Source organism: Zingiber officinale, chromosome 2B (assembly GCF_018446385.1).
Source record: "Zingiber officinale cultivar Zhangliang chromosome 2B, Zo_v1.1, whole genome shotgun sequence".
NCBI classification, from domain to species: Eukaryota; Viridiplantae; Streptophyta; class Magnoliopsida; order Zingiberales; family Zingiberaceae; genus Zingiber; species Zingiber officinale.
In genome coordinates, this window is record NC_055989.1 from 2,901,851 (window position 1) to 2,973,939 (window position 72,089).

The following is a 72,089-nucleotide window of genomic DNA, read 5'->3' on the forward strand; positions in this document are numbered from 1 at the left end:
AGGAGAAACCCTAGAGAAGAAGGAGTGGACCAAGGAGCAAATCCACCAATCAACCATCAATGATGAGGTAACGAAAATCATTGAATTCTCTTTACCTAATGATGTTTTGTGTAGGATAGGTGGATATAACGATGCCAAGGAGTTGTGGAATAACTTGGCAAAGTTCCATGAGGAGAACTCCACTTCAAGTCATGAAGAGAAGTCAAGTGAGCCAAGGAGTTCACATCATGGAGGAATGGATTTAAAAGTTGAGGGTCACTCAACATCTAAAGAAGAAGAGGAGAGTTCTTCTTCAAGTTCGGAGCAAGAAGAAGAAGCTTCTACCTCCGGAAGGGATGAAGGAGAGAGCGTTCATCCATCCTCAAACCTAGGTAACTCAAGCATTTTAATTTCTAGCAAATTACACATAATGTGCTTTGAGTGTAGGGAATTTGGGCACTACAAGAGTAAGTGTCCAAAGAGGGTTAGGAAGACTCCACCGGCGCCAAAGGTCAAGAAAGCCGGAGTCCTGATACGCAAAGGCAAAGAGCACGTGGTGTGCTTTCAATGTAAGTGAAGGGGACATTATCGGAGTTAATGTCCGAGGGGGAGGCAATCTCACAAGGACAAGAGACCGAGCACGTCGATAGGGGGAGCTAAGGCAAACCCTAAGGTAACATTTAAGGCACATTCTTGCAATAATAATAAGACTCATGCTAGTAGTTTTATTGCAATTGTCAAGAATGATAAGCATGATAATCTCAGGAATCAATATATGTACTTAGGAGCCAAACATGTAAGCCTAGATAAGGATAACACTAGGAAAGCCAACCCTAGAATTAACTCATCTAAGGCTAAGGAAAACCTAGGTAGGAATCCCAAATCAACTAGACATATGCCTAGGAATGCCTCAAAGAACAATGACAAATTAAAACTTGAGGTATTAGAGAAGGAGAATCAAGTCTTGAGGTCAAGACTTGATACTTTGGAAAAGGCTCTTAAGAACTTGGAGAAGTCATCTCTAGGGTTTAAGGGTCAAAAACCAATGTCCAAGGACAAGAAAGGTTTGAGTCACAAACCTAAGTCCCAAGTGGTCAAGCCCACTTATCATAATGTTCCATTCGATTATGGAACAAAATCTAGGGCTAGGAAGACCATCACCAAGGTCACAAGGGGAGTCACCCCTAGAGTTGATCTTGATGAGTCCCAAATGACCAAGGCTTTAAAGCCTAAGAGGGTCATTAGGAGGGTTGCTAGAGAAGTTATCCCTAGTGAATATTTAGTGAACCCAATGAGCTCAAATAGGTATTGGGTTCCTAGGAGCATCTTCTCTACCCCATAGATGGGTTAGAGAGTGTCAACTCCGATTAGAAGGGTAGTTAACCCAACTTTGAGGAAATTGACGCTCAAGGAGCATTTTCAAGGTTTTTGGGAACCTTTGAAAATGAAATGGAATATTTACTCCTTGGAAGAGTAAAATGTGCCATCATGGAAAATGATGATGTTAATTTCAATTGGCACAATTTGGGAAAATCTAGAGAACTCTTGAGGAAAAATGAAACATGTCAAGATTTGAGGATAAATTTGATCTTTAAATGGCATGGATGAATCTAGAGTTCAAGAAGTGTCAAAATTAGGATTTTGGCATATTAGGGCAATCAAGGGTTAAAGCTTAAGTATTAGCTAAGGCTAAGGATACTTAGATAGGTAATCTAGGTATGTCTTATTCATGCTAAATCTTGCCATGATTATTTGCCCTCACATGTCATGACATCATGTTTAATTTTATCATTTGATATGTCATGATAAAGCTTAGGTTCTTTATATGTCATGCTTTAGTTAAGTTTCATACTTTATGCCATGACATCATGACATTGGCACATGTTTTCATTTATGATATTATTTCATGCCATGTCATCATCTCTTGCATTAATAATAAATGAAATTGATTTAAGGATAAAAGCACATTTTGATATTGAGATCAAATTGGTGTTTAGAAAATGCATGAGAACTTAGCCTAAGTTGACCTAAACCCATATCTCACATCAAAATTGACTTGAATGTGTTTGATACACCTTAGATGTGTGTGAGATATTAGGATGATGAGTTAGGATCAAGGTGCATAGTTCTTGTACCTAGATGAACCTAATTCAAAATTGGGGGATCATAGGGAAAGCTTATGTACAAGTCATGTACATTTAGCCCTAAGATTATGGTCCTAAATTAAAAGGTTTAAAATCATTTTGAAATTGATTTGAAAAACCTTGATGAAGCTTTTCTAGTGATAGCATTCATCATTGAACAAAGTGATACAAAGTTTTTGAAACTTTGAGCTATTTCAAAACTTTTCAAACTTTGTATCAAGATTTGAAAATGGAAGTTATTTTCATAGAAAACTATTTTTCCTTGATAGTATATGTTATGAGGAATATATCCTCAAAATTTTATAATTTTTGGAATTTTCTGGAATTTGTTGTGAGTTTCTGAATTTCGGAGAGAAGAAATCAGAACTCAGTGTCTGGATCGGTCATTGGACCGATCCAGGAAGGCTGGATCGGTCTGGGGACCGATCCAGAGGGGTCCTGATCGGTGCTGAATTTGCTGAATTTCGACTGTGGTCTGAAATTTCAGCTGTGGGAGTTGAGTTTTGAGTTTCTAAAGGTTTGAAACTCTCCAAGACATTGTTGGTACAATGGTCAAGGGGGAGTTGACCTTTAGAGGGAGTCTTAACTAATTGTCAAGGGGGAGTTGACTTTTAGGGGGAGTTTTTACTCCTTAAGATTTTTGAGGATTAGTGATATGAGATTGTCACTAAGTTGAGTGTTGAGTTTAGTATCAAGGGGGAAATTAAGGGTTTCAATGAAAGGTATGGGACTTTCATTAGGAAGAAACTCTTGACCTTGATTCCCTCTTTTTGATGTGTGTCAAAAAGGGGGAGAGATGTCCCAAGGGGGAGAGAAAATGTAGGTTTTGGAAGAATGTTCAAGGAAGAACATTGGAAAACCTAAGTTAGGTTATCGGGTTAACCTAACTTGATTTTGGATTTTGTCAAACATCAAAAAGGGGGAGATTGTTGGTGCAACCTTAGGTCAAGGTTGACCTGGTTGACCGGACTCGAGTTGACCTGACTCGAGTTGTGTTTTGATATTTGACGATGTTTGACGAGAAGAGAGTTGTATTCTTGATGTTTGACAAGAATAGGTGTTTGGGAGATTGTAGGTGTAACCTTAGGTCAAGGTTGACCTGGTTGACCCGAGGTGAGTTGACCTGACTCGGAAAAGTCCAAGCAGGGAGCTTGGCACGGGAAAAGTTCAAGTATGGAGACTTGGCACGGAGAAGTCCAAGTATGGAAACTTGGCATGGGAAGTCGGAGAGGGCTCGGTAGCTCGTTCTCCGGACTGAGGTCAGAGAGGGCTCGGGAGCTCGTTCTCTGGACCGGATGTGAAAGTGAAAGTCCTGGTGAGTGAAGCCAGGCAGTGGGAAAGTCCCGGTGAGTGAAGCCAGACAATGGGAAAGTCCTGGTGAGTGAAGCCAGGCAGTTGGAAAGTCCTGGTGAGTGAAGCCAGGTGAAAATCCTAGTAAGTGAAGCTATGTTGGTGCAACCTTAGGTCAAGGTTGACCTGACTCGAGTTGTATTTTGATGTTTGACTTAGGAAGATTGTTGGTGCAACCTTAGGTCAAGGTTGACCTAGTTGAGTTGTATTTTGATGTTTGACACTCGTGGAAGAGTTGTATTCTTGATATGGGACAAGAATAGATGTTTGGGAGATTATTGGTGCAACCGTAGGTCAAGATTGACCTGGTTGACCTGATTCGGGAAAAAGTCCAAGTATGGAGACTTGGCAACGGAAAAGTCCAAGCAGGGAGCTTGGCACTGGAAAAGTCCAAGTATGGAGACTTGGCAGGAAAGTCCAAGCGAGGAGCTTGGCACGCGAAAAGTCCAAGTATGGAGACTTGGCAGGAAAAGTCCAAGTATGGAGACTTGGCTGGAAAAGTCCAAGTATGGAGACTTGGCGGAGAAGTCAGCGGGGAGCTTGCACGAGGGAAAGTTCTAAGCGGAATGTTAGGCGGTGTGGAAAGTCCCGTGAGTGAAGCCGAGGAAAAATCCAGATGGATCAAGGGTGATCGGACATCTGGTGTGGAGAAGTCTAAGTGGGTCAAAAGGATTGACCGGACACTTAGCGGGGAGTGCTAGCAGGTCAAGGGAGTGACCAGATGCTAGGGATGATGTACCAACAGGTCAAGGTTGACCGAATGTTGGTGTGGAAGCCTTAGGTTTAGGGCTGAGAAGTTTGGATCGGTCCGATCCAGTGATACTGCGTTTGCCCTGATCGGTCTGGTGACCGATCAGAATCAGATCAGTGGCTCACTGATTGTAATCTGATCGGTCTGGAGACCGATCAGGAGGCAACGCAACCTCGCGAGAAGAAAGCCGTGGATCGGTCTGCTGACCGATCCACCCATGGCCTGATCGGTCGGCAGACCGATCAGGCATAGATCAGTGGCTGAGGAACCGAAGCCTGATCGGTCTATGGACCGATCAGGAGGTTCCCTGATCGGTCCACAGACCGATCAGGAGACGCCGATCAGACGAGGGACCGAAGCCTGATCGGTCTGTGGACCGATCAGGAGGTTCCCTGATCGGTCCATGGACCGATCAGGAATCTAGCCGTTGCGACGCAACGGCTAGTTCTCTGCTCTTCTTCTTCGCAGGTATAAAAGAGGGCTACAGGACTTCGGTGAACTCTCTCCTTCTGCTACTTCTTCTTCCTTCTGGAAGTTCTCTCCTGCCTGAAGCTTCTGCTTCTTCTGGTGCTCCGAGCTTTGCTGAGCTCAACCGCTGGTGAAGCTTCGCGTGAGCTTCCCCGACAGTTTTTTCGACTGGCTTGCTATTGCATCTGTCCGTGAAGTTGCTACTTCATCCGGGACCCCAGTCGACGAGAAGGCAAGCTACTGTGTTTACATTCCTGTTGTATTTTGTTCTTGCTATTCTCTTGTACTCTTAGCTTGCTGTTGCAAGTGATTGTGGCGAGGTTTCTCCACCCACAAGAAGTTGATATTAGCCGGTTCTCCGGGGACTCATCCACCGACGGATTGATAGGCTTCGTCCACCTTACGGACACGCCGAGGAGTAGGAGTTTCATCTCCGAACCTCGTTACATCCTTGCGTTGAGGTTTGATTTCTTCTCCTGTTTTCTTTCTACATTTAGTTTCCGCTGCGCTAACCCTAGTTTGTAGAAAGAAACGCGAGCAATTGGGGTCGGCTATTCACACCCCCTCTCTAGCCGTACAAAGAGATCCTAACAGGTGAAAGTCCTGGTGAGTGAAGCCGGGCAAGGGAAAATCCAGATGGATCAAGGGTGATCGGACATCTGGTGTTGAGAGGGTCAAGTAGGTCAAGGGAGTGACCGGATACTTGACACGAAGAGAAAAGTCCAAGTGGGTCAAAGGGATTGACCGGACACTTGGTGGTGAGTCTTAGCAGGTCAAGGGAGTGACCAGATGCTAAGCATGAGATACCAATAGGTCAAGGTTGACCGGATATTGGTTTGGAAGGCGTGGAACTTAGTTTGGGCAAAAACCAAGCTCTGGATCGGTCTGCAGACCAATCCAGTGATACGTTTGTGTATCTGATCGGTCTGGTGACCAATCAGATAACAAACAGAAGGAGATCATGGTTCTGTGGGCTTACTGATCGGTCTGGGGACCGATCAGCATGGAGCCTGATCGGTCCCTGGGACCGATCAGCATGGAGCCTGATCGGTCCTTGGGACCGATCAGGGATGCTACCACCTGAGGTGGGATCGGTCCAGGGACCGATCAGATTCCACACAGAGAGTTGGGTAACTCTCTGTGAAGCTTTCTGATCGGTCTGGGGACCGATCAGCACAGGGCCTGATCGGTCCCCACGACCGATCAGGCAAGGCCCAGACCGATCAGGGTGAAGCCTGATCGGTCTGGATCTAGCCGTTGTGAGTAACAACGGCTAGGTACTACGTCTTCTGTCTTCGTTGCAGGTTCTTCGCAGGCACAGGTAATATAAAGAGGTCGAGGGCTACAGGGCTGAGGGTCACTCTTCTTCCTCTCCTTCTTCTAGCTTGCTGCTGCTTGCTATCTGAGCTTTGTTTGAGCTCTCCCCAGTAAGCTTCGTGTGAGCTTCCAGTCGACGGTCAGCTGCTGCTGTTGTTCGAGAAGTTGTTGCTTCACAGGCAGTCGACGAGAAGGCGAGTTAGTGTTTGTACATTGTTCTTGTCTTTCTACTTGTATTTCTTGTACTACTTCTTGTTGTTGCAAGTTATTGTGGCGAGGTTTCTCCACCCACAAGGAGTATATATTAGCCGGTTCTCTGGGGACTCATCCACCGACGGATTGATAGGCTTCGTCCACCTTACGGACACGCCGAGGAGTAGGAGTATCATCTCCGAACCTCGTTACATCGCTGCGTCTAAGGTTTGATCATCTTCGTTTCGTTTCTATTTAGTTATTTCCGCTGCGCTAACCCTAATCGTAGGAAGAAACGCGAAGATTTGGGGTCGGCTATTCACACCCCCCTCTCTAGCCGTGATCATCGGTCCTAACACCCACGACAATTGCTCCCAATCGGTCAGCTGATCGATTGGGCTGCCATTTGTCGCATCACTATTCCCAATCGATCAGTTGATCAATTGGGCTCGGTCCAATTTGATCACTTGATCAAATTGACCAACCCTAGCTTGCCCGAGTCAAGTCTAAGGTGCCCTAAGCCCAACATCTGGTCAACCGTGACCTGTTGGGACTCCTCGTGCCTAACATCCGATTAACCTTGACCTATTAGGACTTCTTCGCCAAGTGTCTGGTCAATCCTTTGACCCACTTAAACTTTTCCCTCCATGTCAAGTGTATGGTCAACCTTGACTCACTTGGACTTACCATCTCGTGCCAAGTGTCCAGTCCTCCATGACTCACTTAACTTCCACTAGATGTCCGATCACCCTTGACCCATCTGAATTTTCTCGTGCAAAGTATCCAGTCAATCCTTTGACCTAATTGGGCTTCCACCAGATGTCCAGTCACCCTTGACCTATCTAGATTCTCTCGTGCCACGTATCCAATCAATCATTTGACCTACTTGGGCTTTCCAGCACCAGGTGTCCGGTTAACCTTGACCCACCTAGATTTTCATGTGCTGGCTTCACTCACCAGGTCTTTCCATCTGCCTAGCTTTACTCATTAGGACTTTCCTTCTACCTATCTTCACTTACTAGGGTTTCCCATTTGCCTGATTTCACTCACTAGGACTTTCACCTAACTTCACTTACTAGAGTTTTCACCTGACTTTACTCACTAGGATTTTCCCATTGTCCGGCTTCACTCACCGAGACTTTCACTTACCTAGCTTCACTCACTAGGTCTTTCGCTTGATTTCACTCACTAGGATTTTCAAACTGCCTAGCTTCACTCACTAGGTCTTTCACTTGGCTTCACTCATCAGGATTTTCCAACTGCCTGACCTTCAGTTAGGACTTTCACAGTCAAGTATCTGGTCAACCTTGACCTACTTGACTCTTCTTTATATCAAACTAGTCATCCCTTTACCAGAGAGAAATTGCTCCAACAATCTCCCCAGTCGGACAATTGCACCTGCAATCTCCATGTATTATCAAAATCGAAATTCAAACATCAGGACTCAAGCTTAGTCAACCTGGTTAACCTGACCCAGGGGATATTGCACTAACATCTACTAATTTTGATGAAGTCTAAAATGAAATTATGTTAATATCCTTTTTTTTTTTCTTTGAATGCGGAAAATAATTTTAAAGTTTATTAGTAATTTCCCATAAACATATGCTTATTAATCAATTAAAAATCTAGAGTTTTCTTTAGTTACACATCTTAGAATTGACAACATAGCGAGTAAAGAAATTTCTATAAATACCTTAGACCGACGATGTTAGAAAACATATTTTTATCAACTTTTTAACTAAGATCAAATATGATATTAAATTAATTTTTTTTATAAGAAAGAGTCTGTTACAATAGCTTATTGTTAGGATTCTCGAGCTAGTACATCATTATCCAATTTCATTCATGTATTATATTAGGGGCGGAGCAACATATAGCTTTGGTCAGACAGTTGTCCTATCTCAATTTTTAATAACTATCCCTAGAGGTGTATAAATTATAAAAATATTAAAGTCTTGGCCCAATAAAAAAAAACTCAAATAGAAGCTAAACTTTACATTATGTAATGATTTTAACTAAAAAAAATTACAATATATAAGTAAGATGGTAAACAAGTCAAGTAGTATTTAAGTTTATTTGATAAAATAATTAAGTCAAATTTAAAATGAATTAAATTGTTGAAAGGATTGTTTAAAGTTGCTATAGTTTCTTTTTTATAAACTCGAGCTTGATTTCTTTTTTATGAACATGAGTTTGATTCAAGCTTAAATTGAGCTTAAATTGAGCTTCATTTATTTAGATATTATCAAGCTTTCAATCTAAATTTATTTGATTGTTTAAAATTTTTATATTTTAAGTTTACTTGGTTGGTTATTGAGCTTATAATAAAACTCATTTATTTATTTTAAATATTTCTTTGTTTATTTAGCATGTTGATAAAATTTTTATTAATAAATATGTTTCATGAATATTGTTCATGAATATTTTTTACTAATAATATTTATAAAATTGTTCAATAATATTAACTAGTTGAAAATATACGTTCAAATTTATTTATTTAATTTATTTATTTATTTAATTTAAGAAGTTGTTTGAGTTAATCTTGTGTGCACAGAACCAACATAAATAAATTTTTATAAAATTGAATATTAAATTTGTCCATGAGCATTTTATTCATTTAGAACCCTATATATAAGTTCTAAATTATTGCATGATTCAAATTCAATCCAAAACACTAAGAGAAATAATTAAGAGATAAAAATTTAAATTTCAATAAGATTCATCTATATATATATATATTTTGTGTTCTGAAAGTAGATAAATTTTTTTAAAAAATGTTCATTTAATTTAAAAAATATATAAAAACCTAATAATTTGACAAAAATTTAGATTCTTATAGAGTTATTTATACTTTTGATTAAAAATGAGATATATAATACTTTTGGATAAAATTATTATCATATATAATGTAAAATTTATGAGATGTGAAAGACGGGAATAAAATGGACGGTTCATATAACATTTTTAATTAAAAATAACTAAAATAATAAAAAAAATATCCTTTTGGTTTTTTTTCTTTGGTCCATTTGGCATAAATAATAGGATAAGAAAGATCTCTCTGATCCTCGGTCTTGCGAGTGGCGAGTGGCACTGTCGCATCGGGCGATCGCCGGTGAGTTCTCCCCTTCCTCCATCCGCCGCCTACGCGTCTTGATTGATCCCCTCTCGGGCGGCCATCTCGTCCTATCTTTCATCTTCCCATAGTTTTCCCTTCACAAGTCACCGACCGGCAACTCTTTCATGTCTATTACGATGTTATCTTGCAAGGTTCAGTATATTTGGTCATTCTCCCAACTCCATGGCGATCCTTGAGTTACATCCATGCGGATCATGCCCCATTGTGTTGTTGTTTTGAGTTTTATAGTCTGTGTGAATATTCACTTGTTCTTTAGCGATGTGCATATTTTCTTTAGATCGAGATGTTATTTGGTCAAATTTTCCATTTATAATTAAGTTCTAATCAAGCTCTGATTGTTTTGGTTGAATATGAATGAACTGTAGGTACTGTATTTCCATACTACCAAATTTGACCTGAATAATGGATATGGTTTTTTCTTCGTTTCTAAGTTTAACTGGCCGATGCTTTTGATAGTGACATAATAACGTCCTAAAACGTCATCAGTCGAGTTTACAGATGGAGATGGAATAAGGTAACTTTGGATTGGGATTGTGGTCGTTCTACCACCACCTGTTGATTGACTACCCAAAAAAAACTACCATTGATTCAATAAGCTATTTGCTTGAATCCACCATACCAAACCACACTCTGTAAATGGAAATTGATGTGGATAGAATGCTGAAACCATTCTCATTTTGGAGCCACATGATAAAATCTTTGCCATAGTGGTAATTGATACCTCGTGTGTGATTTCTCTGACAACAAGATTCAGAGAAATACAAATAGATTAAGAGAAACAGAAGCACTGATATAACAATTTATTTTGCCCCTACTTCACAAAGAGAATCCAAATCTATATGATATTCAAGTAAAAGTATTGAGAAACCAAATGTTAAAATTAAATTGACCTGTGCGTCTAGTTCATTCAAGTAAGCTCAATGCCCGTTGAAATAATTGAAGACTTCCAATGGAATATATGAAGGGGAGCCTTGGTGCAACGGTAAAGTTGTTGCTATGTGACCAAAAGGTCACGGGTTCGAATCTTGGAAACAACCTCTTGCAAAAAGCAGGGTAAGACTGCGTACAATGGATCCTTCCCCAGGGCCCCGCATGGCGGGAGCTTTGTGCACCGGGCTGCCCTTTTTTTTTTTCCAATGGAATATATATGTTTTTTTGAAAAAAATCATGATCTGGAGGGATGACTAATTCAATCCTCAAGTCGGATTTTGAAACACTAGAGAAACCTGGACAAGCCCCTAACTGTGCCTTGCAAAAGTCTAATCCTCCCTAGACTTCTCTTTCAATGCCAACGAAGAAAATGAGTATAATCTCATCTCATAACATCCTTGAGGAAAAAAAAAATCCTTCTCTATAAGGTATTTTGTTCTATCTGATTCTGCATACACCTAAGCTGCTGTAGTAAGCTTTCATAGAGGAAAAACTATAGCCCCTCATGAAATCAGGTTGAAGATCCACTCAAAATAGTGTACTGTTATGTGTGGGTATGTTAAGCGATTTGTTCCTTTGATTCTGTTCAAATCCCATGTGAATGAGGATATTTTGTCATGTAGAGAAAAGTCCAGCTAACAAGTAATGATCAAATTATAATCTGGTAATTGACGTAATGACACTTTAGAGAGCTACGGAGACATTTTATGATTACAAAAGATCATTTCTATTTATTTTTCTTTTGTTTGTTGTAACAATTGAAATCATTATTGTAGCTTTCTAAAAATATTTCGCTTTTTCTTTTGTCTATTTTCATCCTCTCATTTGATCCTGTTAGTTGTTAAAATCTAGGTTTTATTACCATTGTTTATGTCAACTCTAAGATCAAATGGTAACCAACAACTAATAAATGCTTGAACTAAAACTTTTGGCATGTACCTGACATGTTAATGTTGTTGCTTAAAATTTATTTTTAACATATGATGTAAAAATACTGTTGTCTACAGAATTCCTTTCGACAGATGTTGTAAAATACTGTCGTCTACAGAAGTTTTGTTGCACAAAAGGGAAAAGCTTCTGATAGCATGGCAAGCATTTCTCCAGTTGGATTGCTTTCTCCCAATAACTATTCTCATAGAATCTGGGAAGATCCATCATTTATTAAGTGGAGAAAACGTGATGCACATGTTCCTCTTCACTCACATGATACGGTTGAAGGTAACAACATTTTGATATATTTCTAAGGGTTGTAATGCTTTTATGAAGGTTTAAAGTTTAAGCTCAGTTTCCAATGTTAGAATTTATAGTTTGGTCTTGCATGAGGTTTATCATGTTATGATCTGATATATATGTTGGGCTTGATGTTTTTCATTGGATATAGTTACTCTATTATTTTAACCTAGTATCATGTTATGATCTGATTGTTTTCATGTTTTGGAAATCCTGATGGAGGTACCTCAACTGTGTGATTCCAATGAAAGCATACTTGTGATAATGATATTGTCTACATAGACAATAAGGATACACTTTTTTAACATATATGAGATGAAATAATGAGTGATCTGACATGCTTTTGGTAATTTCAACTTGAAGAAGACAAAGCTAAATTTTCTAAACCAAGCCTTTGGAGATTGCTTCATCCTGTACAATGATTTCTTCTGTGATCAAGAGTTTATTAGCGACTTCTTACAATGCTAAGGCTTCAGGCATTGACTGTTCCTAGAAGCTGTATAAGTAATTGGAAGGAATCTCATGCAGCAGTATTGTCTCTTTTTCTTTTTTTTTTCTTTCTATTTTTCACTGTGTGCCTGCTTTTAGATTCACTTTAAATGAATTGTTACTCTATGTTGTTTAATTGAAGATGTATAACTGCTGATCTTGGTCTTTGCTCATTTATCTTACTTCCTGGTCATGGCAACGTAGAGGTAGAGAGAAATTTTTCTTTTTTTCCTTATACGTCTATTTCTTCTATTCTTCTATATTCAATAACTTGAGCCAATGCAATTGCATTGTTATGTAGTTAACCACATAGCTTTGTTTTCAACTAATGCAGGTTCTCTTAGATATTGGTATGAACGAAGCAAAGTTGATTTTCTAAATGCAAACTTGGCTCTCTGGCATGATGATGCTGTTTTTGGTGCTTTGGAGAGTGCTGCTTTTTGGGTCAAAGGATTACCTTTCGTGAAATCTTTAAGTGGGCACTGGAAGTTCTTCTTAGCTACTTCTCCCGAAAGTGTTCCTGTGAACTTCTATGATATTACTTTTGATGATTCAGACTGGGTAACACTGCCAGGCAAGTTTACTGTTTCTAGTTCTGAGCTATATCAACAACATTTGTCTGTTATTTCCTAGGTGCATCTGTCTTCATTTTTCTTTTGTTTTTTCCTTTGCTGCATCTGTCTTTATTCCATGCAGATAGGTGCTAATAGAGGAAAAAAATGGAATCGAAACTCCTGTTAACTTTCCTTGATCTTTGTTCCTAATAGAATCCATGGTGTTGTATTTGAGGAAATGATGGACATTATCATCTTATATTTTATTGAGGAAGCTGAAGTTCTCAGAGGAAGAGTTTCCATCATTGTTAATATGGCTCTGAAAGATAAATATCATACTCTTACTGTTTATTTACCTTATATATTTTGATCTCGAATGATCAATCTATGATATTATTTTAACATTAATAGAAGGAAAATCTCAACTAGTTAAGTATACTGGATATGTTTGTGCTTTCTTCACAATACAGATCATGCTTTAATGATTGGCATTTGGCATTAGTTTAACTTTAATTTTGTGGAAATACTAGACTCTCTGTGACTTTCCCTCTTGGTTAATTTTTAGCATGATTTCATGGGCATGCCCCTCTCTCTTCCTGTGTCTTTCATATGTGCTACTGTGTAATTACCAACTCTGACACAATTGCCACTGTTGAGCAGTTCCATCAAACTGGCAGATGCATGGTTTTGATTGTCCCATTTATACAAATATTGTTTACCCTTTCCCCATGAATCCTCCATATGTTCCTTCAGATAACCCAACTGGATGTTATCGTAAAAGTTTTCGTATTCCGAAAGAATGGAAAGGTATGTTCATTTGGCTTATTTGCTGTATCATTTGTTGTTGTTGATTCTTTAGATTTATGTTGCTTTTTTTACTTTTCTTTTTATTATTTGGCAGAAAATGAATTACATCTACCCCTTGGAATTTGGTTGTTTCTTTTTACATTTCTTTTTGTCATATGGGATTGATAGAGGGACTTGGTGATGATTTGAATTTAAAATTTGAGTGAGAGGGTATTATGGAATATTCCCAAATTTCAAGGGATGCATCTGTGCATGTATTTATCTGAATTAGCCATCATTTTCTTGACCACTGGTTTTCTATTAGATTCATATTCTTGTAAGATATTGCAAAAGAAGATAAAACAAGAAGAAAAAGAAACAAGAGATAGGACACACTATAGCACAGAGCTATTTATGGCATTTGTGTTATTAACATTGAAGTACAGCTGGATTGTAGTGGTCCAACCAAGGCGATAGGTGATGATGTGGATTGAGAATGTGCATTTGTAAATGTAATTCATAATCTCGTGATGAACTAATGCATCAAAAGAAGATATACTAACTAATAAGAAGAGAAAAGTGATATGATACGGTATTAGGCATAGCTATATATGACATGTTATCAACAATAAGTACAACAGGGTCGTAATGTTCCAACCAAGGCAGTAAAGTAAGATGAATAACTAACATGTGTTTGTGGGAATGACACTAGCAAGTTAAAGCAATTAATTAGCAGCAGTTCATCTTTTGGAAGAAAAGGGAATTCTTGATCATTGCACCACTTGTGAGCTTGAAAAATCAAATCGGAGGATAGTAGATGAACTTGTTATATTTGTACAGATTTGCATCTCTCACCTTCTTGTGTTCTTCAACTTTATTGTTTAATATTGATTATCCAGTAGAGACTGTTTTGATGTACCTCCACTAGGCATTTAGTTATCCCACTTTGTGTTTATACTTGTCAGGTCGGAGAATACTGCTGCATTTTGAGGCTGTTGATTCTGCCTTTTTTGTTTGGGTGAATGGTGTTCTTATCGGGTATAGGTGTGTCTTCTTAGAAATTCTCATTATTAATCCTGTTGTATTATTGCTCCTTTTTCATGCATTGCTCATGTTCATACAAAATCCAATCATTGTAGATTGTGCTAGTCATCTGATAATTAATTTATGATTATTGTTTGCCAGACTTTGTATAATTGAATTTTAATCATTGTTGCTCATGGATTCATCAAAGTAAGTTTCCCTCGGCATATTTTTTTTTCCTCTTGGAAAATAGCGACATCAAACATGGTCTAATAATCTGTTGTTTTATTGGCTTGACAACATAGTCTAAGCAAATTCATTTAAGCCAAGCGCTAAACAGCTGGAGTAGATATACCAGCAGAGTGTAGGAGTGTTTCGGCTTTGGTCTGAATTGTAGTGGAGTATCTTGTTGCTACTGAAGGTGAATCGAGAGGGTGCATCTACTTTGCTTGTGCTTGGGTGGATATTTAATGAGCTACTATCAACAAAAAGGAGAGCATGCAAATCTTCCGCATAGCTTCCTTATTTTTGTCAAAATTTGGTTATTCTGAAACGTGCAAGATATTGCCACTAAGAGTCGGATAAAATTGTCAATGGGAGATCACAAGAAGGAGGGGAACTACAAACATTATGGAGGTTAAGGGGATTAGATATGATGGAGGGGAAGGAATTGAATGCCAAGGCGAGCATCAAAGAAGGTGAGGATAGCTAGAGTTAGTGTGAAAGCTGCCTTGTGATTACATGTAGAGGTGGTAAAAGCGATGCGAGAACTTTAAGAAGAGGATCATTCCCTTAATGTTGTGGCACTCTTTAGTGGCTGATGTGGGGACCGGTGAAGAGGATGCAAAGGGAGAAGCTTGGAGGAGGTGTACCTTGAAGAGAGTTATCAAGAACATGGTGTGTTTACCATATATGATGGGTTACCACTGCATTAGTCTTCTCGTCATGCGAAAAGGGTAACAAAGGAAGCTTGACCAGTGGGAGAGGGATTCCACTATCCACATAATGCTCGTGGTGAGAGAAACTTGTCAAGGAAGGGTTTTTGCCTTTTGGCATCAGTAGGGTGGGGAGGTGTTCCTAATAGATTGGAAGCATTCTATTGTTAGAGCATCCACATGAATTTCTTTATAATATCTCTAAAATTTGAGGTAAATCATCCACTTTATTAAATTTAAATCATCATTTTCACCACATATTACATCAACTATCCTAAAATTTCCATTATCTCTATTTTTTTATTATTTTCTTCTCTCTCTTCCATTTTTTATTATTTTTTCTCTCTCCCTATGTAATATCTACTTTTTATTATCCAATCCATTCCTTTTATTTTTTCTCTCTCCTAAATTAAATGATATTTTAATGTTTGGGAATGGATTTCATTTCTTAAATTTAGAGAAATACTATTCATGAAATCTAAATTTAGAGAATGGATATGGTAGCTAATGCAAAGTTTTTTTTAAGTAAAATGTAAAATTTAAGGTAAATTCTATGTTTAGGGAAGCTGATGTGTATGCTCTTAGGGAAAAACAACAGTGAGTGGCAATGGCGGACTCAAAAAAATTAGTTAGAGTAATTTTCTAAAATATTTATGAAAAGAGAAAAGAGAAAAGTGGCGAAAGAAAACTAGCTTTAAGACAACATGTTGTATGTGTGTGTATATGTGTGTGCATAGACTCAACACCATACTCTGGAACTGGAAAATCCACTTTCGGATTAAACCCACAATACTGATAACCCAATCACTCAAATAACTTAATTATTATAAAACGGGGAATACATGCAAAATGTTGTTTAATATTAAAATTGATATGCCTTGGTAAGTATTATGTTGATAGCCTATTTGAACATGCCAATTTTTAGTCTGCAACTTAAGAATGATAATATGCCTATTTCATTGCACGAAACCTTGATTTTCCTATTCATTCTTTGTACCATGTCCCACATGTGCTGATGCAGTCAGGATAGCAGACTTCCAGCTGAGTTTGAAATTACTGATCACTGCTACCCTTTTGATTTGGACAAGGATAATGTTCTCTCTGTTCAAGTCATGAGATGGAGCGATGGTTCATATTTGGAAGATCAAGACCATTGGTGGTTGTCTGGTATTCACCGGGATGTACTTCTTCTATCAAAGCCCGAGGTTTGGTTTATGTCAATTTTTCTGCATGCATAGAAGTCTTTGTTAATCCATGTTGGAATTTCGTTCATGTCCACATACTAGGGCTATAGGAGTAGTTCAGTGTGCCAACATCCTTGCACCGCATATATACCATTAGTTGTCAATACCATGGTTCACAATCAGGTTTCATGCCTCAATTCTTGGATGTCTGTTATTGATTTGATCAGAAAATTTTCTGGTCCAAACAAAAATACCTGATCCAATTGGAAAGGGTAAAGATATATGGTATTCAAATTTAAGTTTAGATTGGATCAAATTTGAAACTGAAGGAGAGCCTTGGCGCAATGGTAAAGTTGTTGCCATGTGATCAAAAGGTCACGGGTTCGAATCTTGAAAACAGCCTCTTGCAAAAAGCAAGGTAAGGCTGCGTACAATGAATCCTTCCCCGGGACCCCGCATGGCGGGAGTTTCGTACACCGGGCTGCTCTTTTTATTGGATCAAATTTGAATGAATGAAGACAAACTTTGGAAAATCAAGCCATCAGTTGGCAAAAGATTCTTTGTTGGTGCAAAAAATTGCGCACCTCAGTATGCCCCAAGTTGTTGACTTATTGATCTGGTGTATGACATTGTTTTGTGATTATGAAATTCAACTATTAGGGATTCATAATTGTGGATATCATAGACCTTTGATGAAGTCAAGCCTTCATCATTACATACCTCTAACTATCTACAGAACCTCCTATCAGAAAACCTCTGTATAGTAAATCATAAAAATGTTATCATAATTTCCTTAAATTTGTTCTATTAGTAAATCTTTAAACTGCTCTATTTTATTTGATGCCACCTCTGTTTCTATTTAAAATTCATAGACAAGCAAAGTGATTGATGTTGGTGTGAGTCGTGAGTTGGATGTGCCTACATCATTGCCGTTTTTGGTTGCACTCTTCCTCTCCAGATCCATAGATGCCTTGGTTATCCTTGTCTTCAATCCTTAAAGTTTATGGCAAATAGGGACAGAGTATCAGGCCATGACCTTAGCAAGGTGCAAGCTCATTTGGGTTGATAATTGAGATATGTTCCTACAAAGCTAATGAAGTTGTACTGAAATGCTATGTATATAACTTAGAACATAATATTTCATAAGAGGACAAAAATTACCATTTTAAAGAGAGAAGATACAATTTATGGAGATCATCACCTCTTTTTTTTGGCTCTAATGATTAATTGGTAGTGAATTTAATAACCAAATCGTTACAGTTACAATATATCTATATAAGCTTGGTTTCTATAATACATCTGAATCATCTTGAGGAGGATTATGAGCATGACATGTATTGTGTATAATATGGGGATGTTAGTGTAATGTTTCATCAATAATATCTATCTATATATATTCATATTATATAATATAGGTAGTAAGGGCTACTAAGATTATGTAGAATATTTCTCCAAAAATTAACACACTCAAAATACAAAAATTTAAGAACTTTATTCTAAATTATCAAACAGCCATTCTTTTACTTTCCATTATGTTTGTCAAGAGATGTATTATCTTCTCATTTTATTGGTCCATTTCTCAGCTTATATGTAAAGTAGGAATTGAATTCTTTTTGACAGTATATTTTTATATGAAACATCATTCCTTGTTGTTGGCAATTTGGCATCTTTTCAAAGAAAAAGGTGACTGGCTTGGCCAAAGTTTCCCACTGGCCACTTGGGTAAATCGGGAAGTGCAGATCGGTGATGGCCTCACAAGTTTTTCAAACTCCCCAAGGCAATTTGACATCTTTATTTTATATGATGATTGCAACCTTGTACTTGTGCAGGTATTTATTACAGATTACTTTTTCAAGTCAACTCTGGACCAAAATTTTCTCACAGCTGATCTTCAGGTAAATTACAGATTAAATGTTCAAAACAGTTATCCAAACTTAGTGGTTCAGTTGCATAAAAGGAATTGTCGGGTATTTTGTGTTTTATTAATAGTTCATGTGAATATAATCCATTATGCATTCCACCATTGGTGTTATGTTTTTTGAAATCACATCTAGTGCTCCTGTTCTTTCCTTAATTTCATAAAAGTCTTTTTGGTTGTGTAATTCAATAAGGAAAGAGGAATATAAATTACTTCCTTGGGATGCAGTTAAAATTGAGTGGTGCTTCTGGAATCTCCTGTATTGTATGCTGATATCATTATGTATCATTCAAACCAGCAATTGAAATTGCTCTGAACCAAAAATTTTAACCTTGATTTAGGTCAGTTAAGTATTATTATGATGCGAATTTCAACAGATGTAGCCTACCCAAATAATTGGTGCAGTTCTAAGATAACACAAGGAATATGCTTTCTTTTCTTCTCCTTTTTTTCTTTCTCAATTTGTATAATAGCCAACATACTCTTTGCCTTCAGATGAAGTATTGTTATACATAAAGGAAAAACTTGATCTATCAACTAAAACACAGTAAATTCATTATTCATTTAGATCCTTGACTTCTTAATGTCTGGTGTTGTTATCCATCATTCCCTTCAAATAGATTTTAGTTTTCCTATAGGTGATTTGTTACATGAAACTAAACAAATCTTATAGTTCATTTTTTTTGAGGCAATTGGATGGGAAGTGCCCACCAAATTTTATTAGCTACAGGAAAATAACCTTAAGGTGTTTTTTTATGTACCTCGATTGCACAAATCACCTTAATATATGTTTGCTAAGATTACTCCTTTGAACTCCTAAAGCAACCGTTACAACATATTTTTTTTGTGAATAAAAGAAATTTTCAAACTGTAAAACCTCATCAAGGTGATTTTAAAAAAATCACTGATGGAGGTTTTCAGTGTGAAATGATTCCTATGCCCTACATTCAGATACTGAGCTATATTGCTAAATTATCTGAAAGTACGTTATTTAAAGCTACTAATCTACCTCTAAATTGTAGCTTTGATTGGAAATCCTATTTCATATCCTACTTGAAAACAAGCTAAGCTTACTTCTTATACTAGTTAAGAATAAGATTCATAATGAAGTTAATTTAAAATAGTTTACCTTGCAAGAATTATGAAGTTGAGCAGAATGGGCACAATGAAATGAGAGTGAGCAGACACTGGAGAGAAGTGACGGCAAGAGATCTAAGAATACAAGACCAACTGTGAAACTTGGAATGAAAGAGGCATGGTTCTGCAGGAGGACAACATGCAGAACACTAAAATAAATTGCAATGCATGGATTGAACTAAATTTCTGTTGTCATTGCAGTTACTAGGGCACTTGAACTTATTCCTCATGTGTGTATATTAATATTATTGCTTATATCAAGTTTCTGACAAGCAGTAATTTTTATAAATTGCTGATATGGTCTCGAGTATAGGATCGAGTCACAGGTCGAGATTCGGATCCGTACTTGGCCATGCAACACGTAAGGGGAAAAGGGAGAAGGAAAGACTCGTCCTAGACAGAGTCCCAATTACTCAAATTTTCTTCCTTTCTTCATTGATTACTCCTTTTATAAGGAGTTAATTACATGGACTATTCAAGAAAAAAAGGAAAAGACAATCCCTAAAGGAAACAAGGAATCAAATAAATAAATGCCCTTTATTTATTTCTACTTATAACAGTAGCCAATTTGGGCAGTAGCAGAATTTGGACAGTAACCAAATAGGCAGTAGCAGATTTATTCAGTAGCTAATTAGGTAGTAGCAGATTTATTTCAAATTGTCAAATTAGATAGTAGCAGATTTATTCCCAGCTAGTAATTTGCTTCCGATTATAGTGGCGCCCAACAAAGGCGTCCACATCAATTGCTCAAGTTTCAGCAATTGTTAATCTGAGAAAATTTCCCCATCATTTTGTTAGTGGTTAAATTAAGTTTAATCATGTCTAAATCTTTTGAAGATCATTGTAGGATCGTTGTATCATTTCAGGCTTTTTGAAATGAAATCTTGAGCCAGAACTTGTTACTAAAAAAAACAAAAAAAAAATTTGAAGGCCTTGAAAAGGTGTATTTTCGACCTTGCGCACTCAAACTTGTTCAAGCATATGCCTTTCATATGCTCATTGCTCTTATCATTGATGATTGAACCAAACTATTGACTCACAATTTCTCAGATTTTATTCTGAAAACCCTCAGCTAATCTAGATTCTTTTTGTTTGGACTACATTTAGTTGCTTATATGCTGCTTCAGTTGTATTCTCTAGATGCTGAATTTTACCATTGAGAAACATTTTACTGAGGTGTGGATTTGTTGGCTCGGACTCACTATCTATGACTTGTTCAGGTTGAAGTAAAACTTGATCTCTGGCAGAACTGTGAAAATGTTAGTCTTTCCAACATAACCATGGAAGCAACATTGTATGACAATTCTGGATGGTCTACCAGTGGAAAAGATAATGACGAAATGGATCTAAGTTCATATGATGTTTTGCATTTGAATCTGAGACCACCTCCAACTGGAAGTCTTGGGTCCCATTTCTATTTGCTTGAGGGTAAATTAGAGAAACCAAGACTTTGGTCGAGTGAGCATGTAAGACATCTCAACATTCTAGGCAAGCAATTTATTTTGATGCAGGACACGACAATCTATGATCTTTCATTTTACTACTCAATCATTGCGTTTCCCTTGCAATACATTTAGCACATTTACTGGTTAACTTATCTAAAATTTAATTGGCTTTATCAATTATTTGCAATCTTCATGAGCCCAAAAGCGAAGCTATGTAAAAATAGTTTGCTTTGGAAGGAACCAATTTTCTAGAAAGTAAATTGTGCATATTGATTTGAAAATGACTTCTGGTGTCTGTTGTTTATTAAGTACAACAATACATGGACCAAAAACGACCTGACATGTGGGTTAATTCTATAACCATTTTATTTTGCCATTATTAAATTTTAATTTAAATATTCTAAATATTTGGCTTTTTACTTATTTCTTCTTGCTTAATTTGGCTAAGCATAGCCTATGATGGGCTAATCTAGGCATATATTTTACTAGATATGTATATTTAGTATCATGTATAGATTTAAATTTGTCAGTCATGGTTTTAATATTTATTTATTTAAATATTTATGTCAAATAGGATTGCCAAGGTTATTAAGAAATCAAATAGTGATAGTTCAAGTTTTAATTTGAAATACATTGATCAAGAATAGCTTCTTGACTCACAAAAATGGTTCTCTGAGCTAACCTTTTGTCTTTGAAATATTTACGGCTGTTAACCAGTCTTTGCTGTCAAACAAACACAACAATGCTAGTTAATTTTGTTTGAAGCAAACAAAGTTGTATAACAATTAATTGCTATTGGTAGAATTAGCCCAACATGCAGATGTGCTGAAGCTGTCGTTCTCTTTGAGGTTTCCAAAAAGGAATGCAGAAACGTTGGATAAGTTAATTATTTGTTATATTTTTCTATGTCTTGATGCAATTTGGATACATAATTTACTTTCTAGAATTCATTATATTTATTTCTTTTCTTTTTTATGAAATTCTGTTGGACTAAAATCTAGGTGCTAGTTCTATCCAGGAAAATGTACTTGTCAGTCCAACTATATGAGATGTCTCAGTATCTTTTTGTAGAAACATTGAAATATTTGGGTTACTTGTTTATTGTTGTCAAGACAAAATGTTGCAAGTTATGATAGATGGCTGTTTTCTTTCAAACTAATTTTTATTTCATTGTAGCATTGTCAAACTTCATGGGCAAATCAATATCATACTTAAGTCTTATAGACAAGGGCACGTTTTAAGAATTTTTTTGGGCCATAGAATGTTGATGAGATCAAACAAAATTCTGTTAATTTTTTTTCATTTTTTTTTATTGTCAATCAATCCAACCTGCCCATATGTGCAATTTCACATTGTGCTAGTCAAATTTCGATTTTTTGCTTTTGTTCATTATGAGAGTTTTTTGACACTACATTTGCGTTAAATACAGTAGGCTGATGCGCTGTTGTTTGCTGGATACAAAATCTTGTTAAAATCTGTTATTGAAGATTTTTAAGCCTGAGCATCATGCCATGCGTGTAAGTGGTCTATCAATGGTCTCGGCACAACTTCTCTGTATACTGGCTGCTACTTATCTGTTTAACGAGAGTTTGCTATGGGTACAGATACCATTACTTGAAAATCGAATCTTCCTTGGGACACTTAGTGTCAGGCATTCTCTTCCTGGATTCTTTAGATTTGACTGGATATACTTAATCCAGTAATAAAATAGGTTGCTTCAGCCAATCTATGCTGATGGAGGAAGAACCTATGTTTGAGGAAGAAAGAAAGTGGGGGAAAAATGAAGTAACAGTGGATTAACAACTTCTGTGTTGTTGGTTCTTTGTTGTTCTCTATTATGAGAACATTTCCCAAGGTGGAATTTTAGGAGATCACGTAGAAGTTGCTTGTGGCCCACATATAGCACATGCAGTCTGCGTGTGCAGTAACAACCCACATATAACACATGCAGTCTGCAAGTGCAGTTAAAAGAGAGACATGTGAACCATTTTAGACTAAGCTGAATTGGCTTAAAACCAATTATTCTATTTGGTATCTGGTAATTGGTAGCTTGTGTCTAACTTAAATACTTATTTTGCAAGTGATACTGTGATAGATAAATTAATTATATGCTTGTCACACATATATATGATATTTGTCACATTAAGGATCACAATTTACCTCGCCCCATCAAGACCCATCCCAACCTTAACCAGATTGAGGCCACTCTACTTCACCTGAAACAAAAATGGGATAGGGATGAGGCCTAAGAAACAACTCTTATATGTGGGGTGAGGCAGGTATGGATTGAATTTTTAAGCTCTACTCTGCTAGACTCGCTTGAATTAATTTACAACAACAATAACCAAGCTTTATCCCACTAGGTGGGGTCGGCTATATGGATCTTTTACACCATTAAGCTCTATCTCCTACTATACCATTATCTATACTTAAATAAATTTATCTTGTTTTATTGTTGCTAACGAAGTCTTTTTTGGTCATTCTCGTTTGATATGCCTGTTTGTCATTGTTTCACATTACCTAACTGGAGCATTTATTGATCGTCTAAGTACATATCCATGCCATCTTAAATGTGTCTCTCGGAGTTTTCCCTCAATAGATGCAACTCCAACTTTCTCTCTAATGCTCTTATTTCTTATTTTGTTCATCCTCGTATGCCCACTCATCTACCTTAATATCCTCATCTCTGCAACTCTCATCTTCTGCCCATGTGCTCGAGTCATAGTCCAACATTCAGCTTTATATAATATAGCGGGTCTAACTGCGAATTTGTAGAACTTTTCGTTAAGTTATATAGGTACTTTAGCAATACACCCGAGTTCTGGAGATGTAGTGTTCTTTGCTAAGACGTTACAGTCAAACCCTACAACACGTTGCTTTCGGGGAATAACCTAGCATTAACACAATAGTTTAATGGATCCATTGAATATTTGTCATAGTTTTAATGCTGGCCGGCAGCCTAACGCAACCCCTCTCCTTTATCCGGGCTTGGGATCGGCCATGACTGGCTCGTCATGGGCGGAGTTGCTTGAATTTAATTTACAATGTTATATATATAATAATAATATGTATTTTATATTATATATTATATTTTGTATTGTCATTCCAAACCTAACCCGTATGAGAAATGAGGAGGGGTAAGGATGGTGAAGAATTTCTCTTACCTACCCTGTTTCCTATATGGAATGGGATAGGAATTGAAAATCTCTTCTGCCTCATTGTCATCCCTATCTTATGGGATCTATTTACAAATACTGATTGATATATTTTTGTTCTGCATTGTATGATCAACATATGTTTTTTCCCCAATATGATGGATACTTTGATTAAATATACTTATTAATTGCATGTATGTTTGAAATCTTTATTAATGTAATTTTTGTTAATATTTTTAATACACAAACAACAAAGTCTTTATCCCACTAAGTAGGGTTGACTATATATAGTCTATTTTAATATTGACTACATATGGTTGCTAGTTGTGAGCACTAGATATTAATTACACGCAGGTTACTTATATACTGTTGATTACTATTGATCTTTATGTTGCATGTGTTTTTCACTTCTATGTGTCGATATGTAAGCTAGTCTTTTTTATCAATATAAATATTTCAATATTTAACATTGACCATCTATGCCTCCATCTATATGTGCATGCTATGCAATAGGTTTTCACATACCACTTGCGTATACTTTTTTAAACTTTACTTCTTATAAATGGTTGGAGAATTAATGTATGATGCATATCCATTTAGAGCTTTCTCAACTACAGTATTAGTATGATAATAATAATAATAATAAATCACAGCAGGTAGAATATTCCAAGTCTTTTGAAACATGTCAAATTTATAGCTTCCTCAACTTTTAAGAAAAGTTGAATAAGATATTACATCTAGTAAGGGAAATAAAACACATTTAACTTTCTAATTAATACCAAATGAATTAGTCCTAGACCCTAAATAGCATTTTCTCATTTGATAAACAGCCAAATTTGTATACTCTTGTTCTTGTGCTCAAAGATTCCTCTGGGAACATACTTGACTGTGAATCATGTCAAGTAGGCATAAGGCAAATATCTCAAGCTCCAAAACAATTGCTTGTTAATGGCCAACCTGTGGTTATTCGAGGTGTGAATAGACATGAGCATCATCCACGTACTGGAAAGGCAACTCTGGAAGCATGCATGATCAAGGTGCTTGTTTTTCAGTTTATTTATTTGTTTTCATGGAGTTGTACATCAACAAAGACTATTGTAGCTTAGGTAAAGTACGCCTTTTTACCTGACTACAATTCCATCTCCTTTTTCAAGGATCTGGTTGTGATGAAACAAAATAATATCAATGCTGTGAGAAATAGTCATTACCCTCAACATCCCAGGTGGTATGAGCTGTGTGACCTTTTTGGGGTTTACATGATCGATGAAGCAAATATCGAGACACATGGATTTGATTTATCTAGTACTTTTAAGCACCCAACACAAGAATCTAGATGGGCAAGTTCTATGTTAGATCGTGTAATTGGCATGGTGGAGAGGGACAAAAACCATGCATGTATCATATCATGGTCTCTGGGAAATGAATCTGGATATGGTCCTAATCATTGTGCCATGGCAGGTAAATGAATTGCAGAGGAATTATTGTAGTGTTAGGCTTGTACCCATCATTTCTCCATAAGCTTGACTATATATACCAAATTATATTCTAGGTTGGATTAGGGAGAAGGATTCATCAAGACTCTTGCATTATGAAGGTGGTGGTTCTAGGACTTCATCAACAGATATCATTTGCCCCATGTACATGCGTGTATGGGACATTTTGAAAATTGCTAAAGACCCAAATGAAAGTCGGCCCTTGATTCTTTGCGAGTATGCTTGTTAACAGTCTCTTTTGCTATCACAATGTTTTAGCGTGTTATTTCTTTGCCACTTTATTTGTTATTAGTTTTTTCTGAAGCTTTTCTCTGTCAGGTACTCACATGCTATGGGAAATAGTAATGGAAATATTCACAAATACTGGGAGGCTATTAATGGAACATTTGGACTTCAAGGTGGTTTCATATGGGATTGGGTTGACCAGGTTAATTGAAATCGAGATGATTTCAGCAGTTTTTTTGTTTTTGTTTTTGTTTTTGTTTTTAAGTTCTATCTACTCTGATCCCTTTATACTGTGTGCTGATACTTTGGTCACTCTTGTTGCTCTACTATAATAATTAAATTTATTCTATTATGATTCTGAACCAGTTGTACTGAACACTTTCCATTAATCATGCTAATTCACTATATTTCCGTCTCTATTTTTTCTCTGTATGTTGGTCGTGCAAAGTTATAGTTTTGTTATCAACTTAGTGATGCTAACATAACGCATGCTTTAATTGTTGATCTCCTAGTAAGAGATGAGAAAAGAATGGTACTTTTGGTTTATTGGAATAGCTATTCTATTCCTTGTAATTTCCATGGAATATGTGTGGTTACAAAAATTAACAGAAATACCAATCCCACTGAATTATTATTCCCTGATCATCCTTCATTCCAATTCCTTGCTTTATTCCAAGGAATAATTATTCCTAATCTATTTTACTCACCACAGCATATCTGTTGCTACTACATTCAGCTCTTAAAACTAAAACGAAAAGAATGCAAAGTTTGATGGAAAGACGGGTAATATCCCCAATTGTTTTTGCTAATTTAAAGACTTGTAATTTGATTGAGAAATGATTGTTTGGGAGCTTTTAATTGAGAGGATTAGCACGGTGATTTAAAGAAAATTGGTGAATTATGGTTGTGGTATTAGTCAGTTTAGTGAAATTCGATTTTATTGGGGGTGTGTTTTAGTTGAAAATGGGTTAGTAAAATTCTGAATCAATTTTATCAGGTTGTGTTTTAGTTGAAAAAGGATTAGGCTTGATTTTTTGAACTGGAGCCAGTTTACGCAGTTAAGTTGCATTCAAGTCTAAGTGTCTAACCATGTTTGTATAAATGAGAAGTTGATTTATTTGGTTTCACTTAAAAAACTGGGAATGAAGGGGTTGAAACCTTTTCTGTTGTTGTTGTTGTTGTGTAATGTGTGCAACCCAAAGGAAAAGAAAGGGTTTATGATCTTCTTCTTTGTCTCCTCTTGACTGACCAACACAATTTCTTTCCAAGAGTTTGGTTTTTCATCTTCCTCCCTGTCCATCTCCCCTCAAGAAATTCCTCTCTTCTCTCCTTTTGGTGGCCGGTGCATCAAGCAAGGAGAAGTTTGTGGAGTCTTAGGGCTGTGACTTGGATCTCTGTACTCTTGTTTTAGGTAAAGGATTGACAATCTCACCCTCTGTGTCTAGTTGGAAGTCTAGGAGATCCCTAATGGTTACTTAAGTCTCTACAAGGGAAGACTAAAACTAAGCCTTTTTTTTCCCCTCTAGCCGGGTCATCTGAATAAGTCAGTGCATATGAAGGGGATTTGAGCATCTTCCTGTTTATGGTTGTGAGTACCCTTGGATGGTAGGGTGACTCCTAAAGGGAATTTTCAGTTCTGTTGTGATCATAGGTAAGGTAGCTGCTAAATAAGAGGACTACCAAATCAAAAACCCAACAACCCCTCTAAAGGACTATTTCAAAGTGAGTGCATAGAGAAACAATTTCAAATTTGAGTGTCAGGTATAACAACTAAATTGTGGCATGGAAAACGTACAACACTTGAGTGGGGAGACCTGTCGTTATTGTTTTCAACAAGTGCCAATGCTGGCCTGTTACTTTAGGGAGGGTGAATTGAAAGCTTTTGGGTTGGACCAAACGGAAAAAAATAACATTTAGGGTAGGAAATGCCTTATGGACCATTGGACCCTTTGCCTAGAATAGGTTGCTAATCCAGGTCTATTAGAACCTGGTAAATTAATTTTTTTATATTATGCACACTTAACTAAATCAACCCTTATTCTTTATCAGGCACATGATGGGGGAGTTGGCCTTTATTTTTTATTATGCATTTGAGTATCTTGCATGTGTGCATAATGAGAACGGCCAACACTCATCATGTATACATAATAAAGAATAAAGTCATAAATATCAAAGTTGTGTATCTCAACTGAAGATCATCAAAGCAGTACAATTCTCTTCAACAAATCCAATGAAAGGTGCAAGGTTGTCCCTGACCTCCAGTAAGAGATCTTACTAGATGTTTTAACTTCTGCAGTTCTCTGTGTATCACTATCAATGTTAGTGAGTAAAACATCATCCATATATGGGACATGAATAATGGTCACAGAAGAGTGTTCTGAATAATAACTCAGCTGTTAGGAAAGTTACTGTTTCCATTTCCATTGGTAATATCTTAAGCTTTTACAATTCTTATTAACATGGTTTGAGGTACCAGCAGTAGTGATCCCTTACTGGTTTGACAAAAAACTGGTACCTATACTATACCAAATATTGTTAGTTGCTGTTTGTTGTTTGCTATAAATGGATAGTTTTAATAAACTGGTTTGGTGGATGCTCATAGTTGATTGCCTGCCTTTAGGGTTTACTGAAAGTTGATGTTGATGGATGTAAACACTGGGCTTATGGAGGTGACTTTGGAGATAGTCCCAATGACTTAAACTTCTGTCTGAATGGAATCGTGTGGCCTGATCGAACTCCCCACCCTGCAATGCATGGTAGTAATTATATTAATATACATCCCCTTAATGTGGATGAATGTTGATTTTATTGTCATCTTGGTTTCCTTTCATCTTCATTTTAAAAATAAATCCTTATCTGTTGTTATTATGGTTATTTTCAGAAGTTAAGTATCTTTATCAGCCAATAAAAATTGTTTTAGCTGAAACCAAAGTTGAGGTACGTCCTTGCTTTTTTTTTTTAATTTCATTGTGTATCTGAATGAACAGCATTTTGATATCTTATATCTACGTTTCTCTAGATAACTAATGCACAGTACTTCAACACAACACAAGAAATAGAATTCAGTTGGCATCTTCATGGAGATGGATGCAACCTAGGTTGTGGAACACTTAATCTTCCAGTAATACAAGCCCAAGAGAGTTATGGCATTGAACAAGAATCAGCACCATGGTATTCTGTTTGGAAAGCATGCTCAGCTAGAGAAGTATTTTTGACTATTATTGGAAAGCTTAGACATTCAACCCGGTGGGCAAAAGATTGCCATGTCCTAGCTTCTACTCAATTAATTTTATCTGCTAAAGATGATTCCATTCCTCATGTACTTCTTCAGCAAACCTCTATTCATATCAATATCATGCCATTTATCCTTTGCATGACCTGTGATTCTTATTTGCAGGTTGTAAGATTGATTTCAGATTCCAATTTGATATCCAAAAATGTTGGCAACATCATAGCAATTGAGAAACAGAATTCCTGGCAAATCAAACTTAACACCCAGACTGGAACAATTGAGAGCTGGAAGGTAATTTCTTGAGGGTGGCGCTCATATTTACATTTCAATCATAAATTTTGTGCATCAAAGTGAAGGTTTGCATCTTGTGGTGCTTTTGATACTCTCAAAATACATCTGGAAATTTCTGGTATTATATACCCCAGGACCTAGCTTTGTTATATATTGGTTTGGCAAATGTTAGAGATTAGATGCTTGTGGATGATGGAGGTCCTCAGATGCATCTTGATTCCTAAAGGATTACTAGCTGGACCTTGGAAATAATAGCTTAGGCAACTACAGTCATAGAATAATTATTGCATATTTTTTACACCCCACCTAGAGTCAACTATGTAAATAACTAGTTGCTACTATTTTTAGAGTAAGCATAATAAAATATATCATACCTCTATTGGATAACCACTATGATCCTTGGAAAATCTTGCTTAACTAACTTGACATCCACTTTGAAATTTAACTTTGAACAAAAAAGCAGTAAATACAAAAATTCTAGTCAGGAAGGCAACAAAAATGTGTGCATGCATATGGATAAGGCCCAACAGAGGCATATATCGACACGTCATCATTAGCATCTCAGTAGAACTACAACAGTGACTTCTATGCAACCAATAAACCATGATCAATACAATTACAAGCCTACATATGAAAATTAAACACCCCCTCAAAACACACACACACACACAAGTAGAAGACTATAATAGTAAAGGTGTTCTCTGACAATCATGCTATATCAATAAAACTATGAATAGTCATTGGCAAAGATCAATTAGGTTACGTCACTCCATAAAAGTGATACCCAGTGGCTGCCCAATAGAGGTATGACTGCATACTGCAGTTCATGGCATTGCATTTTGCACTCAATTTATGAGTGAATAACTATTTTAATATATAAGTTCAAAAGCCAAAGTCATGTCCAAATAAATACATGGGCCAAACCCTAGATGATATGCCATCACTATCAAAGTCAGAGGAGGAAGAATTTATTAACAAGTACAGAACTCTTGAAACTTGTACATCCAACACCAGATTCTAACCCCAATGTAAACTAGGGATGAATTGGTATAAACTCTTTTACACGTTTGTTTAATCTCACTTGGAGAGTTATGAGCTATAGCATTACGTAAATGAATTGTTATTAACTTGAAGAAATTTTAATATAGTTCTAATAATTCGAAATGATAACTATTTACATTTTTTAAGTCTTTTTGAATTTTAGAGTGTAACATTTGTCCTACCATATCATTTAGAAAATTTTGTGAGATTATTTCATAACATCTCAATAGAATTCAACTTTAGTTGGTCCTATTTTCGTGAATGTCTGAAAGCATTTATGAGCCAAAAAATTGTACTTTGCAGTATATTGAGCATCATTCAATCACTTTAGCAATATTAACTATTATTTCATATGTCAAGGCTATTGTTTACATTAATTTAGGCTATAGCATTAGTAACATTTGTTTGCTTATTTTTGGTTTGCCAACAAAGGTTCAATCTGGTTACCAAGGGAAAGTGATTAATGAGGAAAACCCATAATTCATTTGTTGTACTTGTAGAGAATATTTTAAATTAATAATATAAGAAATTGTTTAAGCTCTTGATTGACAACAGGTTGGAGAGTGTTCATTAATTAATCAAGGGTTACTTCCCTGCCTATGGAGAGCACCTACTGACAATGATAAGGGAGGAGCCCCCAACAGCTATCTCTGCAAATGGAAGGCCGCCTTACTGGATCGTCTCACATTCCATACAGATGAATGCTCTGTGAAGGAATTGACAAGTAATATGGTTCATGTCAAAACTGTATTTATAGGTGTTCCAAAGGATCAAGAAATCCTGCTGAAATCCAAAAGCTCTAACCAGGAGTCTGAGCCTATACATATTCAATGCAAAGTTGAAGTTAATTATTACATCCACAGCACTGGTGATGTCATTGTTGATTATATGGTAAATCCTAAAAATGATCTTCCACCTCTTCCACGAGTTGGAGTTGTCTTTCATTTAGAGAAATCACTAGATCATGTCTCCTGGTATGGTAAAGGACCATTTGAGTGCTATCCTGATCGAAAAGAAGCTGCTCATGTTGGCATATACGAAAGTAGTGTCCAAGATTTGCATGTTCCTTATATCTTTCCTGTAGAATCTTCTGGACGCACAGATGTAAGATGGGTAGCCTTTCAAAATAGCAGTGGAGTTGGTCTATATGCTTCTGCTTATGGTACCTCACCACCTATGCAAATGAGTGCAAGTTTCTATGGAACTGCAGAGCTTGAGAGAGCAACTCACAACCACTACCTAGTCGAAAAGGACTATGTTGAGGTATCGATCCCACATGTGCATATGCGAGAGAATTACATTGCATGCTCTTGTTTTACATCTTGCATGAAAATCTACGGCCAATAAAGTTACTCTAAATATGCAGTTTCTGAAAATCCAGCTAACTTATCCGTGTGGCTGATGCAAACATACTTGAACTAGTGAAAAACAATTAAGAGGAATTGCTGCATCATATACCTTGTTGTTTATTTCTGGGTCATTGCAAAATTTCTCCAACTTTTTAGTGATTTCTTGGTCTTAACTTGGCAAATTATTCTATACAGTTATGGTATTATCCACATCCACCAAACTGGTAAGCATTTATCTGACCAGCAAATAAGCCAACAAGACACTGCTATCTTGTTTGAATGTTCACTCCATTTGTTTTCTATGTACAAAATCTTTGGGTAAAATGTTGTGTACCGATTACAATTACCTCGTGAATTTTACTTGTGGGTGCAAAGAGATACTACAAACTGTTCGCACCCACTGGGGAGTTATGGCTGTTGTGAAATCATGCTCCTTTTTGGATTGCAGGTGCACCTTGACCACAAACACATGGGTATAGGTGGTGATGACAGTTGGTCACCTTGTGTCCACGACGAGTACCTAGTGCCTCCTGTTCCATACTCATTCTCCATAAGATTGAGTCCGATCATTCCTCCAACCACAGGTCAAGATATCTACAGATCTCAGATCCTCTAGTTATGCTTTCGGCAATTCTTCTGCAAAACAACATAATATTGAGGCAGATGGAGGTCTCACAATTTGAGGTATTTATTGTTTTATGGAATAAGCATTTGGTTATTGTTGATCGAATGAATGCCTTCGATGCTGAAGTTGATATTTAATAATCTCCCGTGCCATATTCATACTACTGCGTTTTCTGAGCAGATCCTCTGGACCATTTTTTGTGATCCAGAGGATGATCCTTTTGCATGTATTGGTGGGGATGAATGGTCCCCATCTATTTTATGAGTGGGGGTCATCTATTTCACCAATGTATGCAAAAAGATTATCACTTGGATCGCAAAAAACGGTCCAGAGGATTCGGCCCCACTTTTTTGCGCTAAGTTGAAGGCTTTGGAAGTTTGATATATGCCTGGACCATTTTGCAGGACAAAAGTGCTCCAACCCTTTTTGTTGCTTTTGAAGCTTTTGATTAATATAATTATTTTAATGATTAATCTTTTTGTTTTTTTTTACATTTTTTTAAATTAAAAAAAGTGTCTTCTAAATATCCTAACCTTTACATGATTTTTGTGGATGGGGTGTCATGCCCAGTATGACTTGTTACTGAACCATGTCTGGAATGATTTATGGCCAAACGATCTATCTCTACCCATGGCATGATCCAACATCTATCAGATCGCGTTGGACATGAGCCAATTTGAGTTGGATTACATATTTAGATTGTCAGGCTTATATATTCCCTTTACAATAAGAAATAGCTAATCTTCCAATAAACTAACTAATAATCATTTTTATAATTTTATAATAATCATTTCATCAGAATATAATTCATAGTTAATTTACAATCGAGCCAAATCCACCATTAAATAGTGAAATGAACTGAATCAAGTCAGTCTATTATATTTCCTTACATTATATATCATTCATTTAGTCCCCATTACACGCTTTTATAAACATAGTCTGAGGGCCATGGCCTGAGGCAATTACCTCCCATCAGACCAGCTCCATTGTAGGACAAACAGAACCCTACCCTACCCTACCCTACCCTACCCTAACCTATGCAAGGCACCAAATCCCCATATTTTGGTTCATTGAATCCTTATCTAAAGAACAAAGGCAAGGAGAGTAAATCCAAACTAAAGCCAGTGACCCTTCTTGTAAAGAACCCTAGTTCGTCCTCGGAGAATCAAATGTAAAGAAAAGAATTGCCACTTGGGACTGCAGGGGAAGTGCAGGTGTGATTGGACTTGGAGTTGATGGATTTTTGAACTGGATGTTCAGACTTGCAAACACTGGGGGGATGGTTGGGTGCATTGAACCTCTGGCCTGGCACCCAGAAGAGTCTGCTGGAGGCCATAATATTCCTTTTGATTAATTCAACAACATCCACAGAAGCATGCACAAGAAAACAAAAGCAATTGGCCAAAGGCATCGAAGGGCATACGTTTAAAACGCCCACTTAGATTTTAAAATTTTCAAAAGGTGTATTTATTTTCCATTTTACCCTTCTCGTTAATCACTGTAATGTTGTATTTAAAGAATAATATCATTATTGTATTGGATTTTAAAGAAGACGTGGTGTAGTGGAGAGTAGATCCTCTGGTCCGTAAATTGTGGATCAGGAGATGATCCATTACATGAGGATCCTTGATTTGGATGGACCTCATTTTTAAATAGGTTGGGTTCATCCAAATCAAAGGTCCACATCAGTGGATCATCTCCTGATCTGTAATTTGTGGACCAGAAGATCCCTACTGGTGGTGTAGTGTTGATTTTAAGATTTATGCATCACTAAAATGATATTAATTTTTAAAATATAACACCATATTGGTACTTTTTTTTTTTTTGAAAATCCAATACTATAACGGTGTTGTTTTTTTTTTAATATATACTATATTAATTGACAGGAGGGGTAAAATAAGAAATAAGTGTGTTTTTTTTTGAGAAATTTGAATGTTAAATGTATCATACTGATTGATGGGAAGGGTAAAATAAGAAACTAAGTATATATTTTTTTAAAAAATCTAAAAATTAAATCCATCTTTTTCTATTGAAATTCCCTAATTTTAAGTGCATCTTGGGTCAAGTTAACCCATTGAACCGGTTCGGTTTTTTTTTTACAAAAAGACAGTATAAATTCTGATCGGAGACGCAATGCATGTGTAATGAAATGAAACTTGGTGGACGATGCATCGATGCTGAGTTTGCATGCCCTGAGTTTCTAGGAGAGGAGATAAGCTAGCGCACGTCTGGTCTGATGGTGAGTGGAAGTGCAATGGTGGTGCTGCTGGCCGCGGCGGCTCTGCTGCTGTTGGTGCTGCCGCTGGTGCTGCCTCCTTTGCCTCCGCCTCCTCCCTTCCTTCTCCTGCTCCCCGTGGCCATGGTGCTCCTCCTCGCCTTCCTAGCCTTTCTCCCCAACACGCCCACTCCGCCGGATCACCTACAGTACTACTGATCATCATTAATTCATCCCACACCTCCCCAGAGGATCCATTAAGCTTTTTACCATCTTTCTTTTTTGCTATCTGTTTTTTCTTTCGGTGTCTCGTTCGACAGATGAAGAACGCCTGTTGAGCTGCGCCAGTGACAGTGCAGGAGATGAACTTGCAGTGCTTGCTTTCGGATAAGGCGTCGATGGCCAAGCCACAGGCTCGTAATTAGCTGAGCTGAGGGCAGTGCATGCAGGCGGAGTCCAGCAATGGGTGCAGCAGGGCAAGTGGGTGCGAGGACTGCTCAGTGCTCACTGGCTGCCTGCAGCTTTAATCGCCCGTGAAGAAAGAGTGAAACGAGGAGAAGGGAAATGAAAGAGAATGATGATTCAATTTGCCTGTTTCAGCTATCTGATCAAATAAAACAGTGATTTTTCCTTCTACATGTCATTTGATAAGAATTTAGTTGCCCTCGCGGGTGTAGCTTAGTTGCATTTGATAAGAATTTAGTTGCCCTCGCGGGTGTAGCTTAGTTGGTATTCAAGTAGGACTTACCAGTACTAGAAAGGAATAATTCAATTCTCTATAGGCATAAATATTACTTCGGATTATCTCGTGCTCCTTGACTAGGAAAGTCACTCGACTAAAGTTGAATAAGTTTTCATGATTTACCCATTAAATTATATTCATTCAATACACAAAATTAATTAAATGAACGAGCTTGAATAATTTGTTAAATTAAATGAATAATGATATGTATTCAGCTTATTAATATTCATGAAAAAAATTATGAATAATTCGTGAAGAACGCCTTGATAAGAATTTATTTGCTTCTACTTGTCATTTGATAAGAATTTATTTGCCTTGCGGGTGTAGCTGAGTTGGAATTCGGGTAGGACTTATCACCAGAGAGACATCATTCAATTCTCTGTAGGTGTAAATACTACTTCAGATTATCTCGTGCTCACTGTCTAGGAAGATCGCTCAATTAAGGTTGAATAAGTTTATATGATTTATCTATAAAATTAGGTTCATTCAATACACAAAATTAATTAATGAATGAGTTTGAATAATTCATTAAATTAAATGAATAAGCATATGTATTCAGCTAATTAATATTCATGATTTTTTTGAATAATTTGTAAAACTATAATCAATATGATAAATAAATAAATTTTCAAAATGAGTAAATAAACTGGTATCATCAAGATTAATAACCAATTAAACATGTTTAAATGGTAAAATTTTCAAATAAGCTTGAAAGCCAAACTTGAACAAATTTCAAGCTCATTGATACGGTGAATAGGAAAGATCCCTTCAGTGGAGCTCAGGGGGTCAGCATACTTGTACAGGTGTCGATCAAAATCCTAAATGGGTCAAAAGGTCAAGCAGCTAGTCTCTCTCTCTCTCTCTCTCTCTCTCTCTCTCTATCTCTATCTCTTTCTCTCGACCGACTTCTGCTGATCGGACTGGTTCTCTATAGGCTCCACTCCCATATCTGTTGGATCTGCACAGGACTTTGCTCCTCGTTCTCTCCCGATCGGCTTCCACCAATCAAACTGGATCTCTATGAGCCCCACTCCGAGATTTGCCAGACATACACGGGGCTCTGCTCCCCGTTCTCTCCCAATCGTCTTCAGACTGACTCTCTATGAGCCCCACTCCCAGCTTTGCCAGACCCGCATGGGACTATGCTCCCCATTCTCTCCTGATTGGCTTTGGACTGACTCTCTACAAGCCCCATTCTGCCAGACCCGCACGAGGCTCTCAATGGGCCCCACTCTGAGCTTTACTAAACCTACATGGGGCTCTACTCCTTGTATCGAACTGGCTCTCTATGGGCCCCACTCTGAGCTTTGCTAGACCTGCACGGGGCTCTGCTCCCCATTCTCTCTCAATCATCTTCAGACTGACTCTCTATGAACCCCACTCCCAACTTTGCTAGACCCACATGAGGCTCTGCTCCCCGTTATCTCCTGATCGGCTTTGGACTGACACTCTACGAGCCCCACTCCTAGCTCTGCCATTTTTGTCGATCGTATTGTCTCTCCACGGGCCCCACTCTTCGTTTTGTTGGACCTGCACAAGGCCCTACTCCCCATTCTCTCCTGATCGGTTCCTACCGATCAGACTGGCTGTAAAATAAACAACATTACGTTGCTGGGTTGCCTATGGAACTCTACCCCCTCTCCTTTGGGGATATCGCCACAACTCGTTTAGGTATCATAAAAGAGTGGACTTTCTGCAAGGGGCCCATCTTCTAGTTAACAACCCAATAGGCCTCTTGGCTCGTGATCCCATCTCACCATTAATACAGCACATGAGTTTGTCAAAGAGTCAGAAGATCGTATCAGATATGTAATATACTCTTCCCATACCTGTAATGTGACTACCAAATACAGTGTAGGTATGGTGATGAGACAAGTTGACTGACAGGCAGATAATGCCCCATTAAATGTGAGGATTGTGAGGGACATTATAAAAGGGAGTCCTTTTCCATTGGTACAGGTACGTGCACACATACTCAGACCTCCTCCTACCTTTTTCTATTTTGCGCCACCGTTTTGCTACCACAGTTTTCTGACTTAATCATCGGAGTAACTACGCTAGGAACCCCCCTGACCCATTTATTGATGATTTCACTCCTCCTTTTGCTAGTGTTTGTAGGTGATTTCTAGAGTTCTTGAGTTGAGGTCTCATTCCCAGTCCACATTCTAGCCAACTCATCGGTAGTCTTTCTCTACTGCTTCCAAACGGGATCAAATTTGGCGCTGTCTATAGAAACTTTTTCACCTGATCTAGGACGTGAAGATGGACGATGTCAGAAAGATAACCATTACTTTGTCACAATAAGACCTCGACTTGCTTGTGATGGCTAAAACACAAGCACTGACGCAAAAGCAGCAAGCAATAAATCCTTCCCCTTCAAAAGCACCCATTGTGCTAATTGTAAGGAACTAGAGAGCTAAACACGCTTATGCGCAGCGGAAATCATCTAGTTCCTCCAGGAGATCCATGCGAAGGGAAAGAAAATATACTAAGTTTTATAAAAGATCATGAAAGATTATACCTTTGGTGCGTGCTCATGGGCTCCAGACAGCTTGGATCTCAGCACGATCACACGTTCGCGCCTCTACGATATCCACACGAACAAGTATTTTCGTTTGTCTCACAAACTCACAAAAATGGAGAAGAAAATTACCTAAGGTTGTGCTAGCAACCAAGCAAGGTAATTTCGGCCAAGAGAAGTAGAGAAGAGGAAGGAGAATGAAGAAGTACTCAAAAATAAGAGAAAAATTGCTTAAATATTTTCATCCAATGAAAACACTTAATGAGCATTAATTTAATTAATGAGCCTTAATGAGTATTCACTCTCCATTAAGGACCACACTTGAAACTGTTCATTTTTGAATTCAATTTCAAAAATTGAATGACTCATTGAATTTCGAAAATTCAATGAATTAATCTTCATTAATTCTCACTTGAGTCTAATTCAAGTCTAATTCCCTTGAGTTTAACTCAAGTCTAATTCAATCGAGTATTACTCAATTAATCTCATGCAATTTCAAATTCAATGAATCATTATTTCATTAATTTGAATTGACTCCTTGAGTCTAGTTTGAATTGGACTTAATCCAATAATTAGATCCAATTGAGTCTAACTCAATAAGTCCAATTCGGAGTAGACTTAATCCAATAATTCATCATATGAATCCATCTCTAAATTTACTTGTTCTTTGTGTGTGAACCAATAGGTTCTCGTAACGTTGGCAATGTATCCAAATCAACATTTAGATACATAAGCAATGAATGACATCTAGCAATGCATCATTGCTACCCAAGTGATGAGAAAGTCGAGATCCGACCTAACCTGCCTGTGGATATTATCTTGTATGACTTGGTCCCTCTATCCTTGATTAATAGATTGATTAATGAAGCATAGACCGTGTCATCCTCTTATCAACCTTTGTGTTTCTTGATATCTAAGTAGACACACTCAATCAAATAAGCTCAATATCTCATATTGATTCATTTGAGCATGACCATGCTTTCTTGTATCCTACTAATCAAGAGACCCACAGATATCGCTTCCGTCATATGGAAGGGATAGATCCCATTTATATCACTCACATCCCTCCGCATAATTCATTGCATACCCAGTGATCGACTTTATTGTTCACCTTGTTATAGGTGACGTTTGCGGATACCAAAGTACACAACTCCTTATGTAGGAAACCGTAGTGACTTCAGGTCTAAGGACTATTCATACCAATAGTCACATGAGAATATTTATGACACTCATATAACGATTCATGAAATATTCTCATGGCGGGCCATTCAGTACATATTCTCTAATATATACTCATGTGTCAACCTGATATCTCATATCCATGACTTATGAGATTAAGTCATCCGTTGACTTACATGCTAGTCTCAACGCATTAATATTGTCCTTGTATATTAATACTTGACTATGAATAGTTAAGAGTAGTGCTCTATGTATATCTACAATATCTCACTATCAATTCAACCAATTGATATACTGTAGATAAGAACCTACTGCCCAAGGATATTATTATATTTATTCAATCGGTACTGAACTGAAATAAATATAATAACAAACTTTACCTTTTTAATAATAATGAAATATGATACAATGAGCCCTTTACAATCATCTCATAATTAGTACTAGGGCTAATACTGACACTAGCCACGTCATTTGAAGGGCCACCTGTTGGTGCGGGAAGCATCTGACGATCGAACCTGTGTTTTGATTATGTCAAAAGGTTCAAAGTTAGGTTGTCTTATTATCTAATTTGTTTGAATGAGATTACAAGAAAGTCCTAAGTGTACTTAGTTAAAAACCCTAACTGCGGTTAGGTAGGCGGAAAACCCTAGGGGGTGGTAACCCTAGGTCCTAGGGGGTGGTAACCGTAAGTCCTAGGGGGTGGTAATTCTAGGTGAAGAAAAGTCCTAGCTGCGGTTAGGGAAAGGGGAAACCCTAGGGGGCGGTAACCCTAGGTCCTAGAGGTGGTAACCCTAGGCGGAAGTCTTGGCGGGTCGAGGGCTTTGGACAAAAGTCTTAGAGTCGAGGACTCTAGGTGGAAAGTCCTGGCATCGTGAATTAGGTGAAAGACTGGGCGGGTCGTGGAGCGAACATCCAGCAGAAAGTCCTGGAGCCTCGGGCGCTGAGCAAAAGTCCAGTTGGTCTGGAGGACCAACTGGCAACAGGTAAACTCTCTTGAGTGAAGTAGGTGAGGACTCGTTCCCCGGTGAGGGAACAGTAGGCGTCGATTCGACCTAGGGTTTCCGGTCGGGAATCCAAATTCAGAATCGGATAGTCGGTGACTGTCAAATAATCATATTTATTATGTTTAATTGTGCTAACTCTATTTTGCAGGATATGTTTCTGGATTCTGGACTAACCTATTTTGTAGGAAGAAACCCTCTCACAACAAGGCGCGAGGGCGCCCTCATGGTGCTTTAGGGCGCCCTGGATGCTGAGTAGAGGGTGCCCTTATGGGGCAGGGATCCTCTGGTCCAAGATCCCTGGACCACCCCTGGTCCCTTGCTCATTCATTGGTGGGATGAATTGGATCCCACCTGTTTAACAGGTGGGGTCCAATTCATCCAACCAATGAATGGACAGGGCCTCTTATGGTCCAGAATTTTCTGGACCAGAGGATCTGGCCTCGCCCTTATGGAGCTTGAGGGCGCCCTGGACCTTGGCGTGAGGGCACCCTCATGGAGGTTGAGGGCGCCCTCAGGCGGATAAATTGTAAAGTGGTTAAAGCTTATCCACGCTACAGATTCGGTGCGGATGAGGGCACCCTCCATGGTGTTGGAGGCACCCTCCATGAGCTTTATATGCAGGATTCGACTAGCTGCTTAGAAGATCATCAGAAACATGATCCATCTTCCGTGTGCTGCTTAAAGAACGTTCCGACAAAGCCGTAACTCGACTCCGACGACCAGACACTTCAAATTCACTATTTTCTTTTGTCGTTGGTATATTTTATTGCTTTGAATTGTACTTCAAAAGTTGTAAAGATTTACGAATTGATAGTGATTACCCACAAAAAGCGATCAACGATCGTGGGCCTTGGAGTAGGAGCCGCCCAAGGCTCCGAACCAAGTAAATCTTGATGTTTGCATTGTTTGTTCTTATTTCCCTTATTTTCGCTGAGTTTACTCGTTAAGTTTTCCGAAACGAAAGTGAAATCCACGAGCGCTATTCACCCCCCTCTAGTGCTTTTCGATCCAACAATTGGTATTAGAGCGGGGTCGCTTCAAATTGGTGCAACCACCATTCAAGCAATATTTTTCGTGGTTATTTTCTATTTTTTTCAGAGTCGATCAGAATCGGTATAATTGCCGCCTTCTGATCAGTTTTTTTTTACAATCGAAGTTTTTGCTCGAAGCTGGTGCAACACCACTCGAGTTTGGGTTTTATTTTTCTTTTTCTCGCACTACTAATCCAAGACCTAGTCTTGGAACAAGTTTTTATTTTTCTTTGTGTGCTGGATTCCAATGGCCCATCAAGAAGGCTATAGCACAGCCCGACCACTGCTCTTCTCTGGGGAAGACTTCGACTACTGGAAGAGCCGAATGGAGTCCTACCTCCAAACTCAGTTCGAGGTATGGATGATCATCAAGACCGACATCTCACTCCCACTTGACGGAGCAGGAAAACCCGTATCATGCGAAGACTGGGACTCTATCATAATAAAGAAGGTAGAAGCCAACGCAAAAGCAACATGCATCCTTCAATGCGGCCTTACAAAGGAGGAGCTGAACCGAGTCGGCTCATTCTCAAGCGCAAAAGAATTGTGGGAGAAACTGACCGAGCTGCACGAGGGCACGTACAACACAAAGGTAAGTAAGCGTGACTTGCTTTTTAATAAATTGTATTACATCAAAATGCAGGAAGAATAGACAGCTAGCCAGCTCCACGCGAGAATTCAAGATCTACTGAACGGACTTCACGCGATCGGACAGAAAGTGGAGAATCGCGACGTTATAAGGTACGCGCTTAATGTCTTTCCGAGGAACACCTTGTGGGCGTCCATGGTTAATGCTTACAAAGTTTCTAAGGATTTATCTTTAATTAAATTAGATGAGTTATTTTCTGAATTCGAATTACATGAACAGACTAATGCTCGGTCGGTCGAGAAAGGTGTTACATTATTTGCAGGTACAAGCAAGACAAAGGATGCAAGGAAGAAGCATCAGATTAAACCCGAGTCCAAAGACGAATCGGACTCAGAAGATGACGATAAGATTACTGCTGAACTGATAAAACTCGTACGAAAAATGTGCAAAAAGAAAAAGACAACTCAATCAAATTCGAAGGTTAAGACTGGAGTTACCTGCTACGGTTGTAACCAGAAGGGGCACTACAAGCCGAATTGTCCAAACCAGAAGCAACGAAGAAAGAAGGTGTTGAAGGCAACATGGTCCGAGTCATTAGACGAATCCAAATTCGACGAAGAAGAACAAGCAAGCTTCCTCGCTCTACCAGTACAAGCACATGTTGCAGAAACTGAGTCCGATTCACAAATCTAGTTCGATTCAGAAATCGAGTCAGATTCAGAAACCGAGAGCGAATCAGAAACTGAGTCTGAGCGAAGCCACGGATCCGTATCCATTTCTGAAGGGCCTAACCCCACTGTAAGCTCTCTAATTTCTGGCACTAATGCAGATAATTTAGAAAATTTAGTTTCTTACTTATTAAAGAAATTGGCTAAATCTAACGTCTGGGTCAAGTCACTCCAAAAGGAGGTAACAACCCTTAAGAAAGTGACTAACTCGAATCCTTTGACTGAGCCAGTTCAAATTGAAAGTTCAACTCAAGTCCAATAACTTGATGAAGAAAATTTCAATTTGAAAACTCAAGTTAACGAACTTAAGGACACGTTGGAACGGTTCACGTTGGGTTCCAAGAATCTTAATCTAATTCTTGGAAAACAAAGAGCTGTTTACAATAAATCCGGACTTGGATTTAAGCGTAAACATAAATTCAAATCGTATTTGTCAATTATAAATAGATCGAATAGAAAAGTAGTCCAAGCATGGGTTCCTAAGTCGAACTTGGTTAGTGAAGTTGTACTTGGACTATATTGGGCCCCTCAGAATCAAATCCACTACCTTGATAGACCCTATCGAGACTATGATCCAGGGGGAGCCAATAGAAAGATCATTGAAATCCACTACCTAATGCCTTGCCACAGCCTAAAAGCTAATCATTGAAATAGTTATTTAATTGACTAACTGTAAAACTTGAGTCTAACACAAATGTAAATCAATCCTTAGATGATAATTTAAATTGAAGATTAAGTTAACCATCTCACAAATCTATTAAGGCTCCCTGATTGAAAATCTAGAAAAGGGTGAGATAGACTTAGGCTTAAAGTAGTTCCAAATTAATTTCAAAAAATTTCAAAATATTAATCTTAATTTCAAATGTTTAAATCATAATAAAATTATATTTTTTAATTAATTTCAAAAAGTTAATTATTATTAAGTTTCAAATCATAATTAATTTCAAAAGGCTAACTAATTTCAAAAGTAAATTATAATTATAATTTTCAAATCATAATCAAATTTCAAATTATTATATATTGTTCAAATCTTAGTGATAATTAATTTTTAAATCATGTTTAGTTTTTCAAAATCTCAATGATAGTTAATAGGTAAGATTATCATTTCAAACTTAATTAATATATTTTCAAAATCTTCAAAAAATTTAAATATTTACTCATAATTTAAATTCAAACTCATTGGAAATTCAAACTTAGATTTTAAATCTCAATATTGCTAAAATTAAAATAAAATTAACTCCGTCTCACGCTCACTCATAAACTGAATATGCTTGATAACCTAGAATGAGTGAGATGAAAAATTAGAAAAATATATAATAATTGTTAAGTTTTTTTCTAATTTACATGCTTGGACTCTAGGACCTTAAATTTTTTTTTGGGCATTAATCAAGGGGGAGCGAAAGAAGGATTTGTAAGTTAGGTTTATATATATATATATATATATATATATATAAATTTCAGTTTTTAATTGAAATTTTCTTCTTTTGCTTATTTTTTTAACTTGGTGTTAAAATAAAAATTATTCTACCTGCTGTTAAAAATTATTTTAGTTTTAATGTATAAATTATTTTTGACCTAGTGATGAAATAAAAATTAGCTTTCAGCTTAATATTGCATCATTATTTTTAATATTGGATTAAGAAGCTTAATGTTAATTTAAATTTTTAAATAGAAACTACTTTTGCTTAGTGTTTATCAAATTTTTTTAAATACTTACCTTTTCAAGTACTTAAACTTCTTCCTAAATATTTTTTTTTAACCTAAATATTTATTAAACTCCCTTTCAGCTAAGTTTTTAACTCAAGTTTAGCTAAGTAATTTTCAAAGCTAATTTTTTTTAACTAAACTTAGTTAAATTATCTTCTAAACTTAGCTATTTAGCAAAAGTACTTTCTCAATACAATCATTTTAAAGCTAAGTTCAAGCTAAGTTTTTCGACAAAGAACTTTTAACTAAGTTTTTTTAAGAAAAAGTCTTTAAGCTAAGTCACTAACTATACGTTTCAAAAGCTAGGTCCTTTACAATGTTGAGGGAAGCTACCCTTCAAGGGGGAATTAAGAATATATTTTTTTACAAAGTTCTCTCTACCTATTTTTCTTTTTGATTTATGTCAAAGGGGGAGAGAAAAATCAAAGTTAAATAAGGGGGAATATAAGGAAAGTTTTTTTGGAAGTTGTTTTCTCATTATTGCAGTTATGCTTATGCTTAAAATATCCTTACATTACTATTATATTTTACTTAACTTTGAACAGTGTTGCCATAATAAAAAAGGGAGAGATTGTTGGTGTGGGAAGTATCCGACGATCGAACTTGTGTTTTAATTATGTCAAAGGGTTGAAAATTAGGCTGTCTTGTTATCTAATGTGTTTGAATGAGATTACAGGGAAGTTCTAAGTGTACTTAGGCAAAAGTCCTAACCCTAGGTCCTAGGGGGTGGTAACCCTAGATGAAGAAAAGTCCTAGCTGCGGTTAGGCAAAGGGAAAACCCTAGGGGCGGTAACCCTAGGTCCTAGGGGGTGGTAACCCTAGGCGGAAGTCTTGGCGGGCCGAGGGCTTTGGGCAAAAGTCCTAATGTCGAGGACTCTAGGTGGAAAGTCCTGGTGTCGTGAACCAGGTGAAAGACTGGGCGGGTCGTGGAGCGGACGTCCAGCGGAAAGTCCTGGAGCCTCGGGCGCTGAGCAAAAGTCCAGTTGGTCTGGAGGACCAATTGGCAATAGGTAAACTCTCCTGAGTGGAGTAGGTGAGAATGCGTTCCCCGATGAGGGAATACTAGGCGTCGGTTTGACCTAGGGTTTCCGGTCAGGAATCCAAAGTCAGAATCGGACAGTCGGTGACTGTCAAATAATCATATTTATTGTGTTTAATTGTACTAACTCTGTTTTACAGGATATGTTTTTAGATTCTGGACTAACTTATTTTGTAGGAAGAAACTCCCTCGCAGCAAGGCGCGAGGGCGCCCTGGATGCTTAGCAGAGGGCACCCTCATGGAGCTTGAGAGCGCCCTGGACCTTAGCATGAGGGCACCCTCGGGCGGATAAACTGCAAAGTGGTTAGAGCTCATCCACGTTGCGGATTCGGTGCGGATGAGGGCGCCCTCCATGGTGTTGGAGGCGCCCTCCACGAGCTTTATATGCAGGATTCGACCAGCAGCTTAGGAGATAATCAGAAACGCGATCCATCTTCCATGTGCTGCTTAAAGAACATTCCGACAAAACCACAACTCAACTCCGACGACCAGATGCTTCAACTTCACTGTTTTCTTTTGTCGTTGGTATATTTTATTGCTTTGAATTGTACTTCAAATTGTAAAGATTTACAAATTGATAGTGATTACCCACAGAAAGTGATCAACGATCACGGGCCTTGGAGTAGGAGTTGCCCATGGCTCCGAACCAAGTAAATCTTGGTGTTTTCATTGTTTGTTCTTATTTCCCTTATTTCCACTGAGTTTACTCGTTAAGTTTTCTGAAACGAAAGTGAAAGACATGAGCGCCATTCACCCCTCTCCCCCTAGCGCTTTTCGATCTAACACCACCAACTATGGGTGGATGATCCAAACTTAAGCAGCCAATGAAATTTCCCATGGCCTTGATTCAAGTGTCTATAGAAGACTGCACCGGTGCCAAGCTATCTCAAGGGTCTTCTACTAGAGACTCACCATCCGAGGACCTGAAGCATGGAAAGGCCTTCGCCGCCAGCAGATCACCTGAGCGGCTGGATGTGCCTTTCTCATGAGAAATTCTTTAAGATAAACTACCCAGGTGATTTCGGCCTCTGCTGATCAGAGAATACAGAGGTTCTACTGATCCTGAGAATCATCTCTGCAAGTTCAAAAATGTCGCCCTACTGCACCAGTACACTGATGGTGTCAAATGCCAAGTGTTTTTAACAACTCTCTTCAGCTCAGCATAAAGATGGTTCGATCGACTCCTTGCTGGTTCCATCACATGCTTCAAGGTCTTCAAAAAGACTTTCCTTCAATATTTTATCGGTAGCTGAAATTACCACAAGACCAACTTGAGCCTATTCACCATCAAACAGGGGGCAAAGAAGTCCTTAAAAGCTTATCTAAGGAGGTTCGATTAAGTGACTATGGATATTCCATCCGTCATCTTTGAAATTCTGGTGAGCGCCTTTTCACAAGAGATTATGGAGGGAGATTTCTTTTTCTCCCTAGCAAGAAAACCCCCAAAAGACTTTGACAGTTTATTTGGCCGAGCGGGCAAATACATTAACGTGGAGGAAGCTTAAGCCGCTCAGAAAAAGGAAGTAGCCAATTTAGTTCCTCCCTTCCAAGCCAAGTGGAAGGTCTCTCCGTCTCTCCTACGACACCTATCCCCCAATTCCCATCCTCCTGACTCGAGAAGGGAGAGTGGTGCAACACGTGGAAGTGGCACGGACGACATGTTTTGCTAAGTTGTGTCGTATTGATGGATCCTTACTTTTTGTACCTACCACTGAACCAAGATGCACAAAACCCAAGATTGCTAATAGTACATCTAGGATAGCCACAGAGCGGCTAAGCAAGGACGACTGCCTCCCCTAATTGCTCTGCAACTGATCATACCTCTAGTGTTGAGCCCTGGCGTGGCCAATCGACCGACCAATATGTGGCCACTACCAGGTAACCTTTCTGCCCCTCATGAAGGTGGGGAACCCATCCAAACTAGACAGGAGGAGAATCAGAGTAATGCCCCGGTAAGAAGGGTGAGTATGATTTTTAGAAGGTCTACTGATGGAGATTCTAACCGGGAGTGAAAAATCCATGGTCAAGATATTGTTTGGCAATAAATTGACCAATAATTTGGTCACTTTGTCATTGGCCTTGCTTCTCTTGACTTGTTTCTCGCTCTATTTGCTCTTTTTGATGAGCTTGCCTTTATCATTTGTTGGAGCTTGAAAGCCTTCCATTAGAACAAACCATTGCTCTATTGCTCTATCTCCATCATTAAGAAGCTTTTAATTCTTGATTTTTAAGAATCGAAGCTCGTGGATGTGAATGGTGGAGGCATCCTTGTGTCGTATTTGAGTTCATCTCTGAAATTCATTTGAAGTTAAGCTTTTGAAATCTTTGATTCGTTGACTTTAGTGCTTCAACTTGTTCAACCTCTAGCTCGTTGCCCTTCCGGCGATGAGTCCGGTGAAGAGTGGTCTTGCTCTGATATCATTTATTGGGACACTTTGGAGCTAGAGGGGGGGGGTGAATAGCTCACTCGTTTCGTCGATGATAATCTTTTGCAGCGGAAATACTCGAAGCAAGCTCCTCTAATACTAACAAATAGGATTTACTTGGTATCCACCTCAAACGAGGTGACTAATCCAAGGATCCACCCCTCTCTCATACATCCACTATAATAACACTCCTTCTCAGAAACACTCAAGAGGTGGAGAAATCTCGTACAAGCTCTCAATATAGAAATACAAGAAGAAGAACAAAAAGAAGCTAATACAATATAAAATCATACAAGATTTACAACAAATGAAACCCTAACTTCTTACTTCTTTCTTATAGATACCTCTTGATCAACTTAGAAGTGCAGCAACATTTATCTCTAAGTCTCCAAGAACTTGTGTGAAGATATGAAATTAGTGAAGAGAGTGGAAGAGGAGAATTGTAAGCGCTGGAGGAAAAATAGTGCACGCCAAAGCCTTTTATCAAGCTGATAATGGCTAGTTTTTCAAGCATAATCGATTACCCTAATCGATTATGCCTCCCTAATCGATTAGGGAGCCTTCCATTCACGCGAGAATAGTCCGTAAGTGATCTGGGTGCCCCCAGCAGTGCTTATCAACTTTGCAATGGATTGGGGATAAAATTTTATCCTTTCCTGGGCACCTGGACTGATCTGAGCACCTGGACTATTGCTAACGTGGAACCAAGGCCTATCCACGCTGCAACGGCTTGAAGAGGCAATCATTCAGTACTAGGTGTAGGACCGTTGGGCCGGCTAGAAGGGGGGGGGGGGTTGAATAGCCCTGTAAAATCAAAAAACAAAAGCAACCCTTCTCGAACTCTTAAACTAACACTTGTATAAAATTAGCTAAGCAGAAATACAAGAAAGAAACGAGGCACCGTGTTTGACTTGGTTACAACCGGGGAGGTTGTTAATCCAAGGAAAGTAATCGCACTAAAAACTCCTTCGGGCGGAGAAGCCTCTTACACCGGTGAAAACACAAAAACAGAAGCTAAACTAGAACAGTGAGCGCACAAGTGTTTGGAATGCTAATTACTGAGTTGATGAAAAAGCTTCTGGACCAAGGCTATATTTATAGCCTTGGTCGGGGCGCTTGGAAGGGTTCCGGGCGCCCTGGGGGGATAAAACTTTATCCCCAAACGTTCAGATCGCGTAAATCGCGATCCTGGTCAAAATCAGGGTCCGGGCACCCGGAAGGGTTCCGGGCGCCCCGGATGGCTCCGGGCGCCCCAGACTGTTCCGGGCGCCCCGGAGCCCAAAGTCAACAGCGTTGATTTTTTTGTCCGAGACCTCTTCTCTTGTTCAGTCCCTCCTCGGTCCGGTTCTTCTCCTCCGGATCCGCTCGCTTGGGTGATCTCTGCCATCCGGAAAAGGGCTCACCACCCGAACCCAACTTCCGGTCTTCTCGAGCGAGCTTCCCTCCGGCTTCTCGTCCCTCGGAATCGCTGCGTGTTTCCTTCTCGTCCGCCGGCGTACTCATCCACAGTCTTCGTCCCTCGGACGCACCGCGTGCCATCCTTCTCGCTAGCTGCGTCTCTTGCTCCCCGAGCAATCTTTCGCTCCAGCTTTCGTCCCTCGGAACCACCGCACGCTTCCTTCTCGTCCACCGGTGTACTCTTCCGCAGCACCTCGTCCCTCGGACTGCCGTCCTTCTCGCTAGCTACGTCTTCCGCTCGACTACCTGTGTTCCTAAGCTCCTGCATACTTAGACACAAGGTTAAAACAAACAGGACCTACCTTAACTTGTTGATCACACCAAAACAACCTTGGGGTTCCAACAATCTCCCCCTTTTTAGTGTGATCAACCCAAGTTAAGCTAGGGTTAAAATAGACATAAAATTGAATTAAGTAAATTAACTTAAATTATAATTTAAGTGCAAAAAGATAGACAAAATTAAATCTATCTACCTACCTCCCCCTAGACTTATACTTTCCCTTCTCTCCCTTTGATCACAAAAAAAATGGGGTTCCAAGAAAAACAATCTAAGGGTTAAAGACTTAGAAAAGTAATTCTAAATTTTTAAGAGATTTAGAAAATTTTTCTAAGTAATTTAAGCTGAGATTTCTAGTTTAAAAAAAATTCTTAACTTAGAAAAAAATGATTTTTTTTGAGAATATTTCTAAGTATAAAAAAATCCTAAAAAATTTTAATTTAAAAAATCCTAACTTACATTTTTAAGTATTTTTTTTTAAAATATTGACTTAGGCACAAAAATTTCTAAGTAAGTAAATTTCTAATTTGAAATAAAATGTTTTGAATAACCTTTTTCAAGCACTAATTAATTCTTGTATTAATGCTTCATTAGTAAGTTAATTAAACATTTATTTCAATATTTTGGCTTCCAGGTCGTGGCGAGGCACTAGGCCTTCTTGGTTATTGGAGCAACAACCACTTCCTTAGACAAAGTCTCATAAAGAAATTCTTTGTTTAATTTTCTCACTTAAAGCGCTAATTTTAATTTTAAAATTAATTTAAGCATGACTTCGGAACCCAATATAGGTTCCAGCCTACTGGATTAACTAAAAGGTTTTTAGGAACATATTTTCTTGAAATGTTTCTAATTTGTCCAGGGTGATATTTAAAGTATCAATTTAAATTATTAAATCTTCTAACATTAGTTTTAGATGAACATGCATGGTTTCTCAAGTTATCTACTTACATTTTCAAATCATCATTTTCAAGTTTCAATTTTTCATTTGCTAGTTTTAATTTATCTAATTCTTCTAAGGGACAAGACTTAGCTAGAATTACTTTTAAATTTTTATTTTCACTTTCTAATTTGCAGCAATCTTTTGTTAAAAGTTTAACGAACTTAAACATTTTATCGGGAGGAAGAGATCGTACCTGACTTACCTTTTCGATCTCGTTGTCCGTTTCTCCCCCTGAGCTGCTGCTTTCTTCTGACGTGTCTCCCCCTTCATCGATGCTCTCGATGCTCATTTCGGAAGAGCTTGAATCACAGTCATCGTCTTGATGACTTGCCATCAGTGCGAGTCCGGAGAAAGCTTCGACTTCCGATTCGGACGATGTATCGTCCCACGTCGCCTTTAGGGCCTTTCGTTTTTGGATAGGCTTCTTACCCTTCTCCTTGTCCTTGTTCTTCAGCTTGGGGCAGTTGTCCTTGACGTGCCCTTCTTCATTGCAGTGGTAGCAGCGGATCGTTCTTCTCTTCTTTCCCTGCGGATGGTTAGTAGATCTGGATTTACAAAGTTTCTTGAATCTTCTTATCATCATTACCATTTCCTCATCGTCGAGAGAGGATTCCGATTCTGGTTCGTCTCTCGAGGCTTTGAGGGCGACGTTGTTTTTAGGCTCCTTCATTCCTGCATATCTTGACTCATGCACTTCAAATGTTGAAAAGAATTCTTCTAATGAAATCTTTTCTAAATCTTTAGAAATATAAAATGTATCTACTAATGATGCCCATTTGGTATTTCTAGGAAAGGAATTTAGAGCGTACCTGAGCGAATCTCGGTTACTTACATTTTCTCCGAGATTCGAAAGTCCGATGATAATTTCTTTTATTCTCGAGTGCAGATGCGCGACTGACTCATCTTCCCCAAGTCACAGGCTGGTGAGCTGATTGTGAAGCAGATCTCTTCTGGCGAGCTTTGTTTCGGACGTTCCTTCGTGCAGCTCGAGGAATTTCTCCCAAAGTTCCTTTGCAGAGTTGTATTTACCAATCCTGTTGACTTCTTGAGGCGGAAGAACGCTCAGCAGATGGTACTCTGCTTTGACGTTCGCCACGAAGTCGGCCTGCTCCTTTTTTGTCCATTTATCTATTTCCTTGTCCTCTGGAGCTTGAAAACCAAGTTTCATTGTTAAAAATAATTCAATATCTGTTGTAAGAAATACCTGCATATGTTTTTTCCAAGTGGCAAAATCTCCTTCGAATTTCGGTGGGTGAATGCTTGGTCCGGCCATCTCGTTGCTTCGTTCGGCGGTTAGTCCTCCTGAAGCGCCTTGGCTCTGATACCACTTGTAGGACCGTTGGGCCGGCTAGAAGGGGGGGTTGAATAGTCCTGTAAAATCAAAAAACAAAAGCAACCCTTCTCGAACTCTTAAACTAACACTTGTATAAAATTAGCTAAGCAGAAATACAAGAAAGAAACGAGGCACCGTGTTTGACTTGGTTACAACCGGGGAGGTTGTTAATCCAAGGAAAGTAATCGCACTAAAAATTCCTTCGGGCGGAGAGGCCTCTTACACCGGTGAAAGCAAAAAAACAGAAGCTAAACTAGAACAGTGAGCGCACAAGTGTTTGGAATGCTAATTACTGAGTTGATGAAAAAGCTTCTGGACCAAGGCTATATTTATAGCCTTGGTCGGGGCGCCTGGAAGGGTTCCGGGCGCCCTGGGGGGATAAAACTTTATCCCCCAACATTCAGATCGCGTAAATCGTGATCCTGGTCAAAATCAAGGTCCGGGCGCCCCGGAGCCCAAAGTCAACAGCGTTGACTTTTTTGTCCGGGACCTCTTCTCTGGTTCAGTCCCTCCTCGGTCCGGGTCTTCTCCTCCGGATCCGCTCGCTTGGGTGATCTCTGCCATCCGGAAAAGGGCTCACCCGAACCCAACTTCCGGTCTTCTCGAGCGAGCTTCCCTCCGGCTTCTCGTCCCTCGGAATCGCTGCGTGTTTCCTTCTAGTCTTCGTCCCTCGGACGCACCTCGTGCCGTCCTTCTCGCTAGCTGCGTCTCTTGCTCCCCGAGCAATCTTCCGCTCCAGCTTTCGTCCCTCGGAACCACCGCACGATTCCTTCTCGTCCGCCGGTGTACTCTTCCGCAGCACCTCGTCCCTCGGACTGCCGTCCTTCTCGCTAGCTGCGTCTTCCGCTCGACTACCTGTGTTCCTAAGCTCCTGCACACTTAGACACAATGTTAAAACAAACAGGACCTACCTTAACTTGTTGATCACACCAAAACAACCTTGGGGTTCCAACACTAGGTTGGTTTGAGCACCCAAATTGGTCCTTGGTGCCCGAAATATTAGCACCTGGACTTGTTCCATGCGCTTGGATAGGTCAACTCTATGTTGACTTATCTAGCTTTTGCTCCGGTTACTTGGGTGATTCTCTGGCCATCCAGAGTTGAGCTCACCTGAACCTAATTTCGGCCTTCTTTCCTCGAGCAGTCTTCTGCTTCTCGTCTCTCGAAAGCGTTACACGCATTCTTCTTGCTCCACCAGTGTACTCTTCTCAACTTCTCGTCCCTCGGATGCATTGAGCTTGTCACTCGCTTCTCGTGCCATCCTTCTCGTCCAATGCTTGAATGTTTGTATTTTTGAATAAAGTACCCTCTATTCGAATGTTTGTATTCCTAAGTCCCTATACACTTAGACATAAGACATCAAAAATATATAGCCTAATTTAACCAGATTAATTATATTAAAACTCATCCAGGGTACTTACAGTAGCTCCATTTGCTAGTCGGTCGACTAGGATATTGGAGGCCCGATTTGATAAAAAAATAGTGGGATTTTCAACTCTTATTAGAAGAAGATATTTTATCAAAGGAAACAGCCTTCATTCGGGTCTGGAGAATAAAAACATCTACCTTTAATTTATTAGGATAATAAAAATAATAAAACATGTAAGGATTCAAGGGGATGTGATATATATGAAAGAAAATGGCAATCCCATACACAACCGAATGGAGTTGGGGGCTAACTACTGGAGGCGAATATGGAAATATTGAGAGATTTCTAAAAAGAAAGAAGGGATGGGAAAATGAAGACTCCCAAGAATTGGTCCTTAAAAAAGGTGATATAGCCTGGAGAGGGAAGATGAGGACGATCCAGGGTGTTGGGGATGATAATGTGATGATCCAAAGGAAATTTGAAAGTGAGACGAACTTGGTCCACCTCCCCGTCGTTGAAGTTAGAAAGGGTGGAGGTGTACCACAAGGTGGGAATGTTTATAGGAGAATCAAGGGACATAGCGCAGAGAAAAGAGGACACGAAAGCTTAAGGAAAACTTACGAGTGAAGAAGAAGGTCGAAAAGCTAAATCACGACGGCAAGCGATGAGCATTGGAAGGATGCAGTAAGTGTAGGCAGAAGCCCAAGGCCAACAGAGTTTATAAACTCTAAGGGTTTAAGGTATAGCCATTTGATCTCTAGGATAAAAAGGCAGGCTAATTACTATAACATTTGGATCAAAAGGCTGAAATCACCAACAGTCTAATCGGGCAACATCTCTTCAAGAATTAAAAGAGTCGGCATGGTCATGACACATGTCAACACTATAGGAAAGGGCATTTATGATAGATGTGACTGGCGAATCATTACCCTAATACATCATCACACGTATCACCTCACATTACCATGCATTTATGACATCTAAGATTCCCCCTTCTCGAAAAGGATAAGTTTTAACAAAAACCGTAGCAGAATGATGCTAGCAAAACTTGGGAGCTTGATTAGAAAAATTAGAGAATGAAGAGGTCTAGTTAGTCAGGACTGGACCTCCTTTGACTAGACTTGAAGGGGAGACTTGTGATACAATGAATAGGAAAGAGCCCTTCAATGGAGCCCATGGGGTCAACAGACCTGTACAAGTGTCAGTTAAACTCCTAGCTAGGTCAAAAGGCCAATCAAATGGTCTTGAAAGACCTCTCTCTCTCAGCTTCTACCTATCAAACTGATTCTGTAAGATACCACAAAAATTAAATAATAAATATTATTGGACGGAAAATCTTATTGGATTTTTTAAGAATTTTTAGAAATTTTTCTGGAATTAAATGGGGTTCGTATGACCCGTTTTGAGGGAATGGATTCGGGGTACAGTGAAGGCCTGTTTGGAATACCCAAATTAAGTGGGAGTTGATTGAGGAGTGAACTTAGAGTTTGATTAAATTAACTCTAAGTATTAAATTAACCTTAAATCCCTAATTGCTTTTCCTTTCTTTCCCCTATCCGATTCTTTTTCCCCTTCGCACGCGGCTTCCTTCCTCCCGAGTTCTTCTTGTGTTTCCCTCTCGGACGATCACCGACCCAACGGAGCAGCCCCCGACAACGATCGACCCTCGGTAGCACCCCATCTCCTTCATTGATCGAGCTCGCTTAGAGGCTGTTCTTCCTCCCGAGTCGATGCATCCGCCCGGGCAATCCCTCGTTGGAGGGAAGGAAGATCCGAACCCTAGCCGTCGACCTTTTCTTCGACCACACGGTGGCACCGGATCACCGCGAGCACCAGCGACGTTGCTCTTCCACCTCTGGCCAGTCGTCGCTATCCCTCCTTTGTTCTTGATCAGTGCCCTAGCTGCCATCGTTGTAGCCCTCTCCTCTGGGTCATCGCCAACGACTACGACCAATGCCTGATCCCTGGTCCGACATGAAGTTTCTGACCAAGCAATATTGATCCAGCAATGTGACCTAAAGGTGAGGGTTAGTTCTTGATCTTGTGCTCTGTTGTGGAAGTGTTAAATTTGGATTAGGGATCGATTGAGGTGAGCAATGTCTCTATTCATTAGAGTTTCAGCAAATCAATTTCTCTACAGCTAGGTTTGGAATTGATTTTGGAAGGAATTGGTGTAGGGTTTCTTTGGGTAGCTGTCGGCAAGAGGTTCTTGTGGGCTGTGAGATACTGAACTGCTGCTAAACCTCACGGTGAGTATTTTCCAGAGAGGTACCTTTGTGATTCTCATTAGTATGCTGTTAAATTTGGTTTCTAAAGGATGGTAGGGTTTGTGCTTGCTTAGATTTATGAGTGGGGTGATGTGGATTGGATGAATTATTGTGGATTAAGGATTAAGACTTTACTTCTAGTGGTAAGTATTGTTTTGGTTGATATAGATTAGTATGTGATCGTTCTTAGGATCATTGGATTTATTGTTGATTAGATTATCGGATGTTGGATAAAATTGGATTATTGATTTGGGGGAGTTTTGGAGATGTAACATGTATAACCTAATTTAATTAGGTTGTATTATGATTAAGGTTAGTTGGGGGATTAATCCTTAATCATGTTTGATTAGGGTTATTCTAATTAGGTGGGGGAAGTTGCTTAGTTATTTACTTCGTATGTAATTAGCTAAATATATTATGTGATCGCAGGACTTTGATTCGAGGCGAGCGTCTCGACGTGGATTGGTTTATCTGATATGGTCGACAGATAAAGGTGGGTATTTCTTCCTTGGCCTCTTTATAGTTTCTTTGAAACTTAGTGCATGGTTATTATCGGATGAATTAGGATGCTTTATCTTATATCATGATCGGTTGTTGTTTTTCCTGCATGATACTTATGCTTGACCCTTGTGATGATCTATTTAATTCATATACAGTCTCCACTCTTAATATCTACTCTGTTGTGATTACACGTGTAGAATATGTCTTGTAGGGATTGTTGGGTTGTTGGTATTAACATGCTGATTGGGTATATGATGTGGACTGTACATAGGTGGGTATGTGTTATAGGAATTATCTTGTTGACCGTGCATTTACATGTGGTGTGTACATACGTATTTGTCATGTACTTTTGGAGGAGTTGTGTTGATTGTATGTTTGGGGTATATATACATGTCTGTTGTATTTTTACTGGAGGATACATGTTGATTGTACTTATATTTTTGTGTACATATGTCTGGTGGGATTTTTGGAGATTTTTGGTTGATTATACATGTGTAGTGTGTACATATGTTTGGTGGGATACGTGGAGGTATCATGACGATTATACTCTTGTTGGAGGTATTTATGAGGTTTGGGGTTGTTGCATGGATGATGATTATATATATATATATATATACCATGTTTATCATTCATCGCATCTGATGACCATTGTCTCCCTTGTGGTTGAGAGAGTCATCAGTTAGTTTGGGAATAACGCCACACACTCGGCCACTCATGGGTAGTGGTAGCTGGAGCAGTTGCAGCTAGTCCTGTCGTGCCACCCGGTCACGAGGTTTTGTGAGATCCGACGTTGTGAGCAGTCAGGGACCCTGATGCTATGTAGCTAGATAGCTACTAGTGGACTGTCCGCCTCGACCACTATATAGTGGGCTGGAGGGTAGTACAGTCGTCACAGACCCAAGCCTCTCGGCCATACAGGGGTTGTGGTGCCTAGAGAGGTGGCGGGGGTGACCATGGAGCATGCATGCACTTTTGCATATGATGCGCGATGCATCTGGAGGGTTATATTTGCATACATGCCTAGTAGATACTAGTTGCATGTGATTATGATATGTTACACTTGTTTGAGATGTGATTGTTGCATATGGCTGTCATGCTGCATACATGTCATTTATTTTACATGTATATGTAGTCGTATTTATATTGCACAGGTGTCACGGGTATGTCTATTGCAGATCCGGTGAGTTTACTGATCATTGTATCATGTGCCGATTCCAGATTGGGTTTGTATCCATCATTATGTTAGTTGTGGATTGTACAATTTATATGTCAGGATATTATGTCAGATATGTTTAGGTGCATTAATTATGATAATATGATCATGTTCTTTATTCCCTACTGAGACTGTATACTTGTGATCTCCATATTTGTTTATGGATCATGCACTATCTTGTCTATTACCTGCTGAGTTACCTATACTCACCACCACATGTATACATTTATGTTTTCAGGTAGCTTGTAGATGGTTGGTGTCGCTCGGAGTGTTCTGTCTGCCGGGTCCTACGTCACATCCGAAGACCGTTTTGGGTTTTGCATATGTTTTACTTGTATTTGGTAATTGCTGTATTTGATGTGTTGTTGTATTTATTGTTGTGGTTGTTGTATAAAGCCTAGCCGGCTAGCAGTGTGTTGATTGTGTTGTATTGAGCTTTCTGCTATCATTTTTCCTCTGTGTTGGTTTTTAATGCAGCCGAGTGGGCTGTTCGTTGTATATATATAACTGCGTGGTTGTTGTTATATTTGTCCAGCCGTGTAGGCTAAGATTATTAACTGCGTGGTTGTGTATATATTCCAGCTGCATGTGGCTGATGTATATTTTGTATGTATATATTTTGGATTATCACCGATACAGGGGAGATGTTGCCGGATTTTTGTCTGACAGAGACTCCTCTAAGGGCGTGACAGACTCTCTACGGGTTGTTAGAATTTGAGGGATGTCCTAAGGTAATAGCCTTACATCTTTTTTTCTATTTATTTGATAAGTATAGATTCACTATTTGAGTGCATATTATATGTTTGATTGTCTTAAACTCATTTACTGAATGCCCGTAATATAATTCATAGCATGAGAGAATTTATGATTGGATCGCAACTAGTGATTATCTCTACATGTGCAATTATGAATATATTAAAATTTCCCTAGTCGTCAAATTGATGTATTAGGACACCATCAATTATATAAGACTAGCACGAGTTATACTCCTTAATTCGGCTAAGCAGATGTTTTCTCACTGGCTGGAGACATTGGGATGCCGAGAGTTAAACGTGGATGTTGGTTATGGTAATTAGTTCATTAGAGTGACTCATTGTAAGACTTCATATGATTCTCTACATATATATAGATATGTCTATGAAGTTCTTACTGCAACACGAATGTAAATTTTCTTCGACTTGAGGTATACAAGTTATCTTGGTCATGGAGACTTATACCTTGACATCTTAAGCAAACATCTCATCGAGGTGTGGACATGAGATTATTGGGTATAAGTTGAAGTGACCGAAGGTATTTGGATAGCTCACAGAGGATTCACCGCTCTTTGCGAGGAGACGTATACCCTATGGTCACTCGTTATGATTATTACTCAAAGTCTTTGGCCAAAATATCACATGTTAAGAGTGCAAGACTCTTGTACACACGTATGAGTAATTTGAATATGTAGAACGAGGAAGTATTACTTGGATTAGGTGTGACGTAGTTAGCCTAGTGGGGACAAGACACATATACCATGTTCTGAACCAAGTGGATATAAGACGAGTGAAAGGAACGAGGCACGACTCACTATAGCTGCTGATAGAGCTGTAAATGAACCAAGCGTTCGTGAACAAGCTTGTTGTTTGGCTTGGTAAGAGCTTGTTTATGTTCGTTCAATATACATAAGATTAATTAAACAAACAAGCTTGAACAGCTCGTTAAGCTAAACAAACAAGCTTGAACACATATGTGTTCAGCTCGTTAACGTTCGTGAACAACGTTCGTGAACAATGTTCGTGAACAACGTTCGTGAACAATATTCACGAACCATATTTATTAATAAAACTCTTTCAATATGCTAAATAAATAATAAAATAAAATAAATAAATTTAAATTATCTATCTTAATAACCAATCAAACAATTAAAAGTTTTAAACAATCAAACAAGCTTAAATTGAGAGCTTGATAACATCTAAATGAACCAAGCTCAAACCAAGCTCAAGCCAAGCTCGAACCAAGCCCAAGCCAAGCTTGAATTGAGAGCTTGATAACATCTAAACGAACCAAGCTCAAGCCAAGCTTCAAACAAGCTCAAGCTCATAAAAAATAAACCAAGCCAAGCTTGAACACTTATTTCAAAAGCTTGGTTCATTTTAAGCTCGGCTCGACTCGGCTTGGTTATCTTATCAAACAAGCTTGAACACCCCAAAGCTCGGCTCGGCTCGCTCGTTTACAGCCCTAGCTGCTGAAGGGTTTAGTATTAATTCTAAGATCAACTATGATTTTCTGACTAATTGGAGATCATGATGTACTACTAGATGCTACTCATGATTGTTCTATAATTAAGTAGTTAATTATGGATGACTAAGATAAACTGGAAACCTATTGGGTCACACGCACTAACGAGTCTCTAAAAGACATAAAACAAGTTAAAGAATAGGATTCTTAGATCAAGAGATAAATATTTGGTTGGACCATACATAAGACAAATATGGAAATATTTGTCGCAATAGAAGCACGGATAGGCCACATCTCTTATGGAAGAGTTGGACCATATTTGGTTTAGTCATGAATTAGTCATGAACCAATTTGGTTTAGTTGTGAACTAAACTAAGGGGTTAATGAACTAATTTTTTGTTAAGGGATAATGAGTTGGATTTGGGTTTCTAATCCAACACATTAATGAGGGCTATATATTGATATGGTTGAGAGAAAATTATACACATGAGATCATTAATTGGTTTGCAAGATTTTTGGAAAACCTTAACCCAATTTCTCTTCTCCTCTTCCTCGCCCCTCTCTCTTTGCTGCCCCCTTCCCCTTGTTGTCGTGACCACCACAAGGAAGAAATCTCTTCCTTGTGTGCTTCTCTTCCTCTTCCTCTTGATCCCTCTTCTCCGGTCATGGCTAGTAACTTCTGAAGGAGAGACTTGTACTCAAGGAGTTATCTTGAGGAGCTCATCGTGGATACGAATAGAGGCGAGGTTCGACAACATCGCTATGGTTGATGTCTTTCTCGTTATAGGTCATCCGTAAGGTACACCTAGCATAAATTTACTTTCCGTAAAATTTTAATTATGCGTTCATGTTTGGAATGTTATATCCTTATATGCGTGTGGTGCATGTGATATAATAATTTAGAAATTATTGTTGTTTTATTTTTCGCTGCGCACGTTTACAAAACATGTTTTAGCAAATACCGCATCGGGCATATCCCGACAGTGGCATTAGAGCCTGATCGTACTTCAACATGATCGTAAAATTATTTTACGGTTAGTCATTTGGATTGTAATTAATTTTAGAATTTTTTTGGAATTATTAAAAAAAATTTATTTTTGGAAAGTTTCCTAAATTGTTAGTAAATTCCATTTTTAGAAAGTTTCTGATATAATTTCATAAAATTAAATTTAGAAATATTCTGTTAATTTAGAAATTATCATTTCTAGATTTTTTTTAAAAATTTTAAGAAATATTCTATTTTTGAAAAATTTCCTAATTTGTTAGGTAATATTAAATATGGAAAGATTCTGAATTTAAAAAAAGATATTCTAAATTAAATTATAAAATTAATCTTTTCTGGAATTTTTGAATTTATTAAAATATTATATTTTTGGAAAGTTTCATAAATTGTTATGAAATACCAAATTTGGAAAGATTTTAAAAATCATAAAAATCTAGATTTGAGATATTCTAAATTTAATTATAGAATTAATATTTTATGAAATTTTTTGATTTATTAAAATATTTTATTTTTGGAAAGTTTCCTAAATTGTTAGGAAATACCAAATTTGAAAAGATTTGAAAAATCACAAAAACTAAAGATTTGAATTATTCTATAATAAATTAAGAAATATTAATTCTTTATTTCCTAAATGGTTATGAAATTAATTTGAAAATTTATTTCCAAAATAATTAAAGATTCTTGATTGATAGAAAGATTCTAGATGAGATATGTTAATTAAATTTATAAATTATTTTCCTAATTTGATTAGATAAATCTTGATTTATTAAAATCATATTTATAATATATTTTTATTTCTAAAATAAAATTATAACATATGTAAATTTATGACATGAACATACCATATTGTATACCATATAGATGCATTAATTAGTACATGATTAGATTTTTCCATGCGTATGATGTGATTAGATCTTACCATATGTATGATGTGTCATGCTATGCCATGTGTGTGATGTGTCATGTCATCATTTATGTCATGCGTGCGACATGCCATGTCATCATTTATGTCATGTGTGTAATGTCATGTAGATAGAATTTTGCATGATGTAGATGAGACCTAAATCCCTTACTCAATATTAAAACTTATACCTTTCGTTAATATGGTAAGAACCATAGTTTAAGTTCTTGTTTGAGTTATTGGTCAAAGTCAAGCTCAACTTGAAATTAAACGTGTTCAAACTATAGAGATGCAATCTCATGATTAACGGGTTAGTTTTAAATTTGAAGCGTTGCTTTGTTGTGCCAAAGCCATGATCAATGTGGATAGAGGTGAAATTGGGTGATGTGCATATGATGTATACTTGTTAATGTGTTAACAACCCGATGTTTATGCGAAGATCAATTAGTTGATAGCATAATGTGATAGTTGCATATTAGTGATATGCAATCGGTAAATATGTTATCTACCGCTACAACTAAGAATGACTTGTTGGCCAAAGTCAAGGTTATTCTTATCTATGGTGGATATCAACCCAGTTGGAGAAAACCTACCATCTCCCGAATTCAAAATAAGCCTATTTGAATTTGATAAATAAGCGGACTTTTATGTATATTATTTACATAAATAAAATCACGTCTCTTATATATTCTCATTTTTATATTTCTAGGTTAATCATTTAATTATGACTTCTATTAATCTGCGTTTGATTTTGGACTCGAACAAATTGATTGGACCGAACTTCTTGGACTAGTTTTGAAATTTAAGAATTGTTCTCAAAGCTGAGAAGCTAGCTTATGTCCTTGATCAACCTCTTCCCACTAGTCTTGATGCCGATGCAACTGTGGACCAACTGTTGGCCCTTTAGAAACATAAGGATGATTCTGTACTTGCTAGTTGCATCATACTAGCTGTTATGACACCTAAATGATAGAAACAACATGAGCATTTAGATGCTTATAATATTGTCTATCATCTTCATGAGCTATTTGACGAGTAAGCTAGATCCAAAAGGTTCGAGGTCTCCAAGCTTCTCTTTTGCTCAAAGACGTAGGAGGGTTTGTTTGCAGTACAATACGTATTAAAGATGAATGACTACATAGAGTGTTTAGCATCACTCGATTTTACGATGGATCATGAGTTAAGTATTGACTTAATTCTACATAGTTTACCGAAAAGTCATTCACAATTTGTGATGAACTATCGGATGAACAATTTGGAATCGACCATCCCCGAGATGATAAATATGCTCAAGACTGTGGAGCCTTCTGTTAAGCGTGAACAGAAAACTGTGATGTTAGTAGACTCCTCCAAGAAAGGTTCTAAGAGAAGTCAAAACATCAGGCTAATGGGAAGAGCAAAAAGGCCAAGACAGTAGAACCGACACAAAAGGGTCCATGCGATCATTGTGGCAAGATGGGACACTGGCGAAGAAACTACAAGATCTATCTTGAGTCCGTGAAGAAGAATAAGACATTTGATGCCCCATCCTTTTCAGGTATTTTCGTTATTGATTGTCATGCTATTTTCTCAAACACTTGGATATTGGGTACTGGGTGTGACTCACATATATGTAATGACATACAGGGGCTAAGGCATAGAAGAAGACTCGTCAAGGGAGAAACAAATCTACAAGTTGAGAATGGAGCAAAGGTTGTTGAAGTTGACATCAGAACATACTTATTAAAGCTTCCTAGTGGACTTATCTTAGAACTAGATACTTGTTATTTTATTTCAACATTAATAAAGAACATTGTTTCTATTTCTTGCTTAAATAAAAAATGTTTCCATTTAACTTTGAGTAACAATTGTTGTTATATAACCTTAAATGTCGTTCTTTATGTCACTAAAATTTTGTGCAATGACATCTACGTGTTAGATATATCTAGTGACGTACTTAATATCGAAAAGAGAAATAAATATGCCCAAATAGATAATCAATTAACCTCTTATTCATGACATTGTCACCTTGGTCATATAAGCAAGAAACACATGTCTGAATTGTAAAAGATTACAGTTCTCGAATCATTTGAATTAGATACATGTGATTCATGTTTAAAAGGCAAGATGATAAAGTTACTTTTTTCTCGAAAGGGTGAACGAGTTGATGAGTTACTTGGGCTTATACATACCGATGTATGTGGACCAATGACAACTCATGCATTAGGAGGTTATAGCTACTTCATTACTTTCATTGATGATCACTCTCATTATGGGTATGTATATCTAATGAAACACAAGTCTAAAGCCTTTGAAAAGTTTATAGAATTTAGAAGTGGAGTAGAGAAACAATTTAGTAAAAATATTAAGATATTTCAATCCGATCACGGTGGTGAATATTTAAGTCAAGAGTTTCTAGATTATCTAAGGGATAATGGTATATTGTCTCAATGGACTCTGCATTATACACCACAACATAATGGTGTATCAGAAAAGCGTAATCGAACCTTGTTAGACATGGTTAGATCAATGATAGATCGTGCAGATCTTCCCAATACCTTTTGGGGTTATGCACTCATGACAATTGCTTACTTGCTAAACAAAGTCCCGACTAAGGCAATCTCAACTACTCTATATGAGGTATGGACTAGTAAGAAATTCCTCATATCTTATTTGAAGATATGGAGATGTCTTGCTTATGTGAAGAGGACTATATCAGACAAGTTGGATGTTAAGTCTGATAAGTATTTATTTATTAGATACCCTAAGGAAATTAAGGGTTACCAATTCTATCACCCCTTAGAACAAAAAGTGTTTGTTTCAAGGCATGCTACCTTCATAGAGAAAGAATTTCTCTTACAGGAAGCAAGTGGGAGAATGGTTAAACTTAATGAAGTTCAAGAGACTCTAATAAACACTAATATAATGAGATACCTAGTCAAGAACCACAACCGATTATGTCACAACCTCCTCGTAGATCAGGTAGGACATGCAATATTCTTGAGAGATATAGATCTCTTGTAAGAGAATCGAATGATGTATTACTCATTAAGGATGAGGAACCTACTGATTACGAAGAGGCTCTGAATAATTTAGAAAAGGACAAGTGGCTTACAACCATGAAGTCAGAAATAAATTCTATATACGAAAACTAAGTTTGAAACTTGGTAGACCCACCTAAAGGCATTATGCTTATAGGGTGCAAATGAGTTTTCAAGAAGAAAATCGACATAGATGGTAATATTATTACCTACAAGGCAAGGTTGGTGGCAAAAGGCTATTGTCAAAGGCAAGGCATTAACTATGATAAAACTTTCTCACATGTGGCCATGCTTAAATCCATTCAAATACTCCTGGTCATATCAGCTCATCATGATTAAAGATATGACAGATGGATGTGAAAACAACTTTCCGTAATGGAAATATGCTCAAGGATATGTATATGATACCATCCGAAGGCTTCACATTTGTCAGTAAGAATAAAGTATGCAAGCTTCAAGGGTCCATTTATGGACTAAAGCAAGCATCCAGGAGTTGGAATATCCGTTTTGATGAGGCGATCGAATAATTTGATTTCTCACAAAATCCAGATGAACCTTATGTGTATCAAAAGGTTAGTGAGAGTGTAGTCGTATTCCTAATATTATATGTTGATGACATATTGCTTATAGGAAACGATGTGTCAATTATAAAGTCAGTTAAAGTTTGGTTGTCCTATATATTTTCCATGAAAGACATGGGAGAAGTAACTTACATCCTCGGGATGAGAATCTATAGAGATAGATCGAAAATGTTACTCGGTCTTTCACAGTTGACATATATAGACAGAGTGCTAAAACAGTTTAGCATGTCTGAATCCAAGAAAGGTTTCATACCTTTGAGATATGGAATTCAACTTTCGAAGTCTATGTGCCCACACACAGAAGACAAGAGGATTTGCATGGATAAGATACATTATGCATCCGCAATAGGATCTATCATGTATGTTATGTCATGTACAATACCCAATGTATTATATGCTCTAAGTGTTACGAGCATATACTAGTCTGATACAGGAATGGATCATTAGGTGGTTGTCAAAATGATCCACAAGTACTTAATAAGAACTAAGGATATGTTCTTAGTTTATGGAGATGGTGATAGGACCATACGCGGATATATAGATGCTGTTGGTTGCTACTCGGAAAACCTAGAGGTTCCACTGTACAAAAATTTTGTACAAAGGTCTGAACCTTATCCTAGCTACCATGTGTTCTTTTAAATTAAATTTTGGATTGCCTGCGGAACTTAACACGTTTGATCCAAAACTTAATCTATTTGTTCTTTTAGGTTTTGACTTGGATCTCCTGCGGAACTTAACACGTTCGACCCAAATCACCTTAAGTTATTAATTCCATTAAATATTAATTTCCATAATTGGTTCCCAGTACTGACGTGGCGAGGCACATGACCTTCTTGAATATGGGAGCAACCACCACCGACTAGACAAAACCTTTTATGGAAAGCTAATATTTAATTTCCTAAAATAACTTTAGGTTAACCGAAAAGAACAATCAAATCACAAGGAAAAATAAAACAAAAGAACACATCATTGAAAAACATATTCGAAATACTAGAATCGTAAGCCTCTTGTATTTGATATTATTTCCATAAATAACTAGCATGATGCGGAAAGGAAAAATTACTAGTTATACCTTCTAGAAAGACCTCTTGATCTTCTACCGTATTCCTCTTCTAACCTCGGACATTGTGTGGGCAACGATCTTCCGAGATGAGAAACCACCAATCACCTTCTTCTTCCTTGCAAGTTTCGGCCATCAAAACTTCTTCTAGGATGAAGAGGTTCGGCCACCACCACCATGCTCCAAGGGATGCTAGAAACGATGCTTGATTTCTCTCCTTCTTCTCCTTCCTTGATCCGGCCACTAACAAAAGCTCCACCAAGAGATAAGTTTCGGCCAACAAGAGGAGAGAAGAGAAATAGGGCCGACCACCAAAACCAAAGAGGAGAGGAAGGAAAAGAATAGAGATAATTCACCATGAAGCCTTCTCTACCCCCTCTTTTATAATCCTTGGTCTTGGCAAATAAGGAAAATTTAATAAAAATTTCCTTAATTCTTTTTCCATTGAAAAGGAAAAATTATTTAATTAAAAGTAATTTTCTTTTTCAAATACAATGGTCGGCCACCTCAAGCCCCAAATCAAGGAAAGTTTTAATTAAAACAAGAATTAAAACTTCCTAATTTGTTTTCGGAAATTTATAAAATTTCTCCAATAATTTAATCCCTTCATGATTGGTTTATAAAAAGGAAATTTAATAAATTAAAATCTTTCTTTTAAACATGTGGATAAAAAGAAAGTTATCTCTAAAAATTAAAATCTCTTTTAATCTACAAATAAGGAAAGATATCAAATCTTTTCTTAATCTCTTATAGAAACTTATAAAAGAGAATATTTAATTTTTAAACTTTCTTTTAAATCATGAACATGATTAAAAAGGAAAGTTTTCTTAAAATTTAAAATCCACCTTGTAATCAACAAATAAGGAAAGATTTCAAATTTTAAACTCTCTTTTAAACATGTAGATGATTTACAAATAAAAAAAGTTTTAACCAAAAATTAAAACCATCCTTTTAATCTACAAATAAGGAAAGAGATTAATCTCTTCTCTTAATTTTTTGTAGAAAGCTATAAAAGGAAATTTTTAATTTTTAAACCATGATATCCACATAAGAAATAATTTTAATAAAAATCCTTTTTAATATTCTAGTGGTCGGCCACCTAAGCTTGGGACCCAAGCTTTGGCCGGCCACCTACATGGCTCATCCACTTGGTCTTGGCCGGCCCTAGCTTGGGTTCCAAGCTAGCTTGGCCGGCCCCATTGGATGGGTAAGAAGGTGGGTATGCGGTGGGTATAAATCTCTATATACTAGAGGCTACGATAGGGACCGAGAGGAGGAATTGGTTTTGGTCTCCCGATGAAATTAAGCATAATTAAGCATCCCGTGTTCACCCTGAACACACAACTTAATTTCATCAATAATAATTCATTCCACTAAAAAACTATTATTGAACTACCGCACCAATCCCAAATTACATTTTGGGCTCCTTCTTATTATGAGTGTGTTAGTCTCTCTGTGTTTAAGATAACAAATGTCCACTAATTAAGTAAGTTACTGACAACTCACTTAATTAATATCTAGCTCCAAGAGTAGTACCACTCAACTTCATCGTCATGTCAGACTAAGTCCACCTGCAGGGTTTAACATGACAATCCTTATGAGCTCCTCTTGGGGACATTCTCAACCTAGATCACTAGGACACAGTTTCCTTCTATAATCAACAACACACACTATAAGTGATATCATTTCCCAACTTATCGGGCTTATTGATTTATCGAACTAAATCTCACCCATTGATAAATTAAAGAAATAAATATCAAATATATGTGCTTGTTATTATATTGGGATTAAGAGCACACACTTCCATAATAACTGAGGTCTTTGTTCCTTTATAAAGTCAGTATAAAAGAAACGACCTCTAATGATCCTACTCAATACACTCTAAGTGTATTAGTGTAATTATATAGTTAAGATAAACTAATACCTAATTACACTACGACCTTCCAATGGTTTGTTCCTTTCCATCTTGGTCGTGAGCTACTGTTTATAATTTATAAGGTACTGATAACATGATCTTCTGTGTGTGACACCACACACCATGTTATCTACAATATAAATTAATTGAACAACTATATTTATCATAAATGTAGACATTTGACCAATGTGATTCTTATTTCTAGATAAATGTTTATACCAAAAGCTAGGCTTTTAGTATACATTCTAACAGATGCTAGTTTCCATACAGACAAGGATGACTCCAAGTCCCAGTCTGGATTATATTCATATTAAATGGAGGCGTAATTAGTTGGAAAAGTTTCAAGCAAGACACTGCTGTAGATTCTACCTGTGAGGCAGAATACATTGCAGCTTCGGAAGCAGAAAAGGAAGCGGTTTGGATCAAGAAGTTCGTTACTGAACTTGGAGTGGTTCCATCCATTGTTGAAGCATTAGCTATTTACTGTGACAACACTAGAGCCATTACGCAAGCAAAGGAACCAAGGTCTCATCAACGATCAAAATATATGCTTCACCGTTATCATCTAATCATGGAGATCATTAGTAGGAAAGAAATACAACTCGAGAAAATTCCCACTAAAAGGAATATAATGGATCCTTTAACAAAGGCTCTACCACAAAGCAAGTTTGAGAGTCATGTCTGTGCTTACGGTTTAGGACACCGTAGCGATTGACTTTAGGTCAAGTGGGAGTGTTAGAATTTAAGGGATGTCCTAAGGCAATCGTCTTACATTTCTTTTCTATTTATTTGATAAGTATATATTCGCTATTTGATTGCATATTATATGTTTGATTGTCTTAAACTCATTTACTGAATGCCTATAATATAATTCATAGCATGAGAGAATTTGTGATTGGATCGTAACTAGTGATTATCTCTAGATGTGAAATTATGAATATATTGAAATTTTTCTAGTCATCGAATTGATGTATTTGTTGGTGCGGGTAGCACTAACGGTCTAACCCAGGTTTTGATGAATGATAAATAGGTTAAGTTAGTTGTGTTGTTGTCTGACACTTTGATCAAGTGTGCAGGAAAAGTCCAGCTAGGTCGACGGGCTGACCGGATAGCTGGCGAGAAGTCCAAGCGGGTCGACGGGCTGACCGGACGCTTGGCAAGAAGTCCGCTAGGTCGACGGGCTGACCGGATAGCTGGTGAGAAGTCCAAGCGGGTCGACGGGCTGACCGGACGCTTGGCGAGAAGTCCAGACGGGTCGACGGGCTGACCGGACGTGTAAGGAGGGGAGTGACTGTGAGGACGCGTTCCCGGGAAGGGCACATTAGGCGTCGATCCGGCTTAGATCCATTTCGGATGTCTAAGTCGAGATCGTGACTAGATTCCGGTCTCGGAAAGACGGAATCTAAGTCATACTCTCTTTATCTATCTGTTGAACTTTAACTGTGCTAACCATTTGTTTAACAGGATATATATTGTTCACCTAACTTTGTTGCGGAAAAAGGAATCTTTCTGAACAAGGTCCAAGTTGAGAATCGCCAGGAATTGAATAGTCTCCACGTCGCTACGTGGAGCATCTTGATTTGAGCGATTCGTCACCTCCGCCGGAAGGATCCAGTCCGGAGCGACATATAAAGAAGTCCCGACGGGGCTTCAGATTACTTTGGTGAGAACTCTTCTGCTGATCTTGCTGCTCGACGTTCAAGTGCGACGTCAACAACGCTCCGACAAAAGGGCTCTTCCGGTTTTTGTTTAATTTTCTCTTTGTCGGTATTGCTTTATTATTACTAGCATCTCTGTACTTTTTGTAATCATATTTCGACTTGCTAGTGATTGCCCAAAGTGGTCAAGGACCACGAGCCTTCGAGTAGGAGTCGTCACGGGCCGAAGTAAAAATATTTGTGTCTACTTTATCTTTTTCGTTGCGTTTATACTCTCTTTTTGAATCGATATTCACCCCTCTATCGAATCTAACGGTCCTACAAGTGGTATCGGAGCTCCTCGATTTGGTGCAACCACCAATCAGACGGGGGGTGAATTTTTTTTAATTAATTTTAAAACCGGTGTTTCGTTAACTTAATATTTCATTAATCAATTTAAATTAGTTCAACACGAATTTAGATTTCTTTTATTCTTTTTTTCACTTTACTAATCCAAGACCAAGTCTTGGGATATTTTAGTTATTTATTTGCACAGAATGTCCCAACAAGAAGGATTCGGCACAGTGCGACCTCCACTCTTCAACGGGAGACTTTCCTTCTTGGAAGAAGCGCATGGAGGTCTACCTCAAAGCATCGACCAATGGATGAGTATTACGAAACCTTACAAAATTCCGGTGGACAACGCCGGAATCTAGTGGATCCGAAGACTGGACAGCAGATCTCAAGAAAAAGCATCAAGAAAATAAAGCGATCAACACTCTCAAGGTGTGGATTGACAAGAGAAGAACTGAGCAGTCGGTCCACACAAAACGCTAAAGAGCTATGGGACAAGTTGGATACGAAGGAACGAGCGACGCTAAGGTAACAAAACGAGACCTGCTTCTAAACAAAATCTTTAATATAAAAATGCAGGAAGGAGAAACAGCGAATCAACTACACGCGAGGATCAAGGACATCCTCAACGGCTTCATGCAATAGGCCACCAAATGGAGAACAGAGACCTAATAAGGTACGCTTTAAACGCTTTTCCACGTAATAGTTTGTGGGCATCAATAGTGGATGCCTACAAAATTTCTAAGAATCTTTCTAACTTAAAATTAGACGAGTTGTTTTATGAATTAGAATTACACGAACAAACTAATGCCGGAGCCGAGAAAGGTATAGCACTATTTGCAGGTTCCTCCAAAGAAAAGAAAGGCAAGCTTGAACTTGAAGAAGACTCCGACCAAGACTCCGAAGACGAAGAACACCTGGTGAACTTGGTAAGAAAAATGTTCACCAGGAAAAAGAGGAAAAAGGATCTTCAAAAGATCAGCTCTCCCTCAGAACAAAAGAACGTGACTTGCTACGGCTGCAACAAAAAGGGACATTACAAGAACGAATGTCCAAAACTAAAGTTCGACAAACCAAAGCCAACCAAAAAGAAGGCACTCAAAGCAACGTGGGACGACTCCTCGGACGAATCGGAGGAAGAAGAGCAGAAACATCAAAGCCACCTTGCACTGATGGCCCGCGAAGCCGAAACAGATAACGAGTCGGAAGATGACGATGGGTCTGAACCCGAAACAAGCCACGAGTCCGTACTCGTTTCCGAAGGCCCGAATGAGGTATACTTTAATTTAAACAAAATTTTTTTTAGAATTATTTCCTGTCTAAATAGAAAATTAACTAAATTAGAAAATGAAAACAAATCACTTCTTGAGGAAAATCAAAACCTCAAGGAACAATTAAAGAATTCAAATCCAATTCAAGATCTAACACTTGAGGAGGAGAATTTATCATTAAAAAATGAAATAAACAACTTAAAAGAGATGTTAGAAAAATTTACAACAAGATCAAAAAATTTAGATTTAATTCTAAATAATCAAAAAGCATGTTATAATAAAACCGGACTAGGATATAAGTCGAATTCAAATAAAACCTTCAAATCATTAATAACCCAATACAAGTCAACCAATCTAGCTTGGGTTCCGAAAACGTGTCTGACCACGCAAGTAGGACTTAATCAATATTATATGCCTAAAGAAAAAATACATTATATAAAATTAAATAAACCAAACCAAAATCCAAAATACAAACCTAAATCAAATTCAAAATCTAAACAGAATTATCACCAAGTTAACTATAACTATAAAAAGAATCGACACAAGCCTAAAATCAAAACTTAAATTAATGGCCAATAATTCAGGGGGAGGCTCCAGAATAGCTGGCACCTCCAAAACTAACTTACCCGATAGGGTAACCCAAAATTTACCAACCCGACAGGGTAATTAGGATTAGTTAAAAAGAGACCAAGTTTAACTTGAAACATGGTATTGGTGAAATTTTTGGATGATAGTACGTTAGGGAAACTTGGGCATCGCATGTCTAGAAAGATATGGTTTCGATCTGGTGCATTTGGCCAAGTGGAACTGACCGAAGCTACCCTTAAACGAATCCTAACCAGTTAGACCAAGATTTAGTACTAAGTTCCGTGGATAGGACTATTCGAAAAACCTCGAAAGGTTGGTTACTTCTAATGATGTCCTTGTGACTCACCAAGCTTAGAAGTTTATCCGAAGAATGTCTATTTGTGGAAACCAAAGCTAAGTCTGAATCTAACACTAGTTAAACCAAAACTCTGTAATCAAACCAATTTCATCTCACAAAACCATAGGATTCCCTGATTGATAATATAGATCGGGTGAGATGAATAAGGCTTAAAAATTAATTTTAATTTTAAAACTTAAATTAATTTCAAAATTTTAATTTTAAAACTTAAATTAATTTCAAAATTTAATTTTAAACTTAAAAAATTAATTTTAAAATTTATTTTT

The 72,089-nt window shown here is 37.9% G+C and overlaps 1 protein-coding gene across 2 annotated transcripts; it reads left to right on the forward strand.

The window, feature by feature from the left end:
* Positions 1-9,220: 9,220 nt before the first annotated feature.
* LOC122045087 (beta-galactosidase-like) lies at positions 9,221-32,537 on the forward strand. 2 transcript variants are annotated; one of them, XM_042605148.1, is made up of 18 exons: positions 9,221-9,313; positions 11,275-11,485; positions 12,321-12,560; positions 13,201-13,347; positions 14,292-14,370; positions 16,306-16,489; positions 18,298-18,363; positions 20,744-20,989; positions 24,954-25,160; positions 25,278-25,581; positions 25,673-25,832; positions 25,935-26,043; positions 28,462-28,597; positions 28,723-28,778; positions 28,861-29,160; positions 29,239-29,364; positions 30,961-31,668; positions 32,203-32,537. In XM_042605148.1, the coding sequence occupies exons 2-18, from the start codon at positions 11,353-11,355 to the stop codon at positions 32,368-32,370; spliced, it is 3,369 nt and encodes a 1,122-aa protein (XP_042461082.1). In that variant the 5' UTR covers positions 9,221-9,313; positions 11,275-11,352; the 3' UTR covers positions 32,371-32,537. The 2 variants fall into 2 exon arrangements, with proteins under 2 accessions (XP_042461082.1, XP_042461081.1); XM_042605147.1 differs by lacking the exon at positions 9,221-9,313 and adding an exon at positions 9,335-9,468.
* Positions 32,538-72,089: the final 39,552 nt, after the last annotated feature.

What these genes read in the sequence shown, in the direction of transcription:
- LOC122045087 (XM_042605148.1), top strand. Translation starts at nt 11,353, where the DNA reads ATGGCAAGCATTTCTCCAGTTGGATTGCTTTCTCCCAATAACTATTCT. An exon ending in TTCTCACAGCTGATCTTCAG is followed by an intron (nt 18,364 to 20,743) that starts GTAAATTACAGA and finishes TGACTTGTTCAG; the next exon opens with GTTGAAGTAAAACTTGATCT. An exon ending in TAATCATTGTGCCATGGCAG is followed by an intron (nt 25,582 to 25,672) that starts GTAAATGAATTG and finishes ATTATATTCTAG; the next exon opens with GTTGGATTAGGGAGAAGGAT.